Here is a 72,089-nt window from a genome sequence, read left to right on the forward strand (position 1 = left end):
ACTTTTTTCAGAATAAAACCGCTAATCTTCTGATAGCTGTTTAAATACACTCAACCATTCACTGGCATAACCGTAGGTTTCAGAAAGCACCAAGTGGAGGTTATTTTTACTCTCGAGACCAAATCCAAGCGTCGCGTGAACTCCTACTAGCCGGAAGCCGCGGGTTCGTGATCGATAAATTAGGAAATTCCTCAAATGTTGGACCGAGGCGCATCTCAGCTGTAATTTGGGTGTGAATATCAATTATAGGCCCCGGGTGTCACGAGTGCGGCGTTAAACCGCGAATCCAACTATAGCATGGGTTGTGACTGAGGCACATTGGGAAGTTTTGACTATGGGTGGAGCTGGATATCTCCCATGTTAAAGTTTTAGCATATACAATCCAACACAAGTAGACTTTTCATACCATTGTAAATTTTGAAACTCGTTTTTCGTGCCTAGTTCATAATCGGTAATTTGACCGCTGTCGACTAAATTTTGTTTATATTATTGTAGGGTTAATTTCATGATTTGTGCTTTATTGTTTGGTTACATAACTCGGGGACGAGTTATTGTTTATGATTGGTTTATTTGGTTAAACGAGGTTTTAAATGACTTAAATAACAAGAAACAAATTGTAAACAAAACACGTCTTCTACGGTGCACTGGACACAAAAAAAAATTGGTTTCAGCTGTTCCATAAGGATGATAACTCTACTAATGGAATATGTTTATCATTAAACAGAGGGTAAACTTTCCATCCAATGTAAAAATTTGAAGTCATAAAGCGTGGTGCAATATGTTGAGATGGTCTACCAACTAATAAAAATATTCTGTGTTAGTTATAAATCAATCAGCTGTTGGCATGGGTTTGAATTATCTAACCTAATACACTACTACCCTCTATTGAGTTGGTCCTGAACTTCATATATTTTCTTGGATTCAAATTGTTACATTACATGGGAAGTCTATTCAATATAGTCAATAATTTTATCTATGGTTTCAGCTATTTTTAGAATTGACATATTTGGATTGAGCTACAAACAGAGAGCACTGATGTAACTGGCTTATTAATATGGTATAAGCCAGCCATATAATATGGCTACTTTTTTGGGAGGACGACTTATTTTAAGCTGTGACATATTTCGTGTCACATCAACTTGCTCAGCTACAAAAAACTACGGAGGAAATAGAATTTTTTTAAGCTGCTTAATCAACAATGTTCTTTAAAAAAAAAACAAAAAAAAAACTACAGCTGGTGGTACGTATATGGGATATATACTTCTGTATCCAAAAGCCTCCAGCCAAGTAGCCTCCACGTTCTGTAAAACGTGATGTGTGAAGATCACAAGTTCTTTAACAACAGTTATGAAATTTGTTTTCCCACGTAACGGAAAAGAGGGGATGTTATAATAATGTTTAAAAAAATTTAATTTATTTCATGTTTCTTGAGGAAATCATAACATATATTGAGTTTTGATCAAAATTCACCATTTATAAGGGGTTGAGTTAGTGATTTACCACCTAATGTTTATCAATGACATAATCCTGTAAGAATCCATCTAGTATTTTTAGGCAACATTAATATTGCTAATGTAATGTGTAAAGGGGTTCTCTTTGGAATAGATAAATAATAAACAACAATCCGTACTCACATTTATACTTTTACACAATATTCCCCAATTATGAATTTACTTCATTTTTTGGTACTTCAGTATTAAACGGAGGCCACATTTTGTCAGCGCGCTGCGGCGGTTATGTTAGGTTGGGTTATCGTAAATATTATGTGTGTAGGACTTTCCTCGCTTCGTTATGAATCGAACGATACTTTCTATTATGATAACCCAACCTAACATAACCGCCGCAGCGCGCTGACAAAATGTGGCCTCCGTTTAATACTGAAGTACCCATTTTTTTGTAAAAAAATTGGTTCGATTTTACGACTCAAATAAAGGTCAAATACAATTAAACTTTTTACTATTTACGAAATTGTAGCGAGACGCTTCAGGTGAAAAACGCAATTTAACATTACTGCAACATGAAGTTATCCTGGTTCGATATCTGAACCGTATCAATTTCGAAGCAATTTGTTACGATCGACCCGGTAAGGACTGCAATTTGTGAAATTTCAAAATTAAAAGGGTCCGATGCACCTCTATTACCCAAGGGGATTTTGCACGGGCCAGACAGTGTCATTTTGGGGCCGCCGACGGTATTTTGGGCAGTCTGGGTCCAAATTGTGGGGGATGGAGCCCCGTACCCCCACGCGAGATGTTCACGACAACCCTATATAATCACTAGTTGTAACCCGTTTAGCCTTTCCACAGAACGCGACCAAAAGTTCCGTGAGGAATTTCATTATGGTCTAATAGCACTTGATTTGGGGTTCTTATTTTTAATGGGAGGGTGAAATTGGGGCATTAAGGGTTAGTTGAAATTGTCAATTTTTCAGTGTCCATGTTCAGGGTTTGTCTTCTTTATTTTACCCGTTTAGGCTACGAATAGGGTTTAAATGTAAATACGTATTAGAATTTAATCAAGAATTGGCATTTCATTTTTTTGTGAAAGATTTATTTCAAATTTATGCATGGTGGAATACAGAAAGCGCTCATCAGCTACGTTGAAACAGTTTGTACTACGAAATACAGGGAATTTTAGTTAATTCTGTTGACTCCAAAAGTAAAGCTCCTCGACTGTTCGCCGTTAATAATTGGTTACCTTACCAAGTTGGTTGCTTATATCCTATGTTTTTTTCTTCTTCTTCTTCCATTAACTCCTAGATCAGCGCCTTTCTACATGTGTATAGTTCATCCCACTGTTTCCTGCTCGTTAAAATTAAATTCATCGTTTAGAAGTGGAACTGAGATTCTTAAGACGGGTAAATAAATAACAAATCGCAGCTATATAAATAGGCTTACATAGCTTACATTATCGATTTTGAAATTTTAGGATTGATGACGTAAGATATTTATATTGTCAATAATCAATTCTGGAGGCAATGATAAATAACTCAGCAGCAAATTTGAAGTTCAAGTTTTGATACTACGTACTTCTGACTGTATATCTTATTAAATTAATATCGACGAACTGCTAACAACACAAGAAACATTAACATAACATTTTGGAAGAATTGAAGATATTTTCCGACTAGTTTTTAGTAATTCTTTGTGGGAGAAGGAACCATAACTGATTTAGCGGTTCGAGTGCAGAACCTCAGCTCCAATCAAAATCAAACCAATAGAAAATAGTTCCTTCAGCTACTGTATTTGACAATGACTCTGGTCCAAATGAAGTCTATGGAGACATTTGATGTTCAACTACCAATAAAACGAAGTTGTACACGGCTTTCAGTCGACGTTAACACTCTAGCACCAGTTAACTCCCTTCACTAAAAGTTATAATATACCTTTTTCAAGGTAACCCCTTTGAATCTCCATTCTGACTCCGCATTTGGTAGCCGCGGATTTTCCTCCGCTACCGCGCGGCGAAAGGCGCCGATAAGCGACGCACTAACCGTAAAGATACGAGCGATAGCCGGGGACACCGGTGCCCTCAGTAGCCATCAGATACCGTAATTACATTATTGGAAGACGAAAAACGAAACAAAAGAGGCTCGGAGAAAAGAAGAAAACAGGAGGCTACGGCTCCGAGGGACAAAAACAATTTGGCCACGAGGCACGGAGCGATAGCATCAGAAAATAGCCGTCGAACGGGGAATTATAAGGGCGATTTTTTACATCGATTCCGAGTACAGTGATTCCGCGCTTCGGGCGGAGAAGGACTAATAAAATGATTACACGGTCAGCCGACGACGACCGCTACCGGCCAATCATCGTCATTATCTCTAATGTTACGTCATTAAAGTGAAAATCGTTACCATTATTTGATGTGACTAAATGAACGCCACTTGTGACCAAATTATTGTTATTCGATAGTGTTGTTTTCGTTAGGTTTACGTTTGTTGGTTCCTCCGGTGATTACTTCTGACAGTGATTTGGATTTTTGAGTTGATGATTTACGGATCACTTTCGAGTGTTTGTCGCTTTCAGTTTAACTATACAAATACTTATGTAGAAGTTAGGACGGCTAGCGATCGTTGTTCTAATTGATTTTATAGTGTGGAAAAGAGCGACATAAGTATTGGTTGCATGTCGAGTGTATTGGTGACTTACAGTTATGTAGTAAGTGGTGATTTCTACACAAGCCTTCAGTACTCATTTAAAATATCTCATAAAAAATACTTTAAAATATATATTTAAAATATATACTTTAAATATATATACTTTAAAAATACTTTAAAAAATATATACTTTAAATTAATACTTTAAAAATATAAAAAATATACTTTAAAAATATATACTTTATATATATTTAAAATATAAACATATCATATCTCGGATAGTACCAGAAGGATGTGAAATATCGTTTCTTGTTTGCGTGTTTTCCATTTCGTTGGGAAACAACAAACTCGCCTAAAACACTAGATATATTTGTGATTTGTTTGTCAATTGTGTGCAAACTGTTTGCAGACTGTTTCCAAACGTCACGCTCCAGTATGAAATGATTCTCGATTTTTTAAAAAGTCTGTAAAAGATCTCCAAACATATGAGAAAACAGCCTGCAAACAATGTTTCTAGAAACGAATCTGCTGGTGTGGACGAGGCTTAACAAAGCAACCTTCCATTATAACATTTCTTACATGACCTATGAACAAAATATGCTACAAAATCAACTCTACAGAGTTCGTAACAACCCATTTACGAATTCTGTAGGCTCTTTACTCTTAACATTATTATATTGCAGACTGCATTGGTTGTTTATATTTGGTTGTAAATATTTTTCATGCCACCAACGACCTCTCAAAATATGATAAGAATGAAACCAATTAAGGATTTAAGTTAACCATATTCATATTAAGTTTTTTTTAACAAACAAAGATGCCATATAAAAGCATTAAGTAAAAGGAGTTTGGGTCGCCGGATTTCTACCCCCGGATATTTACCCCCATGAAAAAACGCCTACGTCACTTTGACGTCACATGTATGGGGGTAGATTTCCGGCCGCGTACTTTTAGGATGGATAAATTATTGTATATTCAATCAACTCGGATTTCACGGTTTACTTAACAGTTGTAATTAATCAAAATGCTAATAAACCTGACACCGGATCTTTACCCCCGGAAATCTACCCCCGGACATCTACCCCCGGAAATCTACCCCCAGACATCTACCCCCGGACATCTACCCCCAGACATCTACCCCCGGAAATCTACCCCCAGACATCTACCCCCGGACATCTACCCCCAGACATCTACCCCCGGAAATCTACCCCCAGACATCTACCCCCAGACATCCACCCCCGGACATCTACCCCCGGAAATCTACCCCCAGACATCTACCCCCGGACATCTACCCCCAGACATCTACCCCCGGACATCTACCCCCGGAAATCTACCCCCGGACATTTACCCCCAGACATCTACCCCCGGATATCTACCCCCGGAAATCTACCCCCAGAAATATATCCCCAGTGGTCAAATCATAAATGTCCGACCCCGGAATTATTTATTTCCGACCCCCGGAAATCTACCCCCTGTGCTACACTACGTATCAGCCAATATTCATTGTTGTAGTTAATTTTAGTAATTTGTTTATAAAAATAATCAATGGCTCTTCGTTTAATAATTACCCTCTAATATCTAGTATTAAGCATGTGATATGTCGTTGTCTTGTTTAATGTCATCTATCTTCCCAATTCATTAAGCTGTAACTGATTTAGGTGTCATTTTTAAGCTTAAGATTCAGTGCAACGCAAATGGTAATTAAAAAGGATATTTTGATAAAGGGCTCCAAAAGTTTAACCCATAAGCATATGATTTATTTTCAGACAGTGATTTAAATGGTTAACCAATTTTCACATACACTCATAGCTAACGGCACACGTACGAGCGCAGATCGTGAAATTTAAAACATATCACTGAAGGAGGTTATTTTCTGACTACTAGTGGTGCAATTAAAATGCAATTAAATGTTGATAAAAAGCCTACCACATGTTGATTAATGAATTAATAATTGTTTCACTATCAATTACCTCCTAGTAATACGAAATAGCATAATCCCTATGTCGTAGACACTATCCGGAGTTTTACATTGGCAAAAAGTCTAGTTGTTTAAACAAATAATTAACCGTAAAAATTAAAACATAAACATATTTTATGATTGGTTCTGGTTGTCAATGCTGGTTGTGAAATAACGGAGAATAATGTAAAAGAATAAAATTTGATGTTTCGGGATAGGGAAGGTATTTTTACCTCATGGTTCTTTTGGTTTTACGAATTTATTTTAATGAAATTAGAGTTTAGTATGAACATTGCTTAAAATTATATATTTTTTGGTCATTTTTACCTTTCATACATTAAAGAAGCCAAAACAAGTCTTTATCTCAATTTCTGTCTTGTCTGTCAAGGCCCAGAAGGCATTTTACGTGGCCCTCTTCTCAAAAACTAGAGCATCGATCGTGATTCGATTTAAATAGTCTTTTTGGATTCGGTGGATTGACACGAGTAACTTAAGCCATTAAAATATGGCCTCACTACTTTTGAATTAAAATAAATTTTGTTCAAACCCCCAATTTTTTGCATTTTTGTCAAGTTTAGGCTACTCCTAATGTTTACCAGTAATTTATGAAATACTAATAATTTGTTTGGAGAATACGACATCAATGAAGTAACGAACAGCTGTGAAAGATGAAAATCTGGATAAAGATTATTTTTTCTAGTTGTCACTGGAAATTTGTTATTACATTTTGTTTACAAATACTGCAACCATTTCCGATCACGTTTTGTAATACAATCCAAAACCAAGTAAGTTGTGACTCACGTAAATAAACGGATCAAATAAATCGTAAGTACAATAATATGTAACTAGTGTACATGTTGCTCGAATTCGAGCAATTGCAAAGTATTAAAGGAGTTATTTCAAAATGAATAACAATGAATATTTACAATGAGTTTAAATGAGTCAACTCAAAGATTACCGGTGTGTAACTAAAACCATGTTTATCTTCGTTATTGATAAACCTAAAGCATTCATCCGGCCGGTTTTCTCCTTCTCAAAATGCCTCGCTGTACAGCCAACACAGGTTAATGATAGAGGGCCAATTGAGAACGAAAAGTCGTTTTGGGGTAGTGTTCCATCTCTTGTTTACAGTTGCAGACGATCTATTCCGGTTTTCAATCTGACTTAAAAATTGAACTGATTAGTAATCTGCTCACATTTCACCTTTAAAACTGTTACTGTATAGTGTGAAAGTTGGTCAACCATTGAAAGCACCTTCTAGGAATAAATCAAAGGCTTAGGGGTCAACCTTTTGAAGCCCTAATCAAAATATCCGTTTTTAATTACCATTTTGCTCTTCGCAAGATCTTAAGCTTTAAAATGACACCTCAATCGTAACAATCGGCGAAGTAGGTCGGGTGAAAAAGGACTGTTACAGCTTATTGAATTAGGAAGATAGATAATGTTAAACAAGACAATGACATATCGCATGCTGTATACTGGATATTACAAGACAATGCTTAACCGAAGAGCCGTTGATTTCCGGGGGTAGATGTCTGGGGGTAGATTTCCGGGGGTAAATATCCGGGGGTAAATGTCTGGGGGTAGATATCCGGGGGTAGATGTCCGGGGGTAGATGTCTGGGGGTAGATGTCCGGGGGTAGATTTCCGGGGGTAGATGTCCGGGGGTAGATATCCAGGGGGTAAATGTCTAGGGGTAGATATCCGGGGGTAGATGTCCGGGGGTAGATATCCGGGGGTAAATGTCTGGGGGTAGATATCCGGGGGTAGATTTCCGTGCTATGGCAAATCACTTTATAATCAAACAATTACATGTTGATTATTTAATAATATATTGGGGGTAAATTTCCAGTCGCGGACTTTTTCTCGACCGTGTATAGGCCCCGCCCCTCGTGACGTCAAAATGACGTAGGCGTTTTTTCATGGGGGTAAATATCCGGGGGTAGAAATCCGCTACCCCTTTCTATAAGGTAGCCTACTCTGGTTTTATACAATTCACCTACCCCCTGAACAATTAATAATTTCCCCTACAACTTTTTAACACACCATATGCCAAAAACAAAGTTTTCCTACATTTACCTAACAATGTACGTGTTCTCTCATTGATTTGAGAAAGCAAAGTGGCCAATTCGCTCATCAGTGAGACAATGTTAACATTGTCTCACTTTAATTACTTTGTCTCACTCCAGATTTGCAACGTAAAGGCACGTTTCTTTACCAATTTTATTGTTTTATGGTAACTGTAGGAAAAATATAAATTTATTTTTATTGTGTTAACTGTAGGAAAAATATAATGTGCAACTCGAGTGCAAAGTGCACAAATAACAATTACTACGATGAATTATAAATACTAGTTTTATTTTTCAAATAATTTGTATAAAATTCAAAGGATTCGAAGAGGAATCCAACACACAATGAGCTTTCTTCCTCAAGGGGTGATGTAAATGTGTCTAGACAGTAGCGCTGCTAGCGGCGCCTCTGTAAACACAACGGTGTAATGTTAGAGCGGTAATGTCTATAGTCTACATCTACAGTACGTGTTATAGACAACCTGTTCAATAGCCTATACTTGAGCTTACTTGTTGCCTTTTTGTTGTCTGAAACCAGAACGTTCGGTAACGATTAGATTAAAGTAGTATCGAATAGTATTCTATTGAGAGCGCTTCTGTTCTACCACAAGTAGGCTTACAGATATTATTTTCAAGATTATATTGTATGTTTGTAGTCAAGTATTGTCTAACATATTTTGATATAAATAATTATATCGTCCATGAACATAATATTGAATCCGTCATATTTATTCTCTGATGAGTCCGATTGTATTTGCGTCATATGACTTATATGAGTTTGACTTTGCGTTACCCAAGTGACAGAGGTGAGATGGGCTGACAGTTGACAGTTGACATCATACCTCCATTAGAATGTCACTTGTCATATTGTAACATCTTGACACTGTCCAATGGCATCAATGTTTCGGTAATTGCAAACATACTTTACACACTAGGCGGATAGAAATTATACGCTAGGACCATTAACATTTGTCCAACAGGTGAGTGTTAGTATTTTTGTTATTTAGTTATAGATTGTAATACAGTAACATTGACAAGAAGTATAATTTGTTGTTATCTATAACATCATGTTTGCAAGATTAGTTAGGTAGTTCGATAATTCGTCATTATGCTATTATGCTTAGTCTAAACTTAACATGTAGAATTAGAAATAATAATAAATGATAATGTTTTACATTATAGATACATAAATCGAACTCCAAACAGTACATTGATTTATAATCACAGTTGTAGCTCCCGTGTAGGCTAAGCCAAGTATAAATTGTCAAAGACATTCTCAAACATTGTAGGAGTACAAGAAAAAGCGTTTCATCCTGTTCGGTCCTCTAGTTTTCCCGTAGCCAACGCTATAGTACCATCAAACATAAAAAATCCCGATAGACAAATGGATGGACAGAAATCAAAAAGACTTATTTAGTCAGTAGGCTTTGAGACATAAACATAAAGATCTTCGTGGTTCTAAACACTGTGGCAAAACGTTATTTATTTATTTAATTTTGAACCTTACAACCTTCTCCTACCCCATACAAGGCACCTCCCTACATTTCCTTGGACAGTTCACCCTCCGACATACGGAGGACGTAGTTCGACCATATGGGCGTCTGCGTCTGTAATCGTCGCCGTTTAGGACTTATTGAGAGGAACTCCAAATTATCGGGTAGACATGACCAGGGGCGTCGACCAGGCTCGCCGATTTACCGCGCAGCGTCGGAACTATTACCTTCTGGGCGATTTCCGAAAATACCGAGTCTCAAGGAAACGCCCCGACCTTCGGGACACGTTTAATTGAGAAACACTCGAGCAAGGAAATGTACGTAGAGATGTTGAGTGTTGAGTGGTGGGAAATGATTCGGGTGTGCCTTTGTGAAATGGTTGTTTGAAAGGTATATTGCCACATATCAACAAATATCAACAGGACAAGTAAAAAACACTACACATATATACAATCAGAACAATGTGTAGATTTGAGGGTATACAACCTCATATTATTATACCTTTTGCTATGTGCAAGTGTGCGACGATGTTTTCTGCACTGGAAAAATAAATATTAAAAGTGCAGTCAGTCGCAACCGTTTGCCGGGGATAGCTCAGCCTACAATGGCTGGGTAAAGTTCCAGGGTCTGCGACAAGGTCAGGGAAACCACTAGGCCAAACTTAGTCCCTGTTCGCAAGCGCCATCTTGCGACGAGATTTTCTGCACTGGAAAAATATTTATTAAAAGTGCAGTCGTCGCAACCGTTTGCCGGGGATAGCTCAGCCTACAATTGCTGGGTATTGTTCCAGGGTCTGCGATAAGGTCAGGGAAACCACTAGGCCAAAAGCCGGGTCTAACCGGTATAGGACTGGCTCATACACGGGCACTGTGAACAAGTCAAAAACAAGTCACCAAAACAAACGTGCAATAATCACTACCAGGCCTACGCCGATTCTCCACACTCCTAGGGGGTCGTTGCTGACTGCGCAACTCGGGCTTCGTCCTAACTATCCAATAGTTAAGCCCAGAGTGCCTAAAACACGGTGAGTTACACGACGACTTGCCAATAAAAACCACAACGCGTGTTATCGCCAGGCGGGGTCTACTAGGCCACTATAATCCAATACACAACTCTAATGCCCAAGCTAAGAATCAAACAGTTCACTCAATAATCGTACCACATAATAATATAAAAGTACACTATAGATAGAGTAACTACACCACTAGTAGCTGGTCTCAATAAATACCAAGCCAAACAAGCAAAATTAAATGGCAATTGCACTATTAAAATATTGAGCTACTTAGTAGCAGATAAATAAATAGTAAATACGTTCCAAACACTAGATAAATATATTATCACATAGCCGGTACTCCGCTACCCAAGCTACCGAGATAACGTGTTGGACTACCAAACAAGCTGTTCAGGTTAAATTAAAATAATCAAATGAATAAACAATAACAACCCTACTACTGCTACTGCTACTACCAACTTTATGTTACTTAGCTGGGCTTCTGGCAGTCGGTGAAATACGCAGCTATTGGTGCGCGCGTATTAGATGCGCGCGCATTAGATACGCAGCCTTGGAAACCGCTTGCACGAAACTCCATAAGACAAGTGTGCTGCGTCTTAGATGCGCACACGCAGCGCATCTATTACGCGTCTAGGAAACCACAGCCTAAATAAGCTAATAAAACTAGCTACTAGCCTACTGGCCTCGTGCTTCCAACTACGCACGCTAAATCGTGCAGCCTAGGTTTGTCGGGCCTCAGAGTTATTTAAGTAATATAACTAACTCTAGGTACAACGCAAAATAATATCTACTACAGTCAATTAAATTATATTATTTGCGCTCTAGCACCTGCCCAGAACCGTCAGGAATACACTTAAATATTATTCCTGACTAATATAAATCCTAACTACCGTCAGGCTTTGACCAGCACGGTTACAACTCTAACTCTCGCAATAAAGTGTAAGATTAATATTAAATCAAATCTTAAACCAAAGTGTAAGGAACGTCGTCCACTCACCAACAGTGGGTCTGTACCGTCTGTACCCAACTTACACCAACACTCGGCGCGATCACACCACGTACACTCTGTACCTCCAACGTACGCCAGCCGTTTACACAGGACACCAACACTGCCTTCTTCACTGTCCGGGATCCACCACTAGAATAACCGTCCTAGGCTATCCTGAACATCTAGGATATCCCAGGCTTATCGGCACTGATAAGCCGGGTCAAAGGGCGCTCGCTAGCTTCGCCGCCGCCGCTAGCTTACCTCAACAATCGGTGCGCGGCCAAATAGCAAAAATATACCCCCCTAGGGAAAATAACTCGTTACAAGTGAAAGTGGTTGATCAATTTAACAGACTACAGCTAGCTTTTCAGGTCCCTTAATGTGAACAACGAATTTCTCGTCAAGAGTAGTAGTCCAGGCAAACTAAACAAACTTACATAGGGACCGTTAAAAAAATTGCAAGAAAACGTTTTATGGTTTTATTTTGTAGAGTTGGGTTTGCAGAATGACATACTAAAAGTTGCCAAAAATCGGTGCACGAGAAAACCACTAAAATCACAATTTAAAATGGCGGCTTTTTTCAACATTGGACAAATTAAAAAAACATATTTCACATGCATTTGCTATGCACATTTTTCGAGATATTGACTTGGGACCACCGCCTGTATTTATTGAGTGGTTAGTACTTCATTTTGATAGGGAACATGTTTTTGGCCGCCATCTTGGATCCGCCATATTGGACATAGATATTTTTTTTTTAATGTAATGATAGTGTTGTGACACATCATTACCAACTACATTTTTACACTGATTTCAATGCCGAAATCCGTTTTTAAATATCTTCATTCATTTAGAAGATATACACAAAAGAAAACTCTGCACCATACATTTCTTATGGACGTTTCGTAGTTTGATATTTTTTTTAAATTATTTTTCTTATATCTCCAGTTCTTATTAACGCTTGTAGTTCGTTCTAGGCTTAAAATATTCAGTAATGTAAGGGCTTTCATTTGAGCTCTTGATCATTAAAATCAGACGAGTTAAAGACCTGCTACGAACCTCAGAACAATATTAAATTTAACTTTTTAGAAATATATTTTTATTAAAATATTTATAACTCGGGTTGTTAATACGTCACCAAGTTCTTTCTTGTCTCAAATTACTCAGTGAATGTTTAGCTTTGATTTTATTAATCACTAAACAAAATCTGACAATTTTAAAATGAGCCATGGACCATAATTTAACATTAAAATGTATTTATTTTGAAATTTGTCTTTAGTTAAGGACATCTATCCCAAACCCTAATAACTCCTGGAAAGTAATCCATAGCTAAAATAAAAGTCAATATTTTGGCGAATTATTTAAGACTATAAAGAGTTTTGGGAGTTATTTAGAATTAGGAATATACGTCTTTAACTAAAGACAAATTTCAATATAAATACATTCTAATGTTAAATTATGGTCCATGGCTCATTTTAAAATTGTCAGATTTTGTTTAATGATCAATAAAATTAAAGCCAAACATTTACTGAGTAATTTGAGACCAGAAAGAACTCGGTGACGTATTAACAACCCGAGTTATAAATCTTTTAATAAAAATATATTTCTAAAAAGTTAAATTTAATATTGTTCTGAGGTTCGTAGCAGGTCTTTAACTCGTCTGATTTTAATGATCAAGAGCTCAAATGAAAGCCCTTACATTACTGAATATTTTAAGCCTAGAACGAACTACAAGCGTTAATAAGAACTGGAGATATAAGAAAAATAATTAAAAAAAAATATCAAACTACGAAACGTCCATAAGAAATGTATGGTGCAGAGTTTTCTTTTGTATATATCTTCTAAATGAATAAAGATATTTAAAAACGGATTTCGGTATTGAAATCAGTGTAAAAATGTAGTTGGTAATGATGTGTCACAACACTATCATTACATTGAAAAAAAAATATCTATGTCCAATATGGCGGATCCAAGATGGCGGCCAAAAACATGTTCCCTATCAAAATGAAGTACTAACCACTCAATAAATACAGGCGGTGGTCCCAAGTCAATATCTTGAAAAATGTGCATAACAAATACATGTGAAATATGTTTTTTTAATTTGTCCAATGTTGAAAAAAGCCGCCATTTTAAATTGTGATTTTAGTGGTTTTCTCGTGCACCGATTTTTGGCAACTTTTAGTATGTCATTCTGCAAACCCAACTCTACAAAATAAAACCATAAAACGTTTTCTTGCAATTTTTTTAAGGTCATATCCTATATTTACCCGACTATAGCTACAGAAACCAAATAATTTTTGTACAGTGTGACAAGGTAACACACTAAATAAACAGGCCGTAATGCTCCTCAGGCATGACGTCATCATAGGTGACAGCAATGACGTAGTGTTATTTTTTAGTTATTTTTTTGTTAAAAAAAGGAGATTAAAACAAACAGCTGATCACAAATGGGAAACATTACGTCATTGCCGTCACCTACGATGACGTCATGCCAGAGGAGCATTATGGCCTGTTTATTTAGTGTTGCCTTGAGTTTGGTGAAAAGAAATATATATTGAACATTAGACTGGAGTAGGAAACAGTTCTCATTCTAGGGAAGTCTCAAATAAATGGGTGTCTGAGTGAAAAATTGATCAAGTGATGAATTGACTGAGGTAGGATAGACTAATTGGCTTTCGGTATAAATTCTTTCATCTTCATAATAGGTTTGAATTAGAAACATTGCAAGAGTAATGGATAGAAATATACGTAGACCAATTGAGTAAAGTAGTTACGTCTTGAGGAAAAGGTCGTTCCTGTAAAAATAACCGGACATTCGTAATAGAAATATAATTTGAATGATTTTAAATGAATTTGAAATCATTTGAATGATTTGAATGTAAGTATCATTTATTTTGATTCATTAGATGGATAGGTTAGATGAAAAGGTGGTAAATATACACCTCTTGTTGTGGGTTTAAAGGAAATTGACGAGTTTCGAGTAACTTTGATTGGAAAACACTTGTAGATTGAAGATACTTAGAAAGATTTTTTGATTAAGATTAAAATTCTTTACACGAGTCATAAGAAAATTATTAACATCGGGGCACTTTTATTTGAGGGATATTTTAAGGACAGTAAAAATTACAACGAAGCTATTTATGCATAAAATCGTCCAGGTGCATTTTGAGAACATCAACGAAAAATCACTCATCGTTTGAGAGGGACATTTTTGATGAGCTATATAAAGAAAGTTTGCATAATATATGCTTGAGGCAAGCTTATCTTTCTAATTATAGCATAGATTTCATAACTTTAAAACATGAATTTCATATTCAAATATTAAATATTTTCTGAAGTTTAAGAAGACGAGTTCCTTGTGAATCAAAGGATCAAAAAGTCTTCGACAAAATCGGTGAGTTGTAGATGTCACTCAATCTTGTACTAGTATATTATTTTATCAAAAACCCAAATATAAGTTTATTTAATTTATTTTGAACATGAAATTCAAATAAAGAGTTTGCTAACAGGAAATTTCTCTTTGATACTTGGCACAGTGACATCGACATGTTATCTCATGTCAACCTCTGACATTGTATAATGGGTTTCTCTTGCTTACTGGAATGCCATTCTGTTGTCCTTGTCATTCAAATCACGCACAACAATGTCACTAAAAATGGTTTTGTGATTTTTATTAAAATTTAAATATAAACCAAAGGGAGTTTATGTATCGACATTTTGAGGAGTGAAACCAAACGTCCGCAATTCAAGAGAATAATCGTATTAGTATAATGTCTTAGGCAACCTGAGGAGGCACTAAAAAATCATGTTTAAGTCCCTAGATCTTCTTAGAAGTTGATAGCTGGACCTCCAACTAGAGTTTAGGTTTTATTCTTCACTTAAGCAACAAACAAAAGTAAGATTCAACTGTGTGCAGCTAAATAACGAAGATCATTCTAACTATAAGTAATTTTAGTACTGTGCGCACCCTCACGACACAATATAGATTCCAGGTTTTGTATAATGATCAAGACCTACAAGGAGTAACATTGGCATTGGACACCCCCTGGTAGGTCATTGGGTGCGAACGCATTGATTTGCTGGTTTATTCTGTCACTAAATTGATAATACAATATGGGTAAATAGTGTTCATATTCGGTAGAGAGACGACCAACTGATTAAGGCAATGGCAAAAATAGATGGTTGCGCCTACCCTCATGGTATCCCCTCTACTTTGATTCCCGATTATTTGCAGTGGCCCCTGAGATAAAATTCAACGTTGCTCCACTTAGTGTTCTCAAAATATTGTACAGTTCCTAGATAGAAAAATTAAATATAATTTTATTATTGGTAAATCATATAGCATTGCTTTGAGTTTCTATTTGTAAATACTGTAAATAGTTTTTGTGGTCGTGTAATCTAAGCAGGAAGTTTCATTTTATGATTTTGAAAATGTTTAGTGTCCCCCAAAATGGGGTCTTAACTTTTTATTCACCTTATAAGTTCTAAAAAAATTCCATTCTTATGTTAAATCTGAGATAGATGTTATAATACAAATAATTTGTTGAATTTAGCATCCGACAGAATGAGTTCCTTTTCAAGTACGGTTTTCTGTTTGTGCATGAAACTACATTTTAATATCACTCTTATCAAACATAGCGTCTTTTACGTCAAACAAACTATCATGGAATTGGTAAAACATTTTAGAGTTTTATGTGAATTAATTCATGAAAAGCCTTGAGGATATAGCAGCCTACGTCTAAGTTGGTTGTGATGAGCGTTTTCTACTATCTTTACGTAAAACGTCAACGCAATTGCCATTGATTTGAACCCACAAGTTTTCTAAATCTGGCCAATATACGCGCTAGAACAAGACACTATCGATAGAAAAATCGTCTAGAAGTAGGGCCTATATACTCGCCTTTGGCTCGCTGGGCGCTCCGCCCCCGAACCCCCTAGGGTGGTTGGGGAGTTGGAAATATCCCCGGAAAAAATTTGTTCCTGAGTAAAATAATACAAAAATAAGAAGTTGGTAAAATACTAAGCACCGTAGCCTAATGCAAAAATGTGTTTTGATACAGAAAAATTAGAGTGGGGGGGTTGATTTCAGGGGTGGGATTAAATAGTATACAATTTTCTAAATTGTTCGTTGGTTTTAAAACGAAGACTAGTAACTGTAAAAGATTTCAAATTTTTACCACGATGAAAGACAGTGGTTCTTTAGAAGACACACACTTTAGATGTATACTTGGTTATTGAGTGAGTCATTGAGCCAGTCAGTAAGTGAGTTGCACGCGTACACGTTGTAACCGGTTGTAACTACTGTAGTTTTATGAATGTAGACCCTACGTGGCAGAGACTGTACCTCGGCAACAACGATTACTAAACTACGACAGGTAACACCTATCCAATTAATCATAAACATATGGATGTGGAGTCCCACTCAATTACGTCAGTCTGTTGTGAAAGATCAAATTATTAAGTCTGTACTTTCAGCTTCAGTATTAAATTTCTGCATTTTTATGTTCACATTTTTGTGTACAGGAGAGACTAAAAATTAAGTTAAATGGGTGTAAATTCAGTGAGTTACTATACGTTGTGACAGATTAATAAAAGATTAGGTTGGTGTGCTAGTTTATGTTGTAAAAGTTGTGAAGGGTTATCAGATTGAACTGTATGAAATGGTGGTAAATATTCTTAGTTCACTTTGGAGGTTAAACTTAGTGTTTGTGACTATTTGTGTACTTGAAACCATAGGCGCAAGATCTGAGTTTTCTCGGCCAGATGGAAGAGCAAATAATTTACATAACATAGTAAGTAATCGTACTAACTTATATATAAGGTTTGCGTTTAGTGAAATATGTGTTACTGATAGTATTTCATTAGTAAAAATATTGCTAGATTTTCGTTCAGATTTGGTTTTGTGTAAAAAGTGACTATACGTAAACGTCATAGAAGTAAACTCTCCAGTCCCTTATTTAATTAATTTGCAGTATGGCTAATAATAAAAAAAACTTAGTTTTTGAATGGAGCCACCAACTGAGTGGTAGAGTACTGTAAAATAATTTGTCTACAGTTGTCAAAGAAAGAGTCATTTTGTTCACTATAATTGAGCCAAACAGCTCATTCTCAAAGTTACTTAGCTCACTTTGGTTTTGTTGAACTGCTATCCGTAAAAAGGGAAAGTAATAAACATAGTAACATTTTAACTTTTACCACTATTTTTCCCACTCCGGATGATACCTAAACAAAACCAAATTTAGATTCAGTTTATATTTTCTAACACGTAAACTTCCACGGCAATTAAAATGTTAGTGTTTTAAACTACTCTAGCCAGTAATAACTCAACACAAGACATCTAAAATCACACTCAATTCTATTCTCATCCATTTCTATTCAGGTTTAATTACGCTGTATTTTAGTCCTGCTTCAATCTAATGATGAAATTGTGTTTTCAGTTAACTCTGGTCACAAAATGGGGTTACCCAATAGAGAATCACGTAGTGACAACCTCTGATGGGTATTCGCTGACGTTATTCCGTATCCCAAGTCTATTTGAAGACCCCAAAAAGTCGCCGGTGTTCTTGCAGCACGGATTGGTATCTTGCGGAGGGGTCTTTCTCGCCAACAAACGAAGCCTCGGTATGTTGATTTTCATCCTAAACAAAATGCTTTGTAACATCCAACAGGCCGAAAATGATGTTATGCAAACGTCAAATAAGAAAGACAGGTTTACTTAAAACAGAGGGTAATGCTCTAATCTAACGGTTTCATAATCTAATCACACTTTAAAAGCTTGTCAAAGATCCGTTGCTGACTATGGGTATTTTATCAATTGCCACTTCGAAAGGAAATATTGAACAGCTGTACAGCAACACTCATGCTTGTAGGCCAAAGTTTGTGAATGTAGGCTACACTGGAAATCGTGTGGATGTGTTTCCTATTATTTTGTCCCACCTTCACGTCGTAGCAGGTTCTACACTTTAATTAAGGCTAGTCATAGAAGGTTGCAACATTATCTCATAGATAAGATCTTTCGCTGATTTGTGGGATTTGAACCCAGGATTTCGGGCTCCGAAGGCCCTTGCTCTACCACTAGACCAGCTCGGTCTGTTAGAGAGATACAGAGCGTTACAGACATAAGATTACCAGCTGCACCACCTTTTACTATGTAGATCTAAACATTTCAACCCCATTTTGAAGTTGTAAAGAATTAAATGGGCATTATTTCACACACTGAGGGTGGTGTTGTCAATTCTTACTACATTGCAATCTATTTGAACTTGGTGAGTCACCGGGTCAGCCAATATCGAAATAATGTGTTGTAGTGTGGTGAAATATTTCGAAAAAAATGTAGACAAATAAAAATAAGAAGAGCTTTTACGAATTGTAGTAATACCCTACTACAACATACACTGAACTACATTACACACTATACATACTATACATTGAAACAATAATTAGAACATGTAAATAACAAATGTTATATGCCTAACTAAACAGATAACAGTAGTGTGTTAGTAACAGTTCCCTCACAAACTGTTTGTTTGCTCCAGCTTATTCTCTATATGTGGAAGGGTATGATGTTTGGATTGGGAACGCCAGGGGCACTCAATTCAGCCAACACCACAGAAAACATCTTACTAATACCAAAGAGTTCTGGGATTTCAGGTACAGTAGTACATGTACCATTTTGTGTAATCAATTTCAATCCTTATGTACTGGTGATTAATGTGCCAAATATTTTGTTCACTTTCTCGTGTTTTGTGTGTGATAGGCCTAGTCAGCAACAAAATATATGTATTACGTCAGTATTTTGAGGAGCTGTTATCCCAGACTTTTTTTTTTTTTTTTTTTTTTAGGGTGAGGAGGGAAAATGCTTTTACGCACACAGGTAGCCAGCCTGTAGTGTGAGACTCCTGAGTTTATCACAGACTACTCACTAAAAAACCCCCTCTACTCTGTTGGACACAGACCTGGAATTGTTTGTCACATTACTTCAAGTCAGGCCAACATGTGACCTAAGCCCACAGGGCTCGCACCGTTTCTGGCATTATTTATTTTTTGACCTACACCGCATCCCGGTCGAGGTCAAGCTTCTTGGCGCGGAGAACACCCTGGATGTAAAGTGACACACAGGTCCAATTGTCCTCACCCTCCATCATCATCGGTATGACCGTGTCCACCGACAGCAGTCCTACGAACTTTTGAGCCTCTAGGCGGGGCCTTTCCCAATGCTGGCAGTGGAAGAAAGTGTGTTCCACGTCATCGGGAATGCCTGGGCAGTATATGCAATCGGGTGACACGGCTTTGCCCATCCTGAACAAGTACGACCGGAAAAAGCCGTGACCCGTCAGAAATTGGGTGAGGTAGAAGTTCACCTCTCCGCACCGCCGATTAACCCAAGGTTGGACCTGTTGTATCAGTCGCCTGGTCCAGAGCCCCCTTGTCTCCTGTTCCCAGCTCTCCTGCCACAGCTGGAAGGTCCGGGTGCGTTCCTCAATACTTGCCTGGTCCTCCCCACGGCGCTGATAAATTGCCTTCCTCTCCGCCGCCAAAAGTTTGACGGGGATGACTCCAGCAACCACCAGGACGGCGGGTTCGGACACTGTTCGATAGGCAGATGCTACCCTTAGTGCTGCCTGACGCTGCACTCGGGCGAGCCGCATCCTATATACCTCCTTATTGAGAGCGTCTGCCCAGACCTCCGCACCGTACAGGAGCACTGACTGGACCGCAGACATCAACAGCCTTCTGCGGCTGGACCGCGGACCTCCGACATTGGCCATTAACCGACTAAGGGAAGAAACCATTTTAGCGGCCTTGTCCGCCGTACGGGTGATCTGGTCTCGCCAGCTGAGCTTGCTGTCCACCATGACCCCAAGGTACTTTGCGGCACGAGTGGTTTGGACTTCAACGTTCCCCACCATCAAAGGCACGATGGTGTCAATCCTCTTTTTAGTCAGAATCACAATCTCAGTTTTGCTCAGAGCGAGCGAGAGACCATGTTCTGCCATCCATGCGTTAATGGTTCGCATGACTCGATTTAGTTTCAGCTGGGCAAGCTCAATGCTACGTGCAGCTATTAAAGCCGCAACGTCATCTGCATACCCAACTAGGACAGTTTCCTCAGGCATCTCGGATCTCAAGAGGCTGTCGTAGGCGACGTTCCAGAGGTCCGGGCCCAGTATGGATCCTTGAGCAGCACCAGAAGTTACATCCATCGTCCTGGAGCCTTCTGTAGTGTCGTAAATGATGAGGCGGTACCGGAGGTAGTCCTCTATCATGCGCATGAGGTATGCCGGGACGTGGAAAGTGTTCTCCAGTGCGTCGAGCATATCGCACCACCTCGCGGAATTAAATGCGTTTCGCACATCAAGTGTTACAAGCAGCACAACCCGACGAGAATAGTTGTTAAACTCCTCAGCTCTCATTACGGCTCGCTTTACCTCCTCAATAGCGTCAACCGTTGACCGTCCCTTCCTGAAACCGTACTGACGAGGGGATAGATTTCCTGCAGCAACCACGGCTGAATTCAGTCGGGAACGGATCAACTTTTCCAAGACTTTCCCAGCAGTGTCCAACATACAGAGAGGTCTGTAAGAGAAGGGTAGGTCTGGGTTTCCTTTTCCCTTCCCCACGAGCACAAGCCTAGCTGTTTTCCAGCAGAAGGGAAACTTCCCCTCGGCCAGACAGGCATTGTACGTGCTCAAAAGGATTTGTGGGTTTATTGAAAAGACTTTCTTCAGGGCCTCACCAGGTACCCCATCCGGTCCAGGAGCCTTGTTGTTCTTCAGGGACAGAACGGCCGCCTCCAACTCCTCGAGACTGAAAAGCGGTACGTCGTCCACCCTTCCGAACTCCCGCAATGGGCGCAGTGTGTGAGTCGGGAAAAGGGACTTTACGATCCTCTCCATAGAGGCCCCGTCCATAACGGAAGGTGGAGAGCGGGTGCCAAGCTTCTTGGTTACTATCTTGTAACCAAGGCCCCACGGATCGGAATCGACATCGTCCCTTAATTTCTCCCAGCAACTGCGTTTGCTCCGGTTAATGGCCCGGCGAAGAGACTTCCTAGCCACCTTGTAAGCGTCAGACTTAAGACGTCTATCTTCAGGTTCTCTGGCCCTGATAGCAAGACGTCTGGCTCTCAATGCTGCCCGTCGTAGTTCTGCGATCTCGGTTGTCCACCAGTACACAGGTCGCTTATCGCACCGGGATCTCCTGCGAGGCATTGACTCTTCGCAGGCCGAGACTATCAAGCCTCATCAATGATGTAACTGATGTCTATGCGTGAGCCACGCCAGATGCAGCAGGTACCACTGGCTCTCCCCGTAGTATGACTTCGGTGAATTTGGCCACGTCCAGCTTTTTGGTGTTCCACCGAACGGGCACCTGCCGAGACACGGTAGCTTGTCTCTGATGACTATCCATGACATCAAAAATGATGTACTGGTGGTCACTGGCCGTATAATCCTCTAGGACTCTCCAGGCTCGTATCCTCGGCAAGAGGGACTCAGATGCAAGCGTGATGTCTGGGATCGTTCCCCTCATTCCGGGACGCTGGAAAGTTGGCGTGTTGCCCTCGTTAATCATTCATGGCTTAAGGTTATTGAACATCTGCCATTTTGCGCAGGATCAACCTTTTGAAGTGTGGTTTGCGGCATTGTATTCTACTAAAAAAGACCTTAAATTTGATCTGCATATTGACCTATGCTTCCATTTAAGATTTTCTTCCGACTCCTTGTGGGCCGTCCCCCTGAAGAATTATTGGATCACTGAATATGTGTTAAAATAGGGTTTTATGCTCTGTAACTTTGTACCAAGTATTTTAGCTCTATCTGCATTATTTTTTGAAATATTTAACCGTTCCGGGACTTTTCTACCGCACTGTATTTTCCATTTTTTAGTTTCCACGAGATGGGAATAAAAGACGTTCCGGCAGTCCTACAATTCATCAGGGCGAGAACCGGAAAGTCCAAAATCCACTATATTGGGCACTCTATGGGCACTACGATGTTTCTGGTCATGGCCTCCCTACTTCCTGAAGAACTTGAGCACATCGACACCGTCACCCTGATGGCTCCAGTCGCCGTGCCAAAACATATGGCCGCGTTTGCTTCGAAGATCAAAAGGCGACTTGCCTACTTTACAGTGGTAAGCATAGCGACTATAATAATTTTGTATCATTTTTTTACATTTTGGATAAAGTTTTCGAAATTAATTCCTATAGGGTGATTGATATAAGTGTGCCAGCCGTTTTATTCGAAAACCATAAGAGATATAAAACAAAGTTAAATGGTAAGTGCCTTGGACTTTTTATTTAAAACATTGTAGTAAATTTGAAAAAATTATTTTAGCCGCCATTTTTCCAATACGGCCACCAACTTTGATTTTTCATATGGAACACCCTGTATTTTATGATGTATTCTGGTAGAAAATGTAATTTTAAGACGATTTTATTCTTGTAATCTTTTTCATAAACCTAACCGTTTCAAAGATAATAACGGTTTAAGTTGTGAAATTTTGAATGTTTTTCCAATAAAACAGCTGGCATGCTTGCTTGGGCCTTTATCGAAACTCTTTCTCATGCAGAAATTTCAAAACTTTAACCATTATTATCTTTGAAACGGTTAGGTTTATGAAAAAAATCACAAGAATATAATCGTCTTAAAACTACATTTTCTACAAGAATACATCACAATATACAGGGTGTTCCATAAGAAGAATATTGGAGGCCATATTGGAAAAATGGCGACTAAAAAATTTTTTTTTACTTGACTACAATTTTTTAAATAAAAAATCCAAGGCACTTACCGTTTAACTTTTTTTAGCGAATTTCCCATATAGGGAATAAGCTATTACCGTAGTACTCACGGTAAGACCTGGACCCGGGACCGATTTTTTTTTTCGTTTTGAGGTCCCTAGAGGTCAAAAACACCATCCGTTCAAATTCATATATATATATTTATATATATATATATATATATATATATATGTGTCCGTTAGCGCGATAACTCGAGCAAAAATGATCCGATTTTGATGAAATTTGGTACAAACGTGTAAACCTACGTTTATTCGAACGAGTTCGCGAACCAGCATGATCGGACCATGGGAACGGGGGTTTATGGGGGCTTTTATGGGGAAAAAATGGGTTTTTCCCATTTTTGACCCAAAAAACATAAAATTTTGCAATTTCTTTTGAAACTATTTTGTAGAGCTTAAAAAAACAAATAATTTAGTATATTGAAGCGTTATAATGCGCCTAATGGTTACGGAGAAAATTCCAAAAAATTGTAAATTTAAAATTCCCATGTTATTCTTATGGAGAATAAGTAAACTGTTGTAGTTTGCTTGTTTATAAACATATTTTGCCCAAATTTGGAAAATGTTTTTATTTCTTACTAACTATTAACATTTTACATAAAAAACACTTTTACCCTCCCTGTTGCAGCAAACCTAAGTATGTTTTAAACTGATTCTATTTAAATAGGGAATAAATGTGATAATTTTAAGGAGACATTTTAGTGTAAATCCATTCAGGGAAATGGAAATTCGCTTAGTCTGCAGGTTTGCTGCGGCGGGGGTATTTATATCTCTTATAGTTTTCGAATAAAACGGCTGGCACACTTATATCAATCACCCTACCCTGTATATTTATATATTAATAGGCAAGCATGTTTCTTGAAAACCTTTTTTCTCAGCTCGTGTGCATCGGAGGGGAAATTTATGCATACTCTTTATAAATTGATATAGGCTCAAAAATAAGCACAAAAATGAATTTTTTATGGACGATATGGGTTGCCATGCTGAAGACCGAACAACGAAATAAAAACAGAAAATTAAAATAAATGGAGTAAATTCCAATCACATGTTTTATTTACAGCTTGGGGTTAAATAGAGAAGTCTGTATATTAGTGCATTGCATATTTTTGGTCGAGCTTTTGACCACTGGACTACTTCTAGTGTTGATTAATACCTATGGAAAAATCACAATCATAAATGTCTATACCCTACTTTCTTTTTCCGATAAAGATACGATATTTATTATGCCACACGGATGATGGAATTTTACCAATGGTACCTTATCAAACTAAAAGGTGCAATGAAGAATCTGTGATTAACTTACCTACGTAAAATGGGGTTTAACTGTTTTCATTTTCTTTTAACGAATTTCCCATAGGGAATAAGCTATTTATAACTTTCATAGCATGAATGAAAAGAATCTTGTAAACTCTTCTATGTCTTTATCCAATATAGTGAACCACTAGTAACTCAGCGTGTTGTAATTTAAATTCTATGTATCTGTTCGTTCAGAATAAACGTAACTGCTGAATTTGCTGTGCTGTATTGTACACAATTGTAGATCATGAAAACTACCAACATTGAAGCCTATGAATGAACCTTATTTTCCTCGTGCTACCTTCAGTGCAAGTCGATCCGAAATAAATAATGAGTCACCAGTGAGAAAATAAAACACAACAATAATTAAATTTGCTCTATTCACATTATTTTTACTTTGTTAGAATTCCAGTTAGGTTATTTATTGTATTTTCTAAACAGCTTATTTAACTTGACCATTGAGAATTTCAGCTTATTTGTCAATGCCGACACTTTGTTCGCACCAGTTTAGTAATTCGTTTCTATTTTTAATAGCTTAATATCAACAAACGATAAACACTTTATGAGATAGACTTTTTATTTGTAGAAAAATCTTCGAAACATCGGAATGCAGAGGCATAAACAACAAAAGTGGCTTGGCAGATTTGTGTACAAAACGTGCGAAGCTAACAACTTTGTTGGAAGGATGTGCAAAAGAATCTTTTGTGAATCTCAAAATGAGGTTCTTGTGGCACAAGTCGTCTTAAAAGAAGATGAAACTTTAAAAAACACACATGAAAGTGGCGAAATTGAGGAAAATGATGAAAAAAATGAAAGTGGGCCTATTAGAATCTTAAGGGAAGGACCTATTAGAGTGGACAAAGTATGTTACCCAAGTAAATTCGACCATGTAAGTATAACACGTTAATAAAACACCATTTTTAACTTGTGCACTGTATTGACGTGAATAGTGTTAAATGTGTACTTTGTGTCAAAGACCTCGAATGCTGGTTTGTAAAGGTTTATATTGTATATTATTTTTCTCAAATTTTTATTTGGAGCATTATTGATTTGTGGTTTGATTGTAAGTTTCTCATAGTTTAACAGTTTTAGTATCTTCCGTCAATGTCTTCAAAGTTAAATTGTTTTGGATTTAACTCCGTAACTGCGCTGTTAATAGCAACCATGCTTAAAAGTAAGTAAAGTTTTAATCATCGTGATGCTATGCAGTTCTAAGCATTGTTTCTAGCAAAATAATTAACCGGCAACTAGTTTTTTTATTAAATATCTTATCATACAGGGAATAAACTATTACCATGGTAAGACTTGGACTCGGGACTGATTTACTTTGTCGTTTTGATGTCCCTATATTAACCCTTATTTACTTTGTATATTGATGTGAGTATCAAGTTAGGACGATTCTCCAGCAAAAATTCCTCCAATTTCGATGAAATTCGGTTTACACGTGAAAACCTATGTTTATTTGAACGAGTTCGTGAATCAACATGATTGGACTGCAGGAATGAGTGTTTGGATGTAAAAATTGATCCTCAAAAGATAAGATGTCGCAGTTTTAAATTGTAGAGCTTTAAAATCGTATAATTTAGTATATTATAGCATTGTGTTGAGCTTAATAGTTACAGTTAAAATTAAAAAGATACTCGTAGTTTAAATAATATTCTTATGTCACTTATCTAGGGTAAGTAAACTGTTGTACTTTGCTCGTTTATGGATATATCATGATAAAATCTGGAAAATGTATTAATTTGTACTAAGCTATTAATATTTTACTAGTTAACACACCCCTTAAAATGTCTTTAAATAGGAAATAAATCTTTGCGAAAGGCCTATCAGGTAAATGACATTTTGCTGAATCAGCAAGTTTGGCTGCAGCGGGTGAATTGATATATTTGAAATTTGTTTTTAGTAAATTTCCTTAAAGGTAAAAAGGCATTAGCACGGGTGGAATGGTAAGACACAAAGCCTCTTTACTTCTTCATTTTCATGCGCCAGAGGCCAAAAATACTATGCATAAAAATGGCTATATGTTTGTGTTCCGTGAATACGATAACTCGAGTAATTTTGATCCAATTTAGATGAAATTTGGCATGCACATATAGGGCTGGATCCACTTGAATGATGTCGCATTGAAAGAGGATATAGTTTGTTAATATATGTATAACACATATAACTAACTATAGACAAGTTGCAAAACTTTTCCCGCCGCCAAGCGTGGTTTAAAATCTGATATCAACGTCATGTTCTTACTACTTCTTTATCTACTATATTTTCGATAGGCCTACCCATCCCTATTCAGTCTCGACAATCGATGTATAATACTTCCCGGGAGTAATATACATCGATTGTCTTGTTACAGTATGCAAAAACCTGAATGTGATTAGTTTTAAGTTATCTAAAAAGAGACTTTCTATCGATTATTTTTGTCAGTTGACGGATGTGTACACGTAGGAAACGTGCATTAGTGGCTTAGGGAGTTCACTGAAGCACTTGCATATTTGCCGGGGATGTGTTCATTAAATTAATTACATATACAGTATATGTAACGTTATACTGTTACAAAAATGAGGCTAGGGTCAAACAACATTCGTCTAGCCTAATTATTACAAAGTAAAATGTACTCGTACGACAAGTGTGGTATTATTGTTTTATCTTTTACTTAAGACTTTTTGTAACTAACAAACTACCCATATTTTAATAGCAACATGATAAATGACTTCTTAAGCTACAATAGCAAAAACTTGAATAGTGAAAACAATATCAAGTCTTAAGTAATTTAAAAGGTTGAAAAACACACCATCCGTCCATTTAAAACATAAAAAATTGTTTCCTATTACCAAAATGAAAACTTTTGTTGCAGGCCAATGCAGAAGAGGCCATTGAGTACTTTTTTGATGGGACATCGTGGAAAACTCATCAGCATTTTCTTCAGGTCATCGAGGCAGGTAACGTACTTTAATGTTGTCTATAGCTGCGTAGCTCAGTTGTTACAGTGCTCGCCTAGCTAAGGTAGGGTAATAAGGTAAGGTGAGCTAAGGTATAAGATCACCAGTTCTATTCTGAGAAAATTGTGTAGCTTTTTGGTGGTTCGAAACTGTGCCTGTCCTTGGGCTTTTAATAAGTGGTCCTGACTAATGAAACAGCTGGCTTTAGTCAGTAAAAGGGCTACACAAGGCATCACACTCCATTCCACACTCTTAGGCTAAAAAACGGGGGCGTCCCCATCTCAATTAATGATAATGAATACAAAATAATTCAGGCACTGATTTAGTTTAGGTATTTTGCTGTTGAGTTTTTGACGAAGAAAGCTCGGCATTTATTTAGAAGCATCCGTTTAAAGCCAACTTATAACTTGCCAATGAAAATGTCACTACCCTGATTAATTACTGGTAGTCATAGCAATTTCGCCGGCGTGCGGACGTCCGTTTACCGACACACGTACTCTGTATGTGATGGCCTTTAACTCAATCTAAATGTTAACACATAATTACCATAATTACCATCCTCTTGACCGTTGACCATTTCTGGATAGGTCGCGTCAATGATCAACAAATATCATAAAACTTACAAATAAAAAATTCTTCAACATATAATTATTATTAATTACTTGAGTGTGAGGTGGCATAAAAAATATTAAAAAACTAACGGGGCTTTGAAGTAATCCTCCAAGGAATAAAAGCTCTGTTGGCAACACCGCCACTTTCACTTCTTTTTGAACAGTTTCGGCTCCAGGTTCTTAGTCCTTCACTTTAGAAGTGCGGCATCTGGGAATAGAGATCAGGTTGTTGTTTCTCAGATTGTGACCGTGAAGCTGCCCTCTTATTTGAAAATCAGCTAAATTCTCTTTTACGTAGAGAGGAGCTCAACACGTAGTTCCCATAGACCCGGTTACCGGTTATACACCTCTTTAAGTATACACGGTGTGTATAAGGTGCGTTAAGTAGCCTTTACAAGCTCCAAGGTATAAGATACTAAGAATAAGACAAACATTTCCTCTAAACCAGAGCGTAGTTGTCTCTGTACGTAATTTTCAATAACTCTTGGATAGCTGAAGGGAATTTTGATTCTAAAATCGAGTCTTTACATTTTACTAAGCATAAGTATGTATTATGACATAATAAATTTCGATATAACTAGGATAGAAAATGGAATTTGAGGGTGTAGGACTCTCTGTGAGTAGCACATCCAATTTCGCCAATATAAGATTGGCATTGTTATTGCAAGGGCTTACCCTTACAATATAATATTATTCTCAACTGAATATAATATTAATATAAAACATTGGCATTGCAGGTTAGTTATGTTATCTCTAAAACTATTTTTGTTTAGTATCTAAAATACAATGTTTTCACATAACAACACTTAAATTTCACTTTAGCTGTAAATATATTGTATAATATAATATATTTGTTTGTTAATTTCAGGAAGATTCCAAAAATTTGATTATGAAAAAGACAATCCGAAAGAGTACGATGGACGAACTACGCCTGATATTTATCCTATAACGAATATAAAAAAACGAATTTACCTTATGTCAGGAGGCAAAGACACAGTAGCTCTAACCGAGGTAATAGGAAACGACGTTCTAGGTCATACTTAAATAAATAATGTAGCATTTACCTAGTACAGAATAAGCGCTTAGCAGTAACATATTAGTGATCAATTCAAATGTTGACTACATGTACATTTCCAAGAAGTACACAGCCCAACATTAAAATTATGGCTAGTATTGAAACAAAGAAACGACTGTATTATACTGAATCCCTTTGTGATGGGGAATCCCCTTGTCCATCCACTTTATTTGAATAATGATTAAACATTCTTTTACCTCTCACTAAAGTATTCTTATTAATTTAATTCGATCCCGGTTACGCCCCCGGTCACAATATATAATCGTGGCACCCTTCAGGATCTGTTGTAAACACAGTTTTCTGATTTACACATTCATTTTACTTTTTCCCCTATTCCTATACATAGGATATGGCGAAAGTATTATTTTGGTTAAAATTTTCGCGTTTCAGTATTGGGTGGATATACAGTACCCGTTTTGGGCCCCTTGACTCCAAACATGTAGTTTCGAATTGGTGTTTTTTTTAGTGTATTTACGTCTGTATTTCTGTTGTGTGTGTTGCTGTAAAAATTACGTTTCAAAAGTTATTGCAACTTTTGTAATTTTCCCCACAACAAAGCATAGTACTCCCACTACTTACCCGTGATAACGGGAGATAATAGGCTAATGGGAGTAAGTGTGTCGGATTGCTTAAACTGTTTATTTTATCATAACAAACTAAGAGAATCGTATGTCTACACGTAGTTGGGAATTTGATTGAACCTAACTTTTATCCGCTACAGGTTAAGATTTGGGACTATTTATTAAAGCTCGTTTTGCCTAAAGATGCATGTTAAATAATAACTAACTGTACAAACTTCAGAATTAATCATACAAAGGAATATGAAGGTTATGCTAACAGTGCGTTGAGTCTGTAGAGAAATATTTATTGAAATAAATCAGCGAATCTTTTTTATATACACAAAATGCTGAACAACTCCAGCTATATTTCAAATCAGACTATATATTAAAAGATTAGAACATTTTTACTTTAAATGCCTTGAAAATGTGTATTTAAAATGTATCTAACACTTTAAATTTCACGAGTTAAATTTTTCGTTTCTTTCAAATCAACCAGAACGAAATGTCTACCATATATAAAATACCATTGCGAAATCTAAATTTACCAATCTACATCTACATGTAAATTCAGATGAATATCATATCTACATTTTTATTTACATCTAAAGTATATATAAATCTCCATATGGATCTCCATTTACTTCTAAATATGCACCAGTATCTAAAACTACAGTGTAACTAAAATTTGCATCTACTTTACTCGTAGGTACTTATCTACATTTGTATTTACATCTACGATCATATCTTAATATGTTGTGAAATCTAAATCTACATCTGGACTCATATTTACATATATATTTTTATCTAAATGTTATCCCACGCCTTCATCAACTTCAAAATTTACATCTACTGTACCTGTACCTATATATAAGTATAAATATACATTTACATTTTGTATTTTCGTGTACATCTGCATATGAATCGCTATTTGGCTTGAAATCTACATCGACATACACATTAACATCTGTATACTAGCATATACTTTGTATTTGTTTTAAACCTGTAGTGCCATCTACATCTCAGTCTATATTGTTCACCTTTATTTAGACACACATCTTCTGTATATCTACATTACATCTCATGTATCTAAATCTACAAGTATATCTATTTATATTTGTAGTATGTACAGGGTTATTCTAAATGATGGACCCATTTTTAATGCTTTATAATTTTTATACTATTAAACTTACCGCTATAAAATACACATCAAACGAAAAAGCAACTCAAAGAGTTTATGCCTTCCAAAGACACATCTTTTAGCAAAATCGATCCAACAGAACTGTAGATTTAATTGTACAAAGTTAAAAAGTAATCTCCAACTTTTTTTACCACTAGAAATTTGGAGGTTACTTGACGTTTTTGCAAATAACTTTTAAATGGTGAGGAAATCGACCAAAGTGGAAGGTAATATTCCGAAAGAGAATAAAATTTCCTACAATCTACTATTACGCATATCTTGAAAATACTCAATAAATGTAGCATAAATTTGGCTTAAAATAAAAAAGTGAGAAATTTAATGTTTGCTATGTTTATTGTCTACATTGAAGACGGGGATTTTCAATTTTTTTTCATTTTGAGGAAATTTTTGGTACCTTTCTTGAGCATTTTCAAAAAATGCCTAAAAGTAGATTGTAGGAAATTTTATTCTCTTTCGGAATATTACCTTCCACTTTGGTCGATTTCCTCACCATTTAAAAGTTATTTGCAAAAACGTCAAGTAACCTCCAAATTTCTAGTGGTAAAAAAAGTTGGAGATTACTTTTTAACTTTGTACAATTAAATCTACAGTACTGCTGGATCGATTTTGTTAAATTATGTGTCTTTGGAAGGCATAAACTCAAATCTTTGAGTTGCTTTTTCGTTTGATGTATATTTTATAGCGGTAAGTTTAATAGTATAAAAGTTATAAAGCGTTAAAACTGGGTCATTCATTTTGAATCACCCTGTACATTAACATCTAGATACAAGCATATATTTTAAACCTGTAGTTCCATCTACATCTCCGTTTATATCTACACCTACACAATTGTTCACCTTTATCTTGACATACATCTTCTGTTTTTACATTTACATTACATCTGATGTATCTAAATCTACAAGTGTATCTATTTATATTTTTTGTATGTATAATGTTTCTGTTCCCAGGATGTGAGATGGCTCCATGATCGTTTGCCAGACTCATGGTTGATAGAGGAAGGTTTCCAAGAGTTCACCCATGATTCTTTCCATCTCGGAGAAGATGTTCAGAGAGTGTTCATTACCGTGTTACGAATCATTCACTCCTCTGAGGCTGGTGTGGAACCGAGTGGCTTACCGGAGAATGTAGTAAAAAGGGAGGTTCCCACTGAGGATTCAGAGCGTGAAACCATCCAGAAGAAAACAACAAAAAAATGGTTTTCTTGGAGTAAAAGTTCATCTAAGCTCGATGAAAATTCTACAGGAATTTAACAATTGTTCACCCTTACTATGCTATTTCACAATGTTGATGATATAATCAATGAATATTAAATTTTTCAATATACAAAGAATCTTGGATTTTACTTGGTTTTTTGGTGGTGTTTCTTAAATTAAAGCAAATTTTATTCCATATAAACATAGAATTAAAGTGTTAATCATCCCTATGTCTATGAGTGGTTTTTAACTTAGCTTGAGTGGTTTTTGGTGTGAGGTACAAAATTTAAACTATGTCCGAATATAAAGAATGTTAAAAACGCTTTTAATTAATTGTAAATGTACTTGTAGGCACTCGGGCCTATCTGACGGTTTTGACAGTTTATAACCCCCACGGCAAAGAATAGAACGGCACTCTCTCCGTTTCCCGGTTTGGAGACGAGTTAGGAAAACTGTAAAAAGCAACTTAAAACGAATGTCCGAAAACATACTAAATTTGTTAATTGAATAAATCAAAACATTTCACTTGATTTAAAACTATCTAAAAAAAAGTTTCGTCCGATTAAGGAAAATCCGATTCGTAATATCGCAATGCTTTGAATAAACTGAACATGTGATAATTGGACATAACCTGGGATTCCATACCATCTGTTGTGTAAATTGTTCACCTAATTATTGGTGAACCATGCTTTAGCCAGAAACCATTTACATTATTCTCATTTTCATCCATAACGTTTAAAATATTTTCTTAGTTTAATCATTTATAGAGTGTTTAATTTTCGTTGTGAGTTATGACTATACAGCATAAGGTGTTCTGGCAATTAATAGTTTTGTCAGTTATGTCACGCAACTGTTTAGCCGCAAGATCTGAGTTTTCAATGCCTAACGGGAAAGAGAGCAAACTGGATGATGTGGTATGTACTATGTGATCATAACCTTTAGGATTTGAAGTAAGGAGTTACATGATGTGGATCAACTACAGAACACAGCTATGTAAGCCTCACACAGTGCAAGCTACTGCCGAAATAGTGTTTACACACTTAACCTATTTTATATACTATAATGGAGTTGGTTCGGCATAAGAGATTCTATATTTTAAAATAAGACATTTAAGCTTAGCTTGGTTTTAAATTGGTATATCCTACTTCAAAAATCAATTATTAACAAACAGTGCGATTCCACTATTATTATTTTATTAAACAACTGGCTACAACTTAAACTGTGGAGGAAATAAATGTCTACTTCTATTCCCAATTAATGAATACTGAAGTAGAAATCCCAAATATATGGACCAGCTGTTGCAAGTTCTTGTCAAAATTCAGAGAAAGTGCTGCTGTAAAATTGTATTTTCTCTTAATGATAGTTGATGCAACATAAAATGTATAGTAGTTCACCATAGACCACCATAGGAGTTTGGCCTTGTTATACAGATAGTGTACTTAAAAATACTATTAAGGTAATTGACTCTGACGCGACTAAACTATGTTATTTCAATTATTTAACTGGCCATAACGTTATAAGTTACTTTTATCTATGGTCAAAAGTGTTACCTTTGAAATTTCAAATAGAATCTTACGGATATTATTTCACTAAATAACATAGTTTTGAAAAACTTATAAAACACATCAAAGATCTCATTGTAGCAGCTAATCAAAAGAAAGCAGTTGACATTTAAGTAGTTTATTCATTTTAAGCTATTGAAAGTCCCATAAACCAAAAACTAATCGTACTTAAAGGGTATAAATTCTCGTAGTTTGACGATTGTGTGATCATTTGTAAAATGAATTTACGAAACAAGTTACATATGTACTATCGCAAAAGTATATACTCAGGAATTATTCTATAACTAGGTATACTATACAACGTCTAGAACGAATCAGGCGAAGTATGAAATAAAGCTAATCATATACTTTGCCTAGTTTTTCAGTGGAATGCCCATTGGCACTTCAGGTGAAGTATAAAATACGATGTCGTAGGAACTTTAAAGACTTTTGTTTCCTTGTTCACATTGTCTTACATAATCTAAAATAAACTAACCTGACCTAATCGTATACAAAATATTCTGTTAGTCCTAAAGGCTTTTTGAATTTTTTTATTTATTTTTAGGCAAACGCCAATGTAATTTTAAATAAACTCACCTAGCTATACACAGCATATTTAAATATTGTAAAGTAAACAGTTTCTATAATTTTAAACATGTAATTTAGTTAGTATAGCGTGAATATTCTGTAATATTATGTAAAGAGGACAATAAAGAGAGTTTCATTTAATTCCATTTGAACATTAAAAAGAATCACTTTACCGAATTGTTTAATTACTTTACAGCACTAGTGTGGTTAACAGACCAATGTGGCTTAAGGATTGAGAGAAAAAAAGTTTAAATGACGGTCACAAAAATGATGACATCATGGCATAGGCCTGCTCGGAATGCTGTACGTATATAATATAATTTCCTCACAGGTGTCTATGGTGAATCGCTGGAACTATAACTTGGAACCGCATAGAGTGACTACAGCTGACGGCTACGTTTTGACAGTATTCCGCATTCCAAAAAAGGATTCATCCAAATACCCGGTTTACTTACAGCATGGCCATCTTTCTTGTGGGGCTGCCTTCCTGGCGAACCAAAGAAGCTTAGGTAGGCCACTAGAGTCAAATTATATATACGTATAAATACAAAATTGACGATAAACTACTTTTAGCATTGTTTACCTCTATTACTGATTGAGAAAGGTGACATGTAAATAAAAAAATTTACTTTCGAAAAAATGTATAAATGAATTACTGAGGTAAGCCCCGGCTAGCTGAGGCGGAGCCCTAAAACGCTGTGTAAGGTTCCATTTTTTTTTTTTTTTTATTGTTATCGTTTATTTTTAACAATACTAATAATGATCTATATCTTTTTAAAGGTGAGATCCTACTTCAAAACTTAAAACAAACAAAATATTTAATATTATTTACGTTTACAGTCTCTGTTTTTACTGAGAGCCAACTGTTTTGGCGTTGGTTTAGCATTGGCCTCAGATTAAACACTGCTGATGCCATTTCACATTAACTGCAACCTGGCTTGCAGTAAATTTCTTCTGGATATCATCTGCTTAACACAAATAAAACCAATGCGAACAAGCAACCAACATTGAAAGGCCAAGTATGAAGAGTCCTATATTTAACAGTGCATAATTTTGACAATTTCAATTAACAAAGAGTATCTAATAGTAGTTTACGCAAAAATTTAAGACACGAGCCTTGGCGAGTGCCTTAAAAACTACTACGCGAGCTGCGTACACTACTTTACCTACGACCGTTTTTTAATTACTAAAAATCTGGTTTTTTATTACTAACAATCACTACTCATAACTTCCTAGGGAGGTTATGTTTTCGTTTATTGTCATTGTCACTGAAAGTGACTGTATAATCAGCTGATTTCATGTAATTACGTGTTTGTAAAACTTTGTTAAATAATACGTTACTTTTTCAGACAATAGGTTCTGCTAGCAGCATTCTTACCATAAATACTGTATCAGGTACAATTAGGGAAATATTGCATATATTTTGGACAACTGAATAATATAGTGAAACAGTTAATTTACAGTTAGATCTCAGCATCGAATATGTGGTCCACAACGAGTTGGGTGAAAAAGTGGTTAAGAGGTTTTCAAAATAAACCAAAAGAACATTTTCATTTATCAATTTAACCTTATTTTGTTTCGTCCATTTAATGAATCGCTGGTATGTAATTGCATATGGTACCTTTGTTTTGATTTTGGTGGCAAAATATTAGCACAAACTGTTTGTGCTCCCATTTCTATCTCGTCAACATTACTTTCACTAACTGATATTTTAATACCAACCTTCATTTAACTTCCACCAACTTAGGTTAAGAATACGCGAGTATCAACAGGAACAAGCCGGATCAACAATTAACATTGTCAACTGAACAGCTGATTAGTTGACGTTCGAAGTATTACAATTGTACTTCTTTTCTCTCAATCCTTGAACCTCATTGGTCCGTTACCCGTGTTGATATGAGAAAAACTATGCTGTTATGAAATGAAACTATGCTGATATGAAAGTAAACAGCTGTTAAGTGAAACTTTTCAATTCTAAGAACTGAACTGAAATGGCGTTTTTTAAAGCAGTCGTAGGTAAAGATATTTACAATTTTTATGAAGTACTTACAATTTGTATGTAGTACTTGGTTCTATAATTAAAACACGACGTGTTAGTTTTATGGTATCAGAATAGACGGTTTTGTGTGATTTAAACTATATTTCTTATTTCACACAATTCTTCTAGTGTATCACCTGTTCAACAATGATCACGATGTTTGGGTGGGAAACGCGAGAGGAACTCAGTTCTCCCAAAAACATCAGCGTTTTGATACAAACAGCGCTAAATATTGGAATTTCAGGTAAGGCAATTTAACGAGATTACATTTTGGAAGCAGAAATTCGGATCTCTAGCTAGATATCGTTAAATGAGTAACCAGTGAAATACATTTGATTTTCAATAATACTTACATAAATTAGCAGTAAGTATTATCTTGACATTTTAAAACCATTTTTCCTAATTTGCATAATTTTATTTACCTAACAGTAAGTTTTAAACTTAACCCCATATCTTCTTATATCATACAAACTCATAAGTGTGTAACTAAAATCTTAAAAGAACATTTTGGAAGCTATATTTACGGACACAAAACCGCTCTTTGCAAAATCGGTATGTATTAAAACAGACAGAAAGAACTCGATCCTAAAGTTTTGACAATGTACTGATAATGTAGTGTTGTGGAAATCGTGTTATTTAAAAAAATCGATCCCCAAAATGCAGCCTTGTTCAACCTCAAATTGAATTCTTTCAACAGAGTTAGCTTACAGTTCAAACTGTAGCTTCAAAACTGTCGGAACGAAGCTAATTGTTTCTACTAAAACTATGATGTATAGGAGAATATTACACAACACCGTTTTACGATTGGAAAAAAACTATTTGAGAAAAATGTCGGACTATTCCCCAATAATACCTTAAAACACAGTTTTATAAAATGTCCTATGTAATCCCATGGCATCTCTTAAATGTTAAATGTGTGCAGTTTTCACGAAATGGGCAAGTTTGACCTCCCAGCAATTATACAGTACATCACTCACACCACTGGCAAATCCAAAGTGCACTACATCGGCCACTCTATGGGAACCACAATGTTTCTGGTTATGGGATCCTTGCTCCCCGAAAACCTGGTACTCGTAGACACTGTAACTTTCCTGGCTCCCGTCGCGGTACCCAAGCACTTGACGGCGCTGTCATCGTCCCTAAAATGGAACATTGCTAACTTCGCCACGGTAAGTTAATCAACTGGTGGAAATTTGTAGAAAATGTTCCTTTGAAATATTGTTTATTTGGCGAGAGCACATATTGTGTGACCTTTTTTGAAACTGAATACGAATAAAGATTGAGTGTTGAGTAATTCAGATGTTTGATGTAGTTTTAGAGCTAAATTAGTTTCTTTAGCCGGGCGTGGTTCATTAAAAGCCAATCTAGGACAAAAAAGAACCATGAAAATCTTACTTTATTTTGAAGGTGTATAACAGTTTTTCTCTTCTAAATGCTCGGTTTTAAGCTACTTCCAATTTTACTAAATCGCATAAAGAGTACTTTTGAACACGTTTGGGTTATTGAAATCCCAAGAGAGCTGGCCTGGTATGAGGCTATTAAAAACTATACACTTTTCACGATTGAATTGACAACATATTCCATGTAATAATCTGATTTGAATTGTTTAGAAAACTTTACCGATGATTGGTGTTTCCAAACATGGACAACACACTTGGATCGCAAAGCTCAAGCATAATATTTGTGGTTCAGACAAACTTTACGGTGGTCTATGCAGGGTATTGACTGGAACACGAAAGGAAGAGGAGATAGTTGTAAAACGTGTGAAAAGTGAAACCGATGAAAACTCTGCAGTAGAAGTAGTACATACAGTTGTAAGCTCCAGCAAGTTTGATCGAGTAAGTAGTTTTATAACATTGGTATTTGGTATTTGGTAATGAAAAGTGTCAGTCACAAAATATTCCCCACGATGAAGCTTAATTTGAGTGACACTGTGGATAAGTTTATGTATAACTAGCAGAGTACCCGTCCTTCGTACGGGGTTGGAATATAAGTATAAAATGCTTATTGCAGTTATACTCAAGCTTTGAGTTTGCAATAAGGGAGGACACAGTTTGATAAAATTTGCTCTTTTAAATTTACAGTATTCTATAGTATTACACATCTACCATAGCCATAATGTAATAACCATAACCATAATACTCCTCAATCCAATTTGAGTTTAAAAATTAAATGTTAAGGAATAACTAAACAAATTCAACTCATAGCATTGTTGCTATAGTTCGCTGCAGAAAATGTGATTGAGTACTCTTTTCATGGCACATCATGGAAGACCCATCGCCATTTTCTGCAGATTATTAAAGCAGGTAAGAACGTTTAACAAGGAATTATACGAAGTGATAGCTTCATATTCTGTTTGTTTCTTCAAACATCGGAGTAGCCCAAATTCACACATATTTGTTCAAAATGGTGTTGATTCTCATGTTTATCAGAAACTAAATATTCATCATTTTTGAAGTTTTACGGTCAAACATGCATTTTAATTAATTGTGTTTTGGCCTCTCGGGCCCTAAAATGAAAATATACAGGGTCCCTCCATTTCGGGGTTTCTAAGACTATCTAGGTGAGTGCTTCTTCCAATGATAACATTGAAATGTGCCAAAACATAATGTCACTACAATAAGTTTCTGAAAAGTTTGATCTGATAATAATTAATTTTAAAACTCTTAAACAAGGGTTTTGGAAACTGGTTACTGAATTTAAATTGTAGCCTAAAAGATATTCTATAAGGTTACTTCAATATTCAACATTTTAAAAACTAAATACAATAAATAATTATCTAAATAATTATCAGGAGATTTCTTATGGAACTATATCGAAAACTTTGAATTCCAACCCAACTGGCATAATACTTTTCACATTTGACCATGCAAAGAAGTCTGTACTTGAAGTAAAAACACCTATTGAATTAGTTGTAAGGCTGTTTATAATTCAAGCTACATTTTCAGGAAGGTTCCAAGAGTTTGATTATGGAAAAGATAATCCAAATGTGTACGATGGAAAAACAAAACCGTTTATGTACAAACTACAGAATATAAATAAACGAATATATCTGCTTTCTGGAAAATTGGATACCATAGCTCGACCAGAGGTTTGACCATATCTTTAAGAATGGTATCATCTTAGTTATATGAATGACTTAACAACAAGTACCTCACGTGGTGGGTTTTTTTTTTTCAACACCAACCAACCAATTTATGTTTTTATAAAGCAAAAAGGTCTGTAGAAACAACGACATGACACAGACAAATATTGTTTCCTAATTAAAATTAGGGCTTCTTTAGTTATGCTAATTGGTCAAGCACAAATGTTGATGTCCCTCCGAGATATCCTGAAAGCCACGACGGCAAGACCAGGTGGGAGAGACCTGGGAGAAACGGGAATTTGGGTTTCCCTAAAGCGGGTATAGATGTGAGGGCTTATAGTTTGTATTCAAAAGGTTGATTTCATCACACACAACAAAGCTGCACTATATCTCAAATATCCCCATGTAGGCTATACTAAAGAACTTATCCAAAACAATGCTTTTATGAATTTCACAGAGTTCAATTGAGGCCAAATTAATATTTTTTAAATATACCATTGATCAAGTACAAAAGTTGCCCGAGCACACGTGTCGATTTGCGAAAAGACCATCAATGTAAACAAAATGTAAAAAATTGGTACATATTTGACATATGATTGTCTGAGTATTACACATTTATTGTTTAGATATAAAAATAAAGCTAAAGATACAAAATTTTACTAATCGAACCTACAGATGGTTTGCTCAAACCTGGTAATTCGGTTTACAAATCCTGCATAGTGTTAGACAGTGCAGGATGTTTATATCTAAGTACTAATAATCTTTTTAAGGAGGGTTTCCGAAAGAGATAACGCTGCAGTGAGAAAGGGAGTTTTAATTTCGGGCTTATCCTAACTTCGCGCAGTGGTCAGAATTCTGTCAAAACCGACTGTCCAACTCCGCGCGGTGGTCACTTCGGGTACCTTGCGGCACATGTCCAACTCCGCGCGCTGGTCAATTTTGGCGCTCACCACCCTGACTGCTGAGAGTTTGTATTAGAAATTGTTATAAATGTACATAATTTACAACTGTACGAAGCCCCAGTATTTAATAAAATAAAGTTAGCCAGTACTATATTTTTAATTTGAATTGACCTATCATTAACCTAACCTAACCAAACCAAACCAAACCTGACCTGTCCCATGAATAAAGTAGTTATGAACAAATAAAAGTGTAACATTACTTTTGGGACACAAGGTATATATAGAACATGTCATATCTCACAGAGAGCACAAGTACAAGTATTGATGGGTAATCCTTCACCCTGACGGCTGGCCGTTGTAGCTTTTAAGATAGTAGACCCTGCGTCACGAAGGAACGCATTGAGGTCTGGTTTCCGCCAATGAACGTATTAGACAGGAACAGCATTAGAAATTAAAATTGTTTTGGAAAATTCCTTTTTGAGAGCCGTGGCCCAGAATATCTATACGTTAATTCAATTTATCATTGACTTAGAAAAGTGCCAGTAAATTTCTTATCCTATATATTAAAATGAAAAGCCTATTACGGCGTGTTTCATGTTGTTTAATTTTGATTGAGCTTAAACACGTTACCGCTTTTTCGTATGAACTTTTTCAGTTCTCAAAATGTATGCTTCTACCCTTGAGGACTAATTATGTTTAATAAATAAACAATAATTTGGAAGAACTTTACTGATTACTCTTACTTTAACTCTATCTTATAGTGCAAATTTTTTTTTTCTGAAGTAGATATCCTATTACATTACACTATACCTGCTGTAACAACATTTTTATTCAAATTTGACAGTTCCATGAGGCACGCACAGATGCCAATATCAAACCTAAGTTGCTCCATTAGTTTCTGATGACAACTGTGGTTGGATAAGGTAATCATAATTATTTTATCAATATATTCCAACCAAGGGTCACAATGAATAACATTAGTTTCTGTTTCTGTGATAGATGATGTGTCATAAAATATTACATTGTTCACAATTAAGTTGTCCTTTTAGTCCAGCTTTGTTAATACATTGTGTACTATACACTGTGTACTATACAGAAACCACTTCTTAATATCCACTGAAGATGTCAGTGGTGGAATAAATAAACTATGTTCAATTTAGTCTACAGGTTTAACACAATAATGGAGTGTCTACTTCTACCAATACCTAACTTACTTTCTGTATTTTCTACAAAGATGTTGGCTTTGTTTGTTTAAGGACGTGGATTGGCTAGCCGTTCGTCTAAATGATCCCTGGTTGATTAAAGAAGGGTTCGAAGATTTCGACCACACTGCCTTCAACCAAGGGCGAGGTATCGATAGGGTGCTTAAAACTGTTGAAGAAATCATAGTAGCCTCTGAACAGGACAGGGTTCCAGATTTGCCAAAGGATTTTGTAGTACGGGATTCGAATATCGAATATGAGTCAAAAGAAGAAGAAGAACACCAAATACCAGACAAATTTAGCTTTTCCAAATTATTCCGAAGAAATTATGATAAGAAGGTTGACAACGGTGAGTACAAAACTACATAGCACCAGTGTATCCAATTTGATATTTCAAAACAGATATTTTATTTGATATTTTGTTTACTCCACTTAATTATTCGGATAATTCATTTTGGAACAGTCGCTTGAATGCCTCTCATCTCTAACTTTTATTCATTGATAATAAGGATGTTTGGTCTGCTGTTTTCCAAATAATGGGTTTTGTTAATAGGATTTTTCCAGTTGAATGTCTATTCCTGAAGACAGTTCTGTTTTAGTTGTTCCTCGAGTGGTTCAGTTATAAGCAAGAATAAATTTGTCAAATAATTTATGAAGATTCACTTTTTTAGTTTCCTGTACTGTTTACAAACATCGCTTGTGATTTATCATATAAAATTGTTAACTACTGTGTTTTTACTTATTTGATGATTTTTACGGAGATTTAATTGGGTGATATTAAAGATAATGTCAGAACATACACTTTTTATGGTATAAAATTCGAAAAATCTATTATAAGATACGAGATTTCTAAAAATAGGATTTACCTTCGTAAATCCAGCTCAAATGGTGTTACTACGTTGGTTACGGCCGTTTCGGCATTACAATGCCATCGTCAATTAACGAAATCTCGGCTGAAGTAGAGTCGTTGAAGTTAAAACACATAACACACACGAACAATACGAATAACATTTAAACATTTTATAAAAACGATCAGGCCTGTCGTACTAACTGCATCGGTTGCCATGTCCCTTTCCGATTGTTGTGACATTTTTCGTTCAAAATGTTCGTCGACAGTTTTGTATGGTCGCGGCACTCTTTTCTTTTGGGCATGTGTCTATGACGACTCTTCACAACCACATAGATAGGGAGGAATTATTGTCGTTTAGCGTTCAACTTATTATCGAATCGAACCTTAATGTTCGGCACCATCGTTCGAAACGTGGACCAGAATCTCCTGATATTACTAATTTATAGGTATTTAAACTTTATGCAGTTTAAAAGTTTCTTGACGTCTAAAACAGATTAATGAAACAAAGAAATATTCTCGTAGTTACTTAAATATAGGTAATTTTCAAATTAAATCCAAGCAATTCCCCGCAAACCTATCAACGGTACATTTTATTAACCGGTCTTTTAATCTGACAAATAAACAAAACCAACACTCGCATTCCAGCGAGGAAGGTTCTCAATCGAATTCGAGATGGACCATCAATGAAGCATTGACATGGCACGAATGTAACCGCCTTCTTTCATTAGGCCAGATCTGATATTGGAGGCTTGAATGGACCAGCCTGAAGCAACGCCTGTCTTGTCTGAAATCTTGTCGATCGCTAGCAACTTCAGCGTTTTGAATTCTATATTTAATATATTAGTTTGTAAACTAGTTTTGATTAATGTCCTAATTAAAAAATACACGTATAAAATGAACCCCCGTAATGGGGCTGAGTAAAATTGATATTAGTAATAGGGCAGTGACAGATGTTATATTTTCTAGGTATAAGAGTATCATTAGGTTCTTGCGTTGTAAATTGATTTCATATAGTTCCGTTCAATATTAATTAGCATTAGAAGTCATAATTTATTTGTCTTTGTTTTGTATTGAACAAATGTTTTATTTTTATTTTTTTACAATGAGAAGAACCAGAGCTGATTCAGTGGAAGTTAAACAACTACACATTCATTTTGTTAAAGAGAATGATAAATGTTCAAATATATTTATTACATTTAGTATCAGAGTTAAATCAGCTTTGTTACTTATTGTAATAGTTCTTGTGATTCAATTAAAATTCTCACTTCTTGGTTAAGCTTTGATTTGAAAGACTCCTTGATAATATCGTACTAATTGTGATTCCAATCTACACATTGAAACTACCTCACCAAAAGATTTTTGGTTTTTTTTCATCACACAAGCACTGTTTTGTACACTCAACGTAGGTGGAAGAACTTAAGGTGACACAGTACTCCCTATCCCGCCCATTTTAAAATGACAGTTTTTAGGTACACATAACTTTTACAAATATTAACCTATCAACTTGACATTTTTGTACCAAGTTTAATACATTACTACCAACAATAATGTGAAGCAAAAAAAGTTTTTGAGCAAAATTAAATCGTTAGTATGATTTTAAAAATTGCATAAAATATTTTGTAATTTTTAACATAAAATAATTTTTTATTTCAAAGGTTTTTGGTTGTCATGGAAACTGATTCGTATTATTGTTCCTTATCATATGAGGAACACACACACCAATTCTTATTGAAATTGGATTATAATTGAGGAAGAAAAGTGTACCTGACTAAAAACCACTTGACTTTCGGAAAACGACAAAAGTACCACCTGTCACGGGTAGTAGTAGGGCCCTTGGGCATACTAAAGTAAGAGTGTATAAAAGTGGCTGTATAGCTTAAAACAATTTTTTCTTCCATAATATTTGGTATGTACGTGTTCAGGAAAGTGTGTTCAAAAACTAAATAGTAAAAAATGTTTTAAAAAATTTTAAATTTGACGGCGTACCCTCTGCGTCTTGATTAGTAGTAGGACCTTGGACATGCTAAATTAGGCTGCAATAGTTTATAGAAGTAGTTGAAAATTTTAAAAATAATTTTTTTCTTCCTTAATTTTTATCATCTACGTTTTCAAAAAAAGTCCGTTCTACAAAACTAAATAATAAAAAAAAATTTTTTAAATTTATATTTGAGTACTGTGTTACCTTAAATTCAGCTGCAAAATGAAATTTGTATGAACAAATTGCCTCCACATTTAGAGTATACGGTATTTAATATTTAAGTGTTTGTGAGCTTTTACATATTGGACAAAAACATATTGTAAAAGTATGAAAATATAGTTAAATCGCATGAGTCCAATGTGTCTGTTTTACTTTCGCTTCATTGTAGGACCTTAGTCCAGGTGATGAAACTATGGCGTTGCCTAGGACATATTTTATATTTCCAGTCGATTATTACTGGAGTGATAAACTCAACTCTTTGTGAGGCCAAGTTTATCTACTCCGCGCAGCTAAACAATGTACCATCTCCGTACGTTTAAGGCGATTTACATGAGCGCATCTCCCGCGCTTTGCACGGCAGCTAACCACGGGCGAGCAGATTCCGCGGGTAATATATGTGTTTAGAGGGTGTTAACTCGCGCGTTTACAGGTGCAGGTGCAGCTCAATTGTTCCCAAGTGGGATAAATCATGCAAGGATCATACCAGCTGCATTCCGAGCCGCCTGGCTGACTACACAGCTTGCACCTAGGCGCTCGGAGGGAACAAGACGTCGCAGTTTCTACGTGTTACACATATATATATTCCACATTGATTTATACAAGCACCTAAGTTTACGGAGTAATTTACAAACTAATGACATTGATTCCTATAGTGTGGTGTTGAAGATGGAGAGTCATAATAGTTACATTTGGCCAATTTATTCATGTTTTCGGATGTATGTTATGATGAAATCCCAACCCCTACGTTATTGAGGATTCTCGGTACGGTGTTAATAGATGTAGAACTTAATCTATATTGACTGTATAGGTTGAAACCAGTACCCGAACAGTAAGATCTCCTGACATTATTAAGTTTTAATCTCTTGTTTATAGTATACTTGTGTCATGTGGCAGAATCATCGGACATTATTCCACAGTAACCTTTAACCAATATCTGTCTCCTGACATTTCTCCATGCAATTCAGACCAAGCTTTTGGTTTATGTAAAAGGTTTGTTCGCACAGTTTATTGTGAATGTTTGCGTTTTAGTCCAGTCAGCAGGTAGTTTTAGATGGAAAAAGGTCGGAAGTTAATGAAACTTGGGGATGTTGTTCAGGGATGATAAATCAACATTTTCCCAAGTTTTGGACCTGGAGGACCCTGTGGAAAAAAGATGGTGGGAGAAAAACTTCAAAATTTTGGACACTTTTTTTTTTTTTTTTTTTAATAACTTTTTTCCCTTACTTCCTACCGAAAAAGCATACATTACACTTTTGTAGAGCGTTAAATTTCCTACAGTTCTACAGTTCAAACACGTTTGTACAATAATTTGTTACCGAGCAATAGTATTTTTATTTTAATATATTTTAAAAAATACATCAAAGTATGCAAAAAAGCAGATTTCAAGGTCCAAAACTTGGGAAAATGTTGATTTATCATCCCTGAACAACATCCCTAAGTTTTATTAACTTCCGACCTTTTTCCATCTACCGCCTTATTTTTCTACCTGCCGACTGAACTATTTCATGTTATCCTGGTTTTATCACGCCAGAGTCATACAAGCGAAATTCACTATCAGATCAGATTAGAGATGAAAATCAAGACGTAATTTGTTGACTAGTTGAGTAATTTATATGCTAAACTAAGTGTTAAAAAAATCCTTACAGGTAGAAAAAATAAATTTAAATGTGGTTTTGTATGAAATTAATTATGATGAATATCAATAAACAAAATTCATTCAACAAGATCCTCATCAACCAATCCTCGAAGATCACATTTCAGAAGGAGACATGTAACCTCGAGTCGTCAGAAGATAATATATCGAACAGTTTTGTAGAACGTCCCCAAATTATCGGCGATTGTTTGACGCTATGGGAGTCTATTATTGTAACAGGAAGATTGTGCCATTACCCGAACCTAGGGGACTCCCAATTTCCTATTTTACTGCCCCAAAGACCGACAGAGCACGCTCTAAGTATGGTGATTAACTTTGACGTCCAAAAAACTCAGTTTATGGGGGACATTTAGTCCGGGTATTATTTCGGCAGACAAGGTAGTCGAGAGGTTTTCATTTTTGTGGAATACGTTTTGTGTGCTTTTTTCTGGATTGAAAATGTCGAATTAAATTGTGTTAGGGTGGGTATGAACTAGAAAAATTAAGAGGTCTGGGGATTATATGATGAATGTAAGAGTTTTTTAAGCCTTAATACTCTTCTAAAATATATATTTTTGGGCGTTATTTCAGTGGAATTGCCGTAGATTTTATTATATTTTACACAAGACATTTTGGCATAGGTACCAAAATTACGTAATATCTCGAATATTTTTTTTTTAACTCCTTAATTCAGCATTATTTATTTCCTATTAAACTATCTATTACTGTAACGATTCCAAAATATGTTTCCTGGACTAATCTTGGCTTTAATTTTTTCCTCACTCAAAAAATTGCATGATATTCTGTCCCCATTGTAATTGTTAGGTACCTTTTCAATTTTTGGAGTTGATTTTCAATGTTTAATGCACAAACAACAAAGTTTTAGCAAAAACATTGAGCAGTTGTCGCTCTAGGTAGATATTTTATTAGACGTAGTAGATGCTGCAAGTTTGTGAAGTAACGCTGGATTAGTGGTCTATATTAAAGACGTTCATACCGTGGTCCAGACCAGATAGGTCATCCACAATACAACCCAGTATACATATAACTAAGAGATGTGTATGATCTAATTTCTCTATAAAATTATAAGATAAACTGCACTCAGAAACCATGTTAAATAATTGAACTTAACCCTACAAGTTTACAAATTTGAAAACAATATTGTGTGTTGCTCATCATCTTACTCGTTTTACATTGTTAGCTGATCAACAACATTTCTCCTCATAACTCAATAACGAGTCAACCAAAACTATTGTATTTTTGTCCTTCTAGCCCTACTTTGTATATTCTACTCTACATCCCGAAACGTCTAATGGGTGGAGCGTTCAAATCTGTAAACTATGGAAATTCCAGCCTAAACACTCGAAGGCGGGTCGCAGGTAGCTCGGTCCTCCTCTGTTATTAACACTAATAAATTGAGTTGAGTTTTTGCAGGTGTTATCTGATCTGATGGAGCGTCGAAGGAATGAGACGGACAATAATGTGTCGGAATGGAAAAGGGGCGAAATAAATTGACAGGGGGGTGTGGGGGGGAGGGTTGTACAAGACGTCGGTCTGTCGGCAACATCCAACAAAGATGACAAGATATAAAGTACTCACCCTTGGACCCGCCAGGGTTTGTGATATTCTGGGTAAAATTGGTCCTTTTGAGAAATCCTGTTTAAGAGGGAAATCTAGATCTTAAATACAAATTAGCTTTGACTCATATAGCTTTTGGAGACTTAGTAAAGCACAAAAAGGATAATAGTTCACTCTCTGACTTGTACGAGGTTTCAAACTATTTTAAATAGTGTTGTGACTTTCGCTCACTGCAAAGCCAAGAAGCTCTCTATTGATAGTTCATCTGGCATGATGATCAATGGATCACAACGTGGACTAAGGTATTGTAATATTTATTTATCATACGTACCTATTCAGAAAATAACACTATCATAAATGTATATAAATCACGAAAATTAGAACAGAAGCGGCATAGATCATAAACATAAATAAATTACTTAACTGGTCAGAATTCTATACTAAAAACATTTGCATGGTCCCATTTAAGTAATGTCAATAAAATATTACTTTGGGGCCAGTAGCATTATTTGTTTATGTTTATGATCCATGCAATTTCTGTTCTATTGTTCGCGATATAAAGTAATTAATGACAAACAAATTGTTGTATCGTTTTCGTCATTACTTTTCAATAAAGCATACATTTTTAAAAGCTCGGTTGCGTTGCTGATTTGTAGTATGGTATTTATAAAGTCCTCTATTATGCATATAATTTGTTCTAATGACAGAAAAACGTGCCAGAAATGTATTGACAGTTGAATTAAGTAACGGGCGAGTCTAGGTGAATACCACATCATCTGTGTTGTATGTAGCACTGTTGTCTCCCATCAGACTGGCAGTGATTGACATTCTTGATTATGGAGTTCGGTGTAAAAATCACAATATTGTGTATGTATTACTTTTTTGACAAGCGGAACGAAGAAATCATACTATGGATAAAATAGAGATAATCCATGGAAGTATCGATATATAGAAAACAAAGCAGTCTTCATTCTGTTGTAGAGTATAACACTTCGCTTAATAGCGTCACATAAGTTTGATATTACTCTTGTTCCAACAATGCAGTCTTAGCTAGGAGAATAATGTTAGGATTTGGTATTTTCTGGCCATATAGACTGCTTACGTAAAATTTATCTGGTAATTTCAGTCTTTATACACGTTAAACTATCAAAATAAAAAATACTTCGAGTTTAAATACATTGTGCAGCTGTCGATTACAGTTTGATACGTCTACATCAACTTATTATCCAAGACAGACTGAATGGTCGATTATCCACTGCATCTTTTATATCATATCAATTATTAAGGTACCAATAAGTCAAACGTAGGGCACGTGGCCTATAACTAATACTGTAGATTTAAACTAGATCTAACATATCCATTTTGCACGCAAATGATTACTGTAGCAAACTCATGCGTCGATGTATTTACGACAAACGTTGGAATTGGGGTTTTTTACCCTCCCTCTTCCACTACCTGTGTTCTGTGTATACACTGACGATGGAGTTTCTTCTACACTGTTTTAACGTATACTTACCAATCCTAATAATCTGACTTAATCTTCCTGAAACGATCTTTCAAAACAGACAGCACAATTAAGCTAGACGACTTTACCCAAAAAAGGTACGAAATGAGCATCTCTCAAGTATGTATTATCTGGCCGTCCACATTGTCCACGTGAATGCGCATCTTCCCGCCAATATATGTAGATTTCCCGCCATTGCTTAAGTGACCGACGATTACATATGAGGCCTAATGCCACCCATCTGTCACATGCTGGCCCAATACACCGATGACATAACTTGGATAAAAATGACTTTACATGAAATCCCGCAGTTGATTCAAATTCGTTATATAAGCTGGCATTAAAATGTTCGGGTCTTACAAAAGTGCGCCCGTGCCGCATGCAGACAAATAAACGCTTGATCTGAAAGTATAGTTGGTGTAGAATGTGTCTTGACTGTTAGCTTATGAGGCAACAGCCTACTTGCAGTGGTTGGTTTGAATTTTGGTAGTGGAGTAACTTATAAACAAAATACATGTAAACCTTTTAAAATACAAGTTTCCAAAATATTTGTTACATCTCAAAAAACTCTTCGTTAGGGAATAGCCCTTGTCAAACCTGTCGTTGCCTAGATTACTGTCTAATCTAATACTGAAGTGATATCTAAGTGATAATGCTGCAGCCCCTAGGTCTAGCCTGAAGTAATGTGAAAAACAATCCCAGGTTCGTGTCTAGCATCCTAGGGAAAAAAATACTGAAGGGATGCACTTGTTAAACAGTTTTCGTTGATAGTTTCTTCTGCGACAAGATTCCAAGAAACCTCAAAGAAGACATAAAACATTAAAGCTGGGATTTTCTATGGCTTGTGAATATCTCATACTGGCTTGAAATCCGCCTTGAAGATTTATACAGCTACAAGCTTGTAAACTTGCAATAAACTTGTGTATATTTGTTGGTCTTTTATATAATTTATCCACCACATTTTGTTAGTGATAAGCTATTCAAGGAATCGAATTTATCAAACCAACTAATCTGGTGCTAGACTAAAAAAATTGCTTTTATAAGCGTTAGCGTTGCCAATATAGTGAAATTAACAATACGCAAAATATATTTTTAACATAGTTTAACCATTAACCATAACTTAACTTATCACAAACTCAACAATAATTTCCATATCTCGAAGCTTACAGAAGTGAAAGAAAAAATGGGATATTCCACAATACCTATTTGAAAAAAAACAACAAACATTTTAGATATTAAAATAGTATATTCCATCACTAGGGCCTAAAGTGACTTTTTTCGACCCGAGGTCAAGTTTTACGATCGAGGCGAAAACGAGGTCGGAAAATTAGTGAGGGTTGAAAAGACACTTTTTTGCCCGTGTGGCGAACTATATTTTTTGTCGTATTGTACCATTATTTGAACAATCTATGTGACAAAATTAAATGGTTTTAATTTAAAGCAACCTCTCAAAACTACTTCTTAAGTGTTTTCGATTTATTTGCTAATGGAAACAAGCTGCTGTTTAGTAAGTGATTCAATCGTTTCGTTTATTACGATTGTCTTGTTGTACATTATCCTACTATCGATATGACAAACTATTTACAATAAGGTAACAATAACCTTTAATCGATTAAACAATCGATACATAATTTCGATACATGCGATTGTTTACAATCGAAATCTACAACTGAGTTGGCAACCGCTGATTTTTACTCCCTTGGGGCTAAAAACGAAAAAAAATGCCACTTTAGACCCGCAACGCATGCATTTAAACGGCTGTTTTTGCTACAGTATGACGAAAAAGGGCATATCACTACTCCTAAACCTAAAAACTGATTGTTCCAACGATTTTTAAGAACATTCCCATAAGAATTCTTTGAAAATTCTGTCTTCTTTGAAATTTGAAGATTCTTTTAAGAAAAGTTCGCAAAATTGTAAAAGGATTGCAATGCTGATCCATTCTCTATAGCCATATAACCTAATAACAACAATTTGCAGATCTCGCTGTTTGTGAACAATTGAAAACACTAAATCTCTTCTTCCTATTCTTGTGGAACTAAGTTCATTTCATTTCTAATTCTTTGCAATTACCTCTTGAAACAAATACGATCTATAAAATAGACAACAATATTACCACACCGACCTCCAAACTCGTCCCAACGATCGCCTATAACAATTTCCGATCAACATAATGTGTGCGGGCACAGTAGCTACAGCTAATTATCAGCTACCAGCTAGAAGCTAACAGCTACCGAACGTCTCTCGGTCAAGAGCTGTTTACTATGCATACCACGGCTCCGAGTGATTACTTCCAAACGAGACGCCATAGTCTTGTCCATTCAAAACTTGCACCTTCCAGCTCCTCCCACACCTCGGCCTGGCTACCGGACATACCTGGAGTGGTCTGCTACGGGACTGAGAAGTAAGCGGACCTGTGGAACTGAGAAGTCATTCATGTATTTTCACTGAGTAACTAAGTCAGGGGCGTCATTTGGGGGGAGAAAAAAATATCCTGGGCTAGAGAAAAAAATATGCTGTACTAGCCAATATACAAATATTTTCTCCTGTCAAATCCTAAAAAGCACAGCAGACAAAAATCTGTATATTCTTGTACAGTAATTTGAAACAAAAATTATTATTGTTTTATTGTCTTAGATAGGACATTTTTAGTTTACATAAATTAGTAGTTTTGTTATTCATTTACTTTTTCTGTTTGGTGCTGTACGATAAACCACTTACTTCTAGTTTATATATATACATAAAAATTCAGATTTTTTAGAAGCATCGCTTTGTCATTTACTTTTATGAATTATTCAAGCATCAAAATTATACATGTGTATAAATTTTACGTAATTTATTTTGAACATTGTAGACTACCAATTTAATATAGATAAATAGAACCTTTTGTACTTTTGTGTCAAATTATTTTATTGGTGATAAAATTTGATTTGCTTTTAAGTCCTTAAATACTTGTATTTTATTTAAAAACCAAAATAAACTGTTATAAACTATAGGCTATGAACAACCGTATTCATTGCTAATTGTTGTACAAGAGAAATTGGTCATGAATCTAATAACAAACATAATATTAATACATCATGGAACTATTGATCACATTTCTTAGATGACTAACTTAAAATTATTGTGTTTCTGTCTGTTGTCAATAATTCTTAGTTTCATTAACTTTCTGCCTAAATTTAAATAAATTTTACTCATATTTCTTTTTTTATTTGAAGTGCTTTTGACAATTAAAAAAGCTTAAACCCCTCTTTTTTTGTTTCAAAACTGCTAAATTTACCGGGGGGACCCCCGAACCCCCAATACCCCCCATTTCCCCCGGTGTTTGCCCCCCCCCCCCAAGGATTTGGTGAAATGACGCCACTGAACTAAGTAGTTATAGTAATAGCGATGAGAGTGCAGGATTGCTTTCATCATTTTATCACTCCATTATGGAAGCGTCTCATTTACATGTGAAAATTGAGTTTGTTGATTATGACTGCAAAATTTGGGTAGAACGTTAACTGAATGAGATTTTGTGTAACTTAAATAGTGCTGGCTAAGTCAGTTGTTTCTTTGGTAATGTCCATTTTAGTTCATTAGCCCAATTTAACAAGGACCACTGGATCCAATTACTAATTGAACTAAATGCAACATAAGTTTTTAAATTCGAATCCTTGTACATATCATAAAATCTACCATCATATCAGTTATTTAATTTTGGTCAACTTAGCACACTGAAATGTTTCCAACATGAAACACAACACACAAAATTTACAATGAGGCAAAAAGTCCTCTTGTATTATTCAAAGTTAGGGTTTATGTACAAAAAATTACATAATCATCCCTCACGAGTTGATCTTTCGGCCTAACAATGCCAACAGTTTTTACCCTGAACTCCTAAAATCCTCTTTATCACTTCTCAACATTTCCTTTTGGGTAACGAACAAATATCATATTCCAAATTATTTTGAAGTTCCACTTTTGGAACCTAATCTACCTGCTGTGAATCACAATTCACATCCACGATCACAATTCATCAACAAAACCACAAATTTTCACAGCTAACGAAATGTGTCTCGGCACAACGTTTCGTCACCGTTCTTTTTCCTCAATTCAGGCTTCTACTTGATTTGCTTTTCATAAGGGATTAACAAACTTGACTGATGTGTTTTCTGTCTCTCTCCGACCACGTGACTAGACACACGTGATCCGCGCCGGAAACAGTTCGTCATTCCGTCCGTGTCGCTATTCTTTTGTCTCAACATGATAACAGATAGATCTTCCATCCTTATCTTTTCATCACCTCGTCCTCGCTGAGCCAGCGGAAGCACGATCAGAACTAGACGTTATCTGTTTTGTATTCCGGTTCCGTCAAAGGAACACGATCCGGAGCACGGAAGTCGGATGTTCGAAAACATGGGAAATGTTGATGTTGAGTTTGGAAGATGTTTTCTACAGGGTAGAAGCATTGGGGAGGTGTTCTCAATAGAGTGGAAGCATTGGGGAGGTGTATTACTACCTATTATTATTATTATACTTATCATTGGGGAGGTGTTCTCAACAGAGTGGGAGCATTCGGGAGGTGTATTACTACCTATTATTATTATTATACTTATCATTGGGGAGGTGTTCTCAACAGAGTGGGAGCATTCGGGAGGTGTATTACTACCTATTATTATTATTATACTTATCATTGGGGAGGTGTTCTCAACAGAGTGGAAGCATTGGGGAGGTGTATTACTACCTATTATTATTATTATACTTATCATTGGGGAGGTGTTCTCAACAGAGTGGAAGCATTGGGGAGGTGTATTACTACCTATTATTATTATTATACTTATCATTGGGGAGGTGTTCTCAACAGAGTGGGAGCATTCGGGAGGTGTATTACTACCTATTATTATTATTATACCTATCATTGGGGAGGTGTTCTCAACAGAGTGGAAGCATTGGGGAGGTGTATTACTACCTATTATTATTATTATACCTAGAATTGGGGAGGTGATATTTATTTGAGTTGTCACCTATGTTTAAGGAAATAGTCACCAAATTTCTCTTACCTAGAAGTACTCGAAATATCCATAACCCAATTCATTTTGAATTTTCAATCCAACTACCCTCACAGCTTGACTCCAACACGCTTTGGTTTGTTGTTGTTTACGCTCAAAACCAAAACCACCCTTCAATGTACAGTCGACGCCGCTATTGTACGTCAACGTTCACCTCAGTTCCCCGCACGCCCGCGTGGCGCGCTCGTGTCGCCGCATAATTCAATTTATCCAACTCATCTGTTTTGGGCGCTTTCAATAAATCACAAACAGTGAAATAATTGGTACCGATATGAACGCCGCACGTATAATCACCAATTTGCCCACTTTTGTTTTCCTATGGGAAGATCCAGCGGCGTCCAATTTGTGGAGGTATGAATTGGATTATTATTTCTTTGTTTGGTTTATTGTTTTCGGTGGAGTACAGGAGACAATGTTGAGTAGAATGACTGTGATTGGGTTGTAGTTTCAATCGATTGGTGTTATCATTTGGTGTAAATTATGCAATGCAAATAATTATTTTGTCATTTATCTGATATAATGTATACAATATTTATTTATTTTATCAAATTTGTTTCGTTAATTCTAAGTGTAGGTAGATAGCTTTAATGGTCACACACATGTCATTATTAAGTTTTCTTTTTTTCACCTTTGGCCATCTGTAAAAAATAATTGAAATGTACAATGTAAAATTGTGTTTACTGTTAAATAAATAAATGTAGGATGGAATGTTTTTAGTTGGTTATTGACAAAAATGTCTTTAGTGGATTTATTTTTATATTTTCTAGTGTAACTATAAAACGGTAATCATATTTGTGTGTACTTGATTTAAAAAATGACCGATTGAAAATCTCTTTTGAAGTTCAATATTGGAGGTATTTTTCAAATGGGTGGTTAATATCAAATTATGCCTCGGAGACCTTACATTTTCAACAAGTCTAGTCAACACAGCTACTTAACACAGATAATAGAACAATTTTTTGTTTATTGTCTGTGATTATAGTCAGGATTGTCATAAACTAACTCAAGGGTATTATGCAAGAAAGTGCATATTTAGTTTGTTTTTACGTTGTATAGTTATTTGTGTAACTAGTGGTGAAAGTGGCACTTTGCTGCACACGAGACCAATGTTTACGCACGAGCCGCAGGCGAGTGCGGAATGATCTCGAGTGCAGCAAAGGCCTTTTTCACTCGTGTTACACATTATATTTTTCCTACAGTCACTATAAATCATATAAACAATTAGTCTTTCAAACACTATACAACACGTTTTTAGATTCAGCTGGCAACACAAATGGTGCCCTTAGAGAAAGTAGTACCCGCGGTCCGTATCACTCCGCTATTTTTCCTCGGCAAGAAATGTGCTCCGCGTTTTGAGAATATAGTTCCGTATGTTTTTGTAATTTAAAGTGGTTTCCGCGCCTAAAAAAATGCTTTAAATGTATTTTTTTGTTTATTAAGATCGTAGGAATGTTTTAAAAACGTTTAAAAGAAAAGTCCAGGAAGTTCAGAAATACCAAAACTATAAACACGAAATGACAGGTTAAATCGTAGTTATAATAGTCAATCAGCTGCTCATAGTATTATTATCTTTAAGTGTTGCCAACCTATTTCCGAGCGTACACGGATTACGTGCATAATAGAACCACGCTGTTTTGTGTTGTTTCGTTGGATTTCTGATGTGCGGCAAAGTATAAACCGTACGGCAAAGTATAAATATGCAGCAATTAGCAGCTTTCTGTACTATAAACAGTACAAGGAAGCCAACTTTTTCGGGTTACTGTAGGAAAAAGTACTTACATACCACAAGTATGCTTAGTTTTTCAATTTGACATTAATTTTAAACTGTAAGAGATTATAAGAAATTAATCTGCATTATACAAACAACATGGTACAAAAACACTTTATCCTCTTGCATTTTTCTATAAGAAGATACCTAAACAAAACTATCTCATCCATCCCATTTGACATGATTGTTCACAAGTATAACAGTTGGCCACGAGTCGTTACGTTTTGAAATATTAGTGATCCGCTGTCTTTAAACTCCCATTTGCAGCGTATTGTATCATCAGTGTATCCCTGCCACCCCCTCCCCCTCCCAAACAACAATCAGATATTGAATGACTCAGGGTTGGAACTGTGGAATAAAGCAACAATGAATGAACATATAAAATTTTCTAGTAATAAATATTAAATGTAGCCTATATTTGTGAGGAATAGGTTGGGGAAATGGCTACAGGAGAATTACATCAAAGTAATTATTGTTCATCAGATTAAAATTTCATTCAATACTGGAAATTAGGGAAAACTGAAAATCGGTGAGGACAAAGTGATCAGGGTCGTGATATTTCAGTGGGACGGTGTATTTTACTAAGGCAATAATTTCAAAAATAATTGTTCTTAATTTAATTTAATTCTAGAGACTAGTGAGCTTAATAATATTTTTCAGGTATTATCGTCGCAGTATTCCATCTAATTGTCCGTGAAACTCGATTGGAAGCTATACAAGATAATCGTCAACAAAACTAGATTGAAGATTGTACTAAAAAGTGCAGCATAGTAATATTTACCCAATCAAATACCGTAGCCAATGCGTGCACCGTAGCCAATGCGTAGTTGACAATGTCGTGTTCATATTATTACAGTTTTTATGAAACTTCGTTCTTATTTTTTTCTTTTACAACGTAGCAAAACATCGTACTGTGTCTAATTTGTTACTGAAAATAATCTTTTACACCCGTTTGTAATTTGAATTGTATTGTTAAGTATATTGTAACACCATTTTGTAGTATATTTTTAACTGGTCACACTACTCGAAACAGTGACTAGTTTCAATTTCTTAAAAATAATTGTATACTGTGTTTTGCTATATGGGAAATAAATTCACACATATAGTTAGCAAACACATTTTATTTTCATGTATTTCAGTTTCCCCCCCCCCCCAAAAAAAAAGTAATTCCTTTAAACATAAAGATTTTGCAAAGGCCAGTTACGTATAGGTGATGTAAGACGAACAATTTACCCTTTCTACCAACGAAATCGTAAAAAATACATTATTACTGTTACAAGGAGAGTATTGAAGCCTCTAAATGCATTTATAATTCATGAATATGTACGAAAAGAAATCATCTCTCGTCTCTAAAATGTACAATACGAGTACAATACATATTCATCCCAATTCAAAAATGTATATCTCAATCAATCCAAGACCTTGCCAAACGTTCGTCTATTTGAACCGTCAATTTTTCATCAATCGTATTGTCATCGGCCACAATTGAAACAACGTCAAAATGATGGATGTAAGACTGTAGAGGGTGGTTCACCATCAATCAGACCAAAACTACCCCAAGTCTCGCTTTTTGACCTCTTATATCGAAACATTGTACTATTGGTCAATGACAACTCACCCTCCCAATGTATCGTGTCCTGATATGTCTTCATCATATCACGATCACCCCCGTAAATCGAATCATCTTAGTTTACTGTTTATTACACCATTTCCTGGCCATTGGATATGGAGAAATAAATATTTCATACTTATCTTCCGCTGGGATGAAGGGTGCAAGGCAGGCTTGGATCTTGAGTTTTAGACTGTTTAAATTACAGGGGAAATAATTCTATTGGACCACAATGACGTTGATCAATTTATATTGAAATTTTATGATCTCGATTTAACAAATCTTGATAAATACACCATTATTCTATTTATAAATAATCTATCGACAGAATTTGTTCGTTAACATACATTAAAAGAATACATTGTAAAAAATACAATACTGTATAACTACAATATGAATACGGGTTTATGTATTAATTTTGAAATGTGTGGTAAATAAAACACGAGCAGTTTCATCTTAGGCTTCGTACTAATAATCTAATTTTAAACAACATTGCAATTTTGTTAGGTTGCTATTCGTCTTAATCTCCTGAATTTTTCTCGGCTTTGCTACAAATTTAATCATCCTTGACCAAAAAGTCTGAAAATAACCCTCCAGATCCCGTACATAGACATAATGCATAATTCATCTCATTAAGGAATCTGACTGCCTTTCTCCAGTTTTAGGCTCAGCCAAAATATCGCCACCCTGTACTTGTGCTATGTATACTTGTACAGTCTAGGTCTATGACTTATGTATAAGCTCACTATTATGTTAACTAACCAGGTTTCACGTGTACTGCCAGGCTCACAAGTAATTATTCTCACCAACATCAACCCACAACAACTAGTCACGTGGCGGGGTTTCAGCTCTCTGGATTGGAACATCACGAAGAAGAAGAAGAAGATGGCAGGCTCCAATCATACCCTGAAAAAAACTTAACCACATCTACAAGAGTAGACCCAGCTGAAGACATTTACTTTAAGGTACAGTACAGTCCAAATTGAGTGTGTTGATGTGCAGCAGAACCTTGATAACAAGTGTCTTTGGCATTAAGACTTGTTATTGAGGTTCATTCATTATAGAGGTTTACAATAACATGTGATTATGTGTAATATAAAATCAAGGTTATTTGAAAATGCTACTGGTTATCAAGGGGGGCTTGTTATTGAGGGTCGTGTTATCGAGATTCCACTTTATTATAATCAAAGTAAGGTAACTTATAATTAGATTAGTTAAGATTTCTATTACTTTGACTACCATTTTGCGTATTTAAAAGAACAGACAATGAAATAAGTACCTATTGAATTAATGTTATTATAGCGTTTTTGTAAGATCGACTGGTTCTTAATATAAGCCAGGTCAATTTTTAATGTATAATTTGGATTGTAATAAACACTCAACGTTAACAAATTTCAGTATTAATTGTTGCGAAATCCTCAATGCAAAATATTCCCCAAACCTTTGACATTTTCTCAACAACAACCAATAATCAACGTTATAAACCATTTAAACGGCTCGATAAATCATAAATTGAGATATAAACTAAAACGTCCATAAATTCTGTACCTCGTTAGCGTGGTCGGAAAACAAAACGCAGACGGATAAAAAAGGTGTTGGTTTATAGGTGTTTGGTTTTGTTGTTTTTTGTCCGATTGTTCGTTACAAAGGAATCTTGTCCCGGGGATGGCCGCGCGCCATAGGGGCTCTTTTCGTTCAGCAGAGCTGTCGGCCGCGCCGTAGTCAATACATTACCAGTAGACCACCCGGGGTGAGCGATTATATGCTCTACGGTAAATACCCGCTTGCACCCCGGTTTCGGCTGGGACAGGTGGGCAGAATCCCACTGGGCTTGACAATGGACGTCATTTGTAGATAATATTGATAACAGAAGTCGATACGTCAGTGATAACAGTGGATCTATTCATCTTTGGATCAATGCCACAGTCCAGAGCCCCAAAAGATGATCAATACTATATTCTAGGGTTCTAACAAAAATGTCCACCACAATGCTTTAAATGGAAATCAACGCCTTAGGACAAACTTCAAACAAAAAATAAATATCACAAACCAAAGGTTTAAACGAAAATCAATAATCAATGCATCGAGAGAAAATCATAGGCCAAATTATATACAAACAAAGTTCACTACCATGGTTTAACTCCTATCAAAATTCCTTACCATTCAATCCATCTAATAACACAGATCGTAAGTTTTTGTTATAACATCCATCTTGAACATTAAATCTATAAAGTTTATCAATTCACAAACGCCACATAGCAATAAAATTGTCCGTCAGAAACTATAACATCGTATACCAGATAGACAATGGAAAGAGTATCAATATCCCAAATATTATTTAAATACTTATTTCCTACACAATTCAAACTCGTTCACAAGACTGCATAGTATCAAATACAAAATCGCTGTTTATAAAACAACCCTCCTTTGAAATACTCCTCAACACTGATAAAACCCACCCAACGAAAACTAATAGCCCCTCATATAGACATCAGCGCAGTGAATTAGCCATGGGAGCAGATTTTTATGTTGCAGTCTCCAACAATATCCCCCGGGTCCCAAACATTAAACACTTTACAGATCATTAACAAACATAAACAGCGATTGACAAAGCGTAGGAAGCTGGGAGGGAGGGGTGGGGGGTAATAACGCATCTCACTTCCTCTCGTCACTTCCGGTGTACGCGTGCCGCACTTCCGGCGTGCATTGTCGTCTGCCGGACTCCTACGATGGTAATGGAGTATGATGTGATATCATCATCATTACGTGTCAATACTGGGATGGTATCAGATTCGCAGGCAAAGTGGCTTTGTAAAAAACATAGCAAAATGCTGCCCGTTCAAGTCGAGATCTGGAATTTAGAGAAAGAATGTTTTTAAGGGATTGCATATTTATGTACAGTTTAAAAGGACGAATTATTCTGAGTTTGGGTTTCAAAAGTCAGGTTCCACAACTGTCGCTATTCATAGCAATAAAAGACATTTGATTTTCTTATAAAGTAAAATGTTTGAAACTAAAAAAACAAGCTGATCGATGTAAATATTTTTGCATACAATTAAAAAAAATATATAAACTCAAACGTCAATAAAAAGCATGTTATCATCCTTATTTTAATTTTGAAATTTCACCATCCTTTTTTCTTTTAAACTAGCTCAGTATTATAGGTTGTTTTTGGCTGTGGTAAACAAATAAATATGTCACAAACAAACAAAACCCTTATAGTCCAAGCAAACTAAAAAAACTTACATAAGAATCGTTAAAAAATTGGTTTTCTCGTGCACCGATTTTTGGAAATTTTTGTATGTCATTCTGCAAACCTAACACTACAAAATAAAACCATAAAACGTTTTCTTTAAATTTTTTAAGGTCATATCCTTTATTTCTCTGACTATTAGGGAAGTAAAGATTTTTCTTCAACGTTTTTGTTAACTTGCAATCACGCATACAATTTCATTTTCCCTTTCAATATGGTATACCACGATGTAGATAACATGCCGTTGTTCCATACAATATAATAATAACTCATACTCGACAAAGCTTCCCGTTATTAAAAAGATTCAAAGACGTTCAGAGACTATAATAGCCATAATATGGTTAGCCGCTTTTTAAGATAGTGTACTAACAAGGAGTAGCCAGTTAGTCTGAAGGAAACCTTACGCCCTCTGCTTCAGTTTACACGGTTGATAAACTGAATGACGTGAGTCGATCTCGTCCATCATCATTGACTAGAACCACCGAACATCTTCAAACGACAATAAACAACGCGAAAACATGATACCAGAGAGTAAATCACGAAGTCTGTTTATTTAGCCCCATAATTTTACGTAGTCAAACAGCTCGTATTTAAGTAAGTCGTCCTCATCCACCTTCATTTAGCTGGTAGCACAAAACGTTTTTGCAATAAAATAAACCAAAATGAACAACTCAGGGGAATTAATTTCAAGGAGCGAGTCACGAAGTCCTGACGGTTCACTTAGCCCCATAATCGTAACTAGTCCAACAGCTCGTATTTAAACTAAGTCATTCACCATCATTAGCTAGTAGCGCCGAACGTCTCTGCAACCAAATAAACAAGAATGAACAACTCAAGAGAATTGATTCCAAGGAGCGAGTCACGAAGTCCGTCCCTGACGATTCACTTAGCCCTATAACCGTAACGTGTCCTCGTATTTAATAAGTGCGAACTGACCGACGCGCATGACGGCAATTCTGGCTGATTAATGCCAGGAAGAGTGGAAGATTTATGTTCTCTCTTCGACGCACTTCGGTTTTTCTCTTTGGAAGAAAAAAATGAAGTAACAACCCGGCGGTAAATCTTGTTTACGTCGGCCATGTTTACTCTCAGAGGTCACGTGGTGTCATTAACAGCTGATTGCCTCGGCACGACAGAGGGAAAGTAAAATTATGTCGGTCTTTAGACACAAGAAGTTAAATGAGGACATTAAAACAATTGCTTATGTAGGTGTCATTAATAAAAGGCAAAGCACTTTTAAGGGAATGAGGGAGAAAGAGTTTTAATATGAAGGTGTTTCTAAATACCCTATATCCCAAAATCCAACCATACCCTACCTCGAGCTCAATTTGTTATTTTGGTTAGAAAGATAATAAGTTTTTTTCGAAGCCGACAACTCTTTTATGTATATCAAGGCTGAGATCACTGGGATCATAGTTCAATGGATGAGATAGTAGCTTTGTCTAATTAAATTGTACAAGTCATGGCAATAAAATACACGGTTCCAGTTTCTAACCATAAACCTTTCCTTGTAACTTTTCTTATCGTCCAATGGTCGAACCAAAAACTATCAGATAAGTTTGTGAACATAACAATCACTCAGCTATCAGCAATAAAGGCCTTATAACAAGACGCCATTAACAAAATTCCTTTCAAACAACAGGATTCTCTAAATTCTCTGTGCTTTCAAATTTCGTATTTATAATAGGCTCACACATCGAAAACTCCTGGTTACACGCAGTTTTCTCTAAGAACTGTCAAGAGAAACTGCTTAAAGTTTGAAACTTCACCAACAAAACCCTTCTAAAAAAACTGAACCTTCTTATATTGTTTTGAACTATGTATATGTAATCGTCCGAGAGTCACACGCATTGAAACCCCAAAACCGTTGCTGCACGATTGCCATTAGTTGGTTTTGTCTCTTGAAATTCCTATTGTACACAATGCACCCTTACTCATCTCCTATGAATATGCCACAAGTGCGGACTGCGGACCGCGCCGCTACAATTCACCGGGACACGGGAGCCACTGCGCATGCCTAGTATAACGCCGCCTGGTCGTGCGCGGCGCCTCACGACTAAGCTCAGATCCATTCACCATCCACGAACACGGACAGCTCATTCTGTCCTCTCGTATTCCATATTCAATTCCACGCTGCACAAAGATTCCCAACTTCAGAGCGAGGCATATTTGTAGATAGGATTGAAAAAATATTGTTGGGTTGAGTACACACAATTTGGACAGAGAATAAAAATGATAAAAATTGCTAACATACGAGAATGGAAAATTAACACATGTACATTTAACTGTGGGTTGATTTAATCAAAATGTGCCTAATATTGAGCTTAGGACGTCACCATACCCGCATTTTTATAGTGTTGTAGCCAATAGCTTTCCTTCAGATTTGTCTTACCTATCTTAATCAGTTTTACGAATCTTTAATAAACACGTTTTAATTTTCCTAAAAAAGTACTCCTAAACTCAATAAGAGTTTATAAGAGCAACATTTTCCAAAATTTTACCTTAAAACTTTTAATGATTAATTTTTACGCAATTTTTCTTATTGGCTTATGTGCATCACTCCGATGATTTTTTAATTTAAGAGAGAATTGAAACATTTTAAAAATTTTTCTTTTTGAGATTAATTTTGATTGAATTTTTCTTATTTAGGATTCTTTCAGGTTTTAGGTTCATCCACGCTTTTCCGTAAAGAGTGTTTTTCCAAAATCTCGTCCTGAGAAAAATATGTTTGCAACAATTTGTTCGATCACCAACTTCACTTGCAAATACTCGTTTGAACCCTCATAGTTGATGTTTTATAGTGAATATTTGGCAACAAAATAATGATTGTTGTTTCAAAATGTTAACAGTTAAAATTATAACATTACCAACAAGACCACGGATTCTAGGGCTCTCATAAGATAATATGCGTATTGTCATACTTTTACAGAATAAATATAAGACATGCAATATTAAACCAACGTGAAGCTCTATATTCCAGCCATCCAAAAATCACATCAAACCGCACTTTCCAAATGAAAACCCATTAGACCAATATCTCCAAATCTAATTCCTCGCCAAACTTTCTCGCTCTTATCTGCGACAAACGTCACTCCATGGACCGGAGGAATCGGAGCGTGGCCGGACCGGGGACCGCTGGAGTCGGAACCGGGTGAGATCAGATAGGGAACGCCGGTAGCCCGGAGTATGTAAATGCAAGGGACAAACAGCTACCAAGCTTTGTCAGACCGCCTCGCCGTGACCTTCCTCTCATCGCAATGATTTACTAATTTCACCCGCCCATTGTGCCCATGTTAATCCCGTCCATTCTTTATCGAACGCTCCAGTTCTTGGTTTATTTTCCGGGGCTTCTGCACTGTTCGATTGTCCGGGAGGTCTTGGTTTTGCTTCTATTGTCGGCCGCTATGGGTTTCCAGATCGATTGTATCGGGAATTGTAAAGTGTTTGGGGTGTTGTGAAAATATTGGGTTATTCGTCAGTATTAAAATGGGACGTTGTCTATTGTGACCTAAACATAACTTTAGTGCTCTCAAATATGTCGTGTTCCAAAGCTCTAAGATAACAATTTTTATAGTACCCACTCTACAAGGGTATTGAAAATTTTTAAAGATTTTCCACCATGAGTTGGTACGTACAAGAAATCAATACAGGATTTGTACTTTTTATTCACTGCAGTTTTCATAGTCGGCTGTTAAATATGAATGAAAAGTAATTTAAAAATTACCATAGATTAATCGTGTAAAGTCAAAAAATAAGTTTAAAATTTTTCATTTTATCTAGGGAGCTGAGTGGTTATAGCACAGACAATATAATACTTTAATGGTTATAGTGTTCGCTTTCAACTCTGACTGTCGTTGGTTTGATTCCAATACATCGTAACTGGACGTCATTTTAATGCTAACATAAGATAGGCAATAGTTAAAGACCTGGCTATGGACATCGCCCTAAAAAACCGTAAAAATTTCAATGGTAAAGTAAAACAAAACTAAACAATCGCCTTGGGATTATTTTTTTTATTTAGTAGACTTTCCAACATAAGTTAGAACTTAACTTACGAGTGAATTGTTACACTAATTGAAATATTTTATAACATGCATAAAAATAATATTATAGAAAAACGTAAATTAACTTTTCAATATGGTACTTTGTGCTCTAACAGGAAATGAATAGACCATTTAATAAATTGCTACATTACCGTAAAACTGTATAATATCAAGGTAACCGGTAAATTATTACATGATGTATTGTGGTTTTGTGAACGTTGACGTTTGCATACTGTTCTCTGTGGTGCTTTTATTTTACATAACTTAAATTTATGATTTAGGCATACTAATTGCTATCTTTCACTATCACTAGTCCCTTTAAGAATCAAATTACAAATAAAAACTGTACATACATTTACTATTTGACATAATGGTTTTCAAAATCACCTCAATTAGTTACATTTGTAATTCATTTCAAAATCAATTCTACAAAATCAATTACTCAACTGTGACGTAACCGCGCCGCGGGTCAAAATACCGTAAACCGTAAACATGTTTGCCACAAAGTCTTTCAACTCTAGACGCCGGATATTCCAGACTTGCAGATTAGATTTAGCAGGTCAGACAACGTGTCGGATCTTGCCCAACTCTGACTGATCTACATTTGGCCAGCCTGTTTGCAACAATGTCCAAAGGAAAATCGAACGATTATATTGTACAAAATTTTGTTTTAAGAGGTTGGCAAGGCTCTTTTAAGCAAGTTCCACCTGCCTCGAAGGTCTATGTGATGGTATGAAGCAAAGCAAGGGGTGTCTCAGGTCTGGGATAGAGTAAACAATTCAGTGATATTTTTTTTTATTGGTAGCATCAGAATGAGAATTTCAACTTCAACACACAGTCGTGTTACTAGCACCGACTTATCAAAACAATAGAGGTTAAACAGTCATTTAATCGTGTCTCATAATAAATTCAATTATGAGCATTGCTACTGCAGCTTTCCAGCTTAGTTTGAATATATTTCTATATTTCATAGTTATTTCTAAATGTTATGAACAGGATAGTAACATAAATTAAGGCATAAATTAACATAAATAACATAAATTTAACATCAATCTCATGAAAACTACTTTTTACTTCGTAAGGCTTTTTCGTATTAAAACAGACGTACAGACATCCATTTTGATCCCTCATCTTGATGTTTAAATTTTATTATTTTATAATAAAATATGGAAGAAAAAATTAAAATTTCGAAAAAGCTTCCCGAAAACATCAAACCTCCAATGGTACTGATCCAAACATATATCTCTGCGAGAAAGATTATGTTCTGGTTATCAACTGACCCAAGCTCGGCCCCCACACAAGCCTGGTGTCAAACCATGTCGCACAAGGTCTGTGAACAAATGGTTGTCTCCAGGGGGCCTCCCACCTACACATAGTCGAGCCTAACAATATTGGAACACTAAATAATCCATTCCATTCACTATGTGTCCTACACGAGTTTGATGTTAAAATACTACATGAGTCAAAGACAATCATTTTACTAATCTAACAAATTATGTTAAAGTAAGCATAATTTTTTCATAAGTGATGTTCAGTAGCCTGGCCATCAAGTGTTTTATATCCGTGTCATTTTCGTGTCAAGTTTACAAAAATTAGAGGCATATTTCTTTAGATAAACCTTATTCAATTAAAATAGATAGCCTACATAATTCACACATAAATTAAATTTCTAACTATTTACCGACTCAACTTTTAAGTATTACTTTGGTCAAAATAAAATGTATAACGTTTTAGTTAAATTACGTATCTTCGTAAAGTTGTTTCTTACAATCTTATATTCGAAATAGTAGTTGTTTAACATTGTTTTTACCCAAATCATGTTACAGTACAATGCATTGACTTCAACACTACATATATTTAATTTATAACTATAGTCAAGGCAGTATCATGACCTACCTTCTACCGGCGCCGTACGTGTACTATGTCTAGCCTATTAAGCGATTTTCGTACAGTATTTGTGTTTTGGCAAATCAATGTTAAATGTTTCGTGTATGTGTTATTTTTGTGAACATTAAACCTTTTGACGACCATTCCATGGAATAAATCAATGTAACATTTGACCTGAAGATGTATTTATAACAACACGAAACAGCTGTAGTCAACTAACTACAAACCAGGATCACTTGACAGATACAGGTAATTTAAACCTTTTATTGTAAAAATCTGTTATCCAGAGGCTATACCATAATACCCCCGCCGCAGCAGACCTGCCGACTAAGCGAATTTCCATTAACCTGATTGGATTTACACTAAAATGCCTCCTTAAAAAAATATGAAATTTATTCCCTATTTAAATATAATTAGTTTAACGAGTACTTAGGTTTGCTGCCACGGGAAGGGTAAAAAGGTGTATTTTGTTGGCCTCTAGGGACCTCAAAACGAACATGTAAATCGGGCCCGGGTCCAGGTCTTACCATGACTACTACGGTAATAGCTTATTCCCTATATGGGAAATTCGCTAAAAATGAAATAATGGTTCCGGTCAATGAAACAGCAGATCTTAGTCCATAACAAAGCCACACATACAATCCTTTTCCACCCGACACCATACTAATGTTCAGGTGAATTCAGCATTGTGTTCCTTAAAATGCAATGATGATGATGATACTTGTGAAGCTTTTGCCCATCCCCTCCTCTCCTGTATCGTCTGCTAGACTGTCCCAAAGCATTCATCAGCTATCCGTCCTGTCCTAAGAAGGGTCAAAATGATTAATCAAGACCCATTTGGGGTCTGTAACAAGACAAGGCAGTCACTTCTCGGTGGTCCATCGACTTGGCTGGATGCAGCACAGAATCTTGTAGAAGTTGTAGTATTTTCACAGGAGAACATTTTGAATCGTAAGTGTGTTCATTCCTAGTTTTTTATAGAAACAATGAGTAAGGAAGTTTATTTATTTGGTCGATGTTGTTATAGAATAAGTCCGTTTATGTACGGGAACAAAGCAATTAGCTAAAAACAATCTGTAATAATTAAATGATGGCCAAAAAAACCAAAGACATTGGCAAAAAAACACAGCAAGCAAAAACAGACGACCTTATAGGAAACAAAGAGGTAATATTGACAAAAACAAATATTTAAGAAGTAATAACAAAGGTAAAACAGTAACAGAAAATTAGCAGTAAAAAATACGTAAATCAAAAACTATTGCAGAAATATCGGACAGAGGTGATAAATATCGATTGGTTCGAAAAATAGATGAAAGTCGTACTTTCGAAAGATAAGGCTGCTGGCGCTGGACAATGGACATTATACTATATTAAAGGAGTAGATAGAATTAAAGTAAAATCGTTTACTCCTTTAATCTATGATACTACGTACTGCAGGACAGCAATACAAATTGGATGACAATTTTTGTGAACATTTCATATTATAAGTACCTATAGATGTGACATCAAAAGTTAATACTCTTTAGACAAAAATACTCAATGCCATCTAACGGTCTATGGTTTAAACAGAGTTATTTTTAGCTTTAGAATGAAATTTGAACATTTCAGGCAAAAAATATCGTCAGACAGTATTCCGGTATTGAGTAAAACACATAAATACAAAATTCATAGCCTTTAAAGTTGAACATAAGTCAACATTGTTAGGTATAATATATTTAAGTTTTTTAGTTTGATTTATAGATTTATTTTATTTTTTATTTTTTCAAATACCCATCAATACTGATGGACATTTTCACACAAGTTACTATATTAATGGTGATAATATTAACATAAAAAGTGTCTTTAAAAGAATTAATGAAGCACATAGTTCTCTTTTTTCTGTGCTCCTTGTGAGAGGGGTGAAGATACTTGAGATATACATAAGGTGGGTTTAGTATTTAAGATTCAGATTAAATGCCTAGTATTCATTTTGTTAAAATTATTCACGCAAAAGCTTCTTTAATTTTTCCAGCCTGGGTGATATATGTGGCCGTTGTTCGAGCAGGGTCGAGCTAGGTTAGCAGGGTTGAGTTTGACCGATCACCGTCTGGCTTGGAATTATATAATCAATGACAACTGTCCAGCGTATCCATCTGACGGATAAACAAGCGTATAAATACATGTTAACCACGCATTCATATGTACGAGGCTCCGGTGCACGTAACAGGTCTACGCCGCGTATAAACTCTACATTATGTAATTTGCAGAAAGGAAATTAATTCTTATTAGCTTATATAGGATAGATATATGCGTTGTTTGCCCTCATGTTTGTATTGAGATGGTAGAAAGTAATGCGTAAGTAGTGATTCAATTGTCCTCTAAATACGGAATGAGCGAGTCTTTGGAGTGGAGCATTGGGAAGGTTATGTGAAAATATTGTTTGTGCAGTTCTTGGGAATCATTGAAAACTCACTTATTTGTGTCACCATTTTGTGTCAGGCATTTTGTTAAAAGGGAAACTGACACGCTTTTAAGGGGACGCATCGAACTAATCAAATATCCAAATCTTTTATTTACACATGTCAGAATATTTTTGAACCTAGAACTAGTACATAGAAATCCAAGTCCAATACATTAACTAATTATCTAGCAAACATAATATAATAACATTTCAATCCATTCATTTAATTTTGATATGTTTTTAGGAAGATATTTTACCTTTAAATAAACTGCTGCTAATTTTCATTATCATATACATCTTGAGGTATCTTGATGTTTGAAATTTAGAATTATTAATAACAATTAGTAAAAGAGAAAAGAAAAGACTTATATTTTGAGAGAGAAAACACTAAATGAACACAAAACACATAAACAAAACTTAGAATAATAAAACAGCAGTCATATTAATCTATATTACTTATTTAATACGCAAGCAGATTTTTTGTGACAATTACTCCTCCGAAACTACTCAACCGATTGACATGTTTTTGGTGTCATTGGAAAGAGCGTAACGTGAAGTTGTGCAGGAAACTTTTTTTATAGTGAAATAATTAGAGAGTGAGGCCCTGGGGCCCTTTAAAGTTTCATATTTCTCCATAAGATTAACATGGTAAACAAACATTGTTATGAAACTCCAGCTGTTGTCAGAAATGCTGTTCTGCTATTTAATTTAATTTCTTTACAAGGAGATTTGTTTCTTGGTGCCATGTGGTCAATGAATTATACTTTTGCATATATTTTAAATGATATACACTATATAAAATTATAGTACTGTAATACATTAAGAGATATTAATTTAAATAATCAATAAGTACGATTGAGCCTTTGCCTATATGTTTCCTGGTAAGTGTATTGTAACTGTTCCTTATAGTATATTATGGTATCTTAAAGTAAAACAAAATCATCCTTTTCAGCATTCTCACCCCGTTGCGAAGCACGGGCAGAGCAACTAGTATTCATAAAAACCCAAAACATGTGTTAAGCCAGTCCAAAGGAAAAATTTATACATGTCAAAAACCATATTATGTCTTGGAGACAGACCAAAGGATAAATATATTACGTATTATCATTGTAATTTTAATTCTAGTAATTCCGTTTCATAGCAGAAAACGGTGGGGAATATCAAACAGAATTTTGAAATGTTACAGCAAGTTAAGTTAGTTGGATTAGGTTACGTTAGAACAGTTTGACAACGAAACTAGAGTTTCCGTGACTGAAAAACTGCCCCCGATCTCTGACGTCAATATGACGTAGGGACCTGCTTGGAGGGGTAGTTGTCCAGGGGGAAGACTTCCGGCGACTCGATTGCGATCTTGAACTGTTTCTAGATGTGTATAGTCTACATCTCAGAGCTCTTTATCTCACAAACGAGCGTAGTTTTGGGTCTGTCCCTTGTTTGACCCTGGACGTGCCACCTCGCCGACAGACAGACTCATCAGATGCCCTGGAGTCATTGAAAGACCGTGCCCCGGGGCTTCGGCTTTGATGTCGCGACGATCTCTTGCTTCGTTGTCTCATGCTGGTGAAGTCCACATCACTATACGACATGCTTCCAACGTGTTGTGTTGGCCATTTTCGAATGCTTGGGAAGAGAATGGTAAAAATATTGTACAAATGTTTGTAATTTGCACATTTCGAGAATGTGGCACCTGCTTATGCCGCAGAAAAATCCTTCCTTATTTACCCTTCATTTTTATAATCACCTCAAAACTACTTTTTATTACTGAATGAAAAGCTAGTAATTAATATGGAACTTCAGCAGTAGCACACTCTGTGACGGGGTCATGAAACATTTTGTTCTAAAATATAAAAAAGTGTGTGGCTATATGTGGTTGGTATGGATATGGATGAATACTTCAATACCCAGTTAGTAAATAGATTATGCCTTACCGTAGGAAAATATGATTCCTAGGTTATATCTACATGATAGAGGATACAAATGAACATTTAGTGGAAAACAGGCAAAATAAATGCATATACTTAAAATAAATGCATATACTTATAAAAAATTATTTCAAGATTATTTTTACTTCAGGACAACAAGTAACAAAGTTTTTGTATACTTTACAATCAACTTGTTGATAATAGATTGTGAATACAAAGCCCCTGTATCCTATGTATATTCGTTTCATTTTTTGTTTACATAAAAAAAATAATAAACCACAAAAAAATATTTTTATCTCTCGGACAAACAGTATTCAAATTGTCCAACCGAACCAGCAAGAGCACACCTCACAGTGAACAGAGAGAAGTAGAAACAACAGAAACTAGAGATGACAACACCATTACTGAAGATGAATATCGCCTTACCTGCGCTGCCGTATTGGCCAACGATACTTATGCATTTCTAATGGAACGGCGGGTAGTGATAAATAGAGGGCAAAACTGTACCGCATCTGCGCGAAAGGCAAACAATAAATCCCAGAGACATCTTCGGATTAGAAAGTTAATGTAAAAATTTGATTTATCCCCGGTAACATTACAAGTCAATTACACTGGAAAATAAACACCCGGTCTGAGAAATGTGGCGGGCGCACGCGAAACAAGGTGTAATTCAATATTTGTTTATGTAACAGGACTCAGCGGG

The 72,089-nt window shown here is 35.8% G+C and overlaps 2 protein-coding genes across 3 annotated transcripts; both read left to right on the forward strand.

Moving 5' to 3' along the window:
• The first annotated feature begins 17,190 nt into the window (after positions 1–17,190).
• Positions 17,191–32,357, forward strand: LOC128986718 (tear acid lipase-like protein). The gene is made up of 8 exons (XM_054407213.1): positions 17,191–17,410; positions 18,056–18,239; positions 19,154–19,268; positions 22,505–22,751; positions 25,303–25,605; positions 27,574–27,658; positions 29,138–29,280; positions 32,050–32,357. The coding sequence occupies exons 1-8, from the start codon at positions 17,279–17,281 to the stop codon at positions 32,350–32,352; spliced, it is 1,512 nt and encodes a 503-aa protein (XP_054263188.1). The 5' UTR covers positions 17,191–17,278; the 3' UTR covers positions 32,353–32,357.
• A 758-nt stretch (positions 32,358–33,115) lies between these two features.
• Positions 33,116–42,161, forward strand: LOC128987990 (gastric triacylglycerol lipase-like). Of its 2 annotated transcripts, XM_054409152.1 has the most exons (8): positions 33,116–33,209; positions 34,756–34,933; positions 36,592–36,706; positions 37,385–37,631; positions 38,073–38,300; positions 38,684–38,768; positions 39,411–39,553; positions 41,706–42,161. In XM_054409152.1, exons 1-8 carry the CDS (start codon positions 33,135–33,137, stop codon positions 42,018–42,020), a joined length of 1,386 nt encoding a protein of 461 aa, XP_054265127.1. In that variant the 5' UTR covers positions 33,116–33,134; the 3' UTR covers positions 42,021–42,161. The 2 variants fall into 2 exon arrangements, with proteins under 2 accessions (XP_054265127.1, XP_054265128.1); XM_054409153.1 differs by lacking the exons at positions 38,684–38,768; positions 39,411–39,553.
• Positions 42,162–72,089: the final 29,928 nt, after the last annotated feature.

Source organism: Macrosteles quadrilineatus, unplaced genomic scaffold (genome assembly GCF_028750875.1).
Source record: "Macrosteles quadrilineatus isolate MER2022 unplaced genomic scaffold, UCM_ALF_1.0 Scaffold_2__2_contigs__length_208266976, whole genome shotgun sequence".
Lineage (NCBI taxonomy): Eukaryota > Metazoa > Arthropoda > Insecta > Hemiptera > Cicadellidae > Macrosteles > Macrosteles quadrilineatus.

What these genes read in the sequence shown, in the direction of transcription:
- LOC128987990 (XM_054409152.1), top strand. Translation starts at nt 33,135, where the DNA reads ATGTCACGCAACTGTTTAGCCGCAAGATCTGAGTTTTCAATGCCTAAC. An exon ending in GGCGAACCAAAGAAGCTTAG is followed by an intron (nt 34,934 to 36,591) that starts GTAGGCCACTAG and finishes CAATTCTTCTAG; the next exon opens with TGTATCACCTGTTCAACAAT. An exon ending in GCTCCAGCAAGTTTGATCGA is followed by an intron (nt 38,301 to 38,683) that starts GTAAGTAGTTTT and finishes TTGTTGCTATAG; the next exon opens with TTCGCTGCAGAAAATGTGAT.
- LOC128986718 (XM_054407213.1), top strand. Translation starts at nt 17,279, where the DNA reads ATGGTGGTAAATATTCTTAGTTCACTTTGGAGGTTAAACTTAGTGTTT. An exon ending in CAAATAATTTACATAACATA is followed by an intron (nt 17,411 to 18,055) that starts GTAAGTAATCGT and finishes TTGTGTTTTCAG; the next exon opens with TTAACTCTGGTCACAAAATG. An exon ending in ACACAGTAGCTCTAACCGAG is followed by an intron (nt 29,281 to 32,049) that starts GTAATAGGAAAC and finishes TTCTGTTCCCAG; the next exon opens with GATGTGAGATGGCTCCATGA.